General features: G+C 42.1%; 6 protein-coding genes and 3 pseudogenes across 7 annotated transcripts in view; 5 read left to right on the forward strand and 4 right to left on the reverse strand.

Annotated features, from left to right (window-relative positions):
- The window catches only part of LOC146570393 (single-strand DNA endonuclease ASTE1-like), a 4747-nt gene extending 4716 nt beyond the window's left edge, over positions 1-31 (forward strand). The window contains exon 4 of the mRNA XM_085281175.1: positions 1-31. This exon is cut by the window's left edge and continues 1033 nt beyond it. The gene's annotated coding sequence lies outside the window, so the exon portion shown is untranslated.
- Positions 32-16401: 16370 nt separating this feature from the next.
- LOC146570394 (uncharacterized) lies at positions 16402-18362 on the forward strand (annotated as a pseudogene).
- Positions 18363-29389: 11027 nt separating this feature from the next.
- On the forward strand, positions 29390-31788 carry LOC146570395 (single-strand DNA endonuclease ASTE1-like). The gene is made up of 4 exons (XM_085278825.1): positions 29390-30550; positions 30657-30855; positions 31099-31267; positions 31346-31788. The coding sequence occupies exons 1-4, from the start codon at positions 29390-29392 to the stop codon at positions 31611-31613; spliced, it is 1797 nt and encodes a 598-aa protein (XP_085134951.1). The 3' UTR covers positions 31614-31788.
- A 1213-nt stretch (positions 31789-33001) lies between these two features.
- On the reverse strand, positions 33002-36155 carry LOC146570396 (uncharacterized). Its single transcript, XM_085279425.1, has 4 exons — positions 35339-36155; positions 35091-35252; positions 34824-34984; positions 33002-34719 (listed from the first exon to the last, which is right to left on the reverse strand). Exons 1-4 carry the CDS (start codon positions 36153-36155, stop codon positions 33169-33171), a joined length of 2691 nt encoding a protein of 896 aa, XP_085135551.1. The 3' UTR covers positions 33002-33168.
- Positions 36156-38683: 2528 nt separating this feature from the next.
- On the reverse strand, positions 38684-44745 carry LOC146570397 (uncharacterized; annotated as a pseudogene). The gene is made up of 3 exons (XR_014892990.1): positions 43689-44745; positions 40752-40908; positions 38684-40676 (listed from the first exon to the last, which is right to left on the reverse strand). The product of XR_014892990.1 is annotated as an uncharacterized LOC146570397 (transcript).
- On the forward strand, positions 42802-44309 carry LOC146570398 (mitochondrial outer membrane protein SLC25A46-like). The gene is made up of 2 exons (XM_085279426.1): positions 42802-42870; positions 43713-44309. The coding sequence occupies exons 1-2, from the start codon at positions 42802-42804 to the stop codon at positions 44307-44309; spliced, it is 666 nt and encodes a 221-aa protein (XP_085135552.1).
- Positions 44746-46153: 1408 nt separating the features above from the next.
- LOC146570399 (uncharacterized) lies at positions 46154-47687 on the reverse strand. The gene is made up of 2 exons (XM_085279428.1): positions 47671-47687; positions 46154-47625 (listed from the first exon to the last, which is right to left on the reverse strand). Exons 1-2 carry the CDS (start codon positions 47685-47687, stop codon positions 47010-47012), a joined length of 633 nt encoding a protein of 210 aa, XP_085135554.1. The 3' UTR covers positions 46154-47009.
- Positions 47530-50492, reverse strand: LOC146570400 (single-strand DNA endonuclease ASTE1-like). The gene is made up of 4 exons (XM_085279429.1): positions 49308-50492; positions 48997-49201; positions 47706-47870; positions 47530-47625 (listed from the first exon to the last, which is right to left on the reverse strand). Exons 1-3 carry the CDS (start codon positions 50490-50492, stop codon positions 47767-47769), a joined length of 1494 nt encoding a protein of 497 aa, XP_085135555.1. The 3' UTR covers positions 47530-47625; positions 47706-47766.
- A 5309-nt stretch (positions 50493-55801) lies between these two features.
- Positions 55802-60490, forward strand: LOC146570401 (uncharacterized; annotated as a pseudogene).
- The last annotated feature ends 458 nt before the right edge of the window (positions 60491-60948 follow it).

A 60948-nucleotide genomic window follows, 5' to 3' on the forward strand; every position in this document is an offset into this window, starting at 1 on the left:
TCTTAGGCTATTGTGTCCAAGCAACATCAAGAATTTAAGAACCTGTGTGCAGAAACAGAGTAACGAAAAATATGTGATGTGTTAAGTGTATACAGTGGGGAAAAAAAGTATTTAGTCAGCCACCGATTGTGCAAGTTCCCCCACCTAAAATGATGACAGAGGTCAGTAATTTGCACCAGAGGTACACTTCAACTGTGAGAGACAGAATGTGAAAAAAAAATCCATGAATCCACATGGTAGGATTTGTAAAGAATTTATTCGTAAATCAGGGTGGAAAATAAGTATTTGGTCAATAACAAAAATACAACTCAATACTTTGTAACATAACCTTTGTTGGCAATAACAGAGGTCAAACGTTTACTATAGGTCTTTACCAGGTTTGCACACACAGTAGCTGGTATTTTGGCCCATTCCTCCATGCAGATCTTCTCGAGAGCAGTGATGTTTTGGGGCTGTCGCCGAGCAACATGGACTTCCAACTCCCGCCACAGATTTTCTATGGGGTTGAGGTCTGGAGACTGGCTAGGCCACTCCAGGACTTTCAAATGCTTCTTACGGAGCCACTCCTTTGTTGCCCGGGCGGTGTGTTTTGGATCATTGTCATGTTGGAAGACCCAGCCTCGTTTCATCTTCAAAGTTCACTGATGGAAGGAGGTTTTGGCTCAAAATCTCACGATACATGGCCCCATTCATTCTGTCCTTAACACGGATCAGTCGTCCTGTCCCCTTGGCAGAAAAACAGCCCCATAGCATGATGTTTCCACCCCCATGCTTCACAGTAGGTATGGTGTTCTTGGGATGCAACTCAGTATTCTTCTTCCTCCAAACACGACGAGTTGAGTTTATACCAAAACGTTCTACTTTGGTTTCATCTGACCACATGACATTCTCCCAATCCTCTGCTGTATCATCCATGTGCTCTCTGGCAAACTTCAGACGGGCCTGGACATGCACTGGCTTCAGCAGCGGAACACGTCTGGCACTGCGGGATTTGATTCCCTGCCGTTGTAGTGTGTTACTGATGGTGACCTTTGTTACTTTGGTCCCAGCTCTCTGCAGGTCATTCACCAGGTCCCCCCGTGTGGTTCTGGGATCTTTGCTCACCGTTCTCATGATCATTTTGACCCCACGGGATGAGATCTTGCGTGGAGCCCCAGATCGAGGGAGATTATCAGTGGTCTTGTATGTCTTCCATTTTCTGATGATTGCTCCCACAGTTGATTTTTTCACACCAAGCTGCTTGCCTATTGTAGATTCACTCTTCCCAGTCTGGTGCAGGTCTACAATACTTTTCCTGGTGTCCTTCGAAAGCTCTTTAGTCTTGGCTGTGGCGGAGTTTGGAGTCTGACTGTTTGAGGCTGTGGACAGGTGTCTTTTATACAGATGATGAGTTCAAACAGGTGCCATTCATACAGGTAACGAGTGGGGGACAGAAAAGCTTCTTACAGAAGACGTTACAGGTCTGTGAGAGCCAGAGATTTTCCTTGTTTGAGGTGACCAAATACTTATTTTCCACCCTGATTTACGAATAAATTCTTTACAAATCCTACCATGTGAATTCATGGATTTTTTTTTCACATTCTGTCTCTCACAGTTGAAGTGTACCTCTGGTGCAAATTACTGACCTCTGTCATCATTTTAAGTGGGGGAACTTGCACAATCGGTGGCTGACTAAATACTTTTTTGCCCCACTGTATGGTGCATATGTGTTATTTACAAAATCAGACACTGGGTATTAGTGAAATCTCGTGGACACTTAAAGACACTATACAGAATAGTTTAACAGTGTTAAACAAGTAATTATTAAAGTAATTAATGAAGCCAAATTAAAGAAAAAAATTTAAACTGTAACCAGACCTGTGAAGGCACAAGGGATGAACCATAGTTCTGTGATGCAAGTAAACATACTTGTACCGACTGACTATAATCTCTTTTTTTATTACTGATGTATTCATGCGTCCACAGCATCACTCAGCCGCAATGAAAGAAGGCTATGAGGCTGCATGTGTGTTTGCATTATGGATGAATAATTAATGTGGTTTTATTGTTTTGTATGATTATATTCAGAATAAAGAACTAACCCTTTACTTAAACATGCAAAGCAGTTTATCACTGCACACCTCATTCAGCCAGGCTCTGCTCTCTCGTCTTCAGCTTGTTCAGAATGCTGCAGCCCGACTCTTGACAGGCACACGTAAACGTGACCATAATTTCCCAGTCTTGGCTCGTTCACACTGGCTTCCAGTACGTTCTAGAACTGATTTTAAGATTTTATTGCTTGTTTTTAAGTCTCTAAATGGATTAGCTCCTCGTGCCTCTCTGATCTGTTAACTAAAAATACTCCAAACAGAACTCTTAAGTTAGCTGATCAGTTGCTTCTGATTATTTCCTAGAAGCAGACTGAAACACAGAGGAGACCGGGCCTTTGTGATTGCTGCACCTAAACTTTGGAACGGTGTGCCTCTTCGAATTAAGATCTCTCCAACACTGAACATTTTTAAATCCCGTCTGAAAACACGTCTTTACTCCCTAGCTTTTAATTGTTTTGTTTTTGTTTTTTCTGTGTTTGTTTTACTTTTTTACTTTGTACAGCACTTTGGTCAACCTGTTGCTATTAAATTCTTACAAAGAAACTGATTGGTTTATTAATCCATTCATACAGTTCTATATTTCAGAGTGTTTTGACCTAAAATTCACACACTCATCCTCCAGTAGGTGCACTGGGGGGAACTCGGGTTTCAGTATTTCACCCAAGGACACTAAAACACACAGAGTAGAGCAACCGGGGAACAAACCACGACTTCCTGTACAGCAAATGTAGATTTGCACATATGAACAGGATGTTTTTAGTCTGCAATAGCTGATTTTTCTTTCCTCAGAGAAACAGACATGAATCAGTGAGGAGGGTGGAGGATTAGGTGAGACTCTGGGTCATGTGATTTAACAGAAAATCTGAAACAGGTGCAAGCAGTTTTGTCTTTTCAGACCTGAACACTCAAAGGCTTCCACAGATCAGGGTGAACAGGTTGAAGCTGTTCTTTGGAGCACACGGTCACCTGGATACCTGACCTCACTGCTTAAACAATAGCAAAGTTGTAGGTTAATGTGTTTATGGCATCAGAGGTTTAAGTAACCTTCCTGGTTTTTCCAGGAAGGTTGTTTCAGACTCTGTTGTTAGAGAGCAGCACAACACAACAATTAATCTATTAGTTTTTGTTTGTGGACTTGAAATTCCCTCCTTATTTTCAGTATGTTTTAAACACACCTCTCACTTTTTCACATTTTGCCATGTGTTGAGCTAGAAAATGTATAAAACTCAAATACAACATATGGCTGCAAGCTTCATCCAGAAAAACTCCCTTTTAACAGGAAGAAACTTCCAGCATGAGGCAGCAAAGAGATGCTGAGGAGAGGAGAGCAGGGAGAGGATGGACAGACTGTTTTCACTTCTTGAAAGATTAGTTCCAAAATAAGAAATGTGTTTATTTGAATATATTTGTTACGTTGTTAGTAAACTCGGAAAATTCTAACAGATAGCTGATCCTTATAATACAGTTGAATAACTATTAAAAAACAGATAATGTAATATTTCTGTACAGGTTGCAGTCATTATGATGAACATGCTGTTGAAAGCTCTGCTCCTCTCGGTGATAATACACCTTCTCTTTTCTCTTTGTATAAAAAGACATTAAAAGTCAGTTTAATCTCCTAATTCACTGTTTAAAAATCCAAATCACACCAGATAATAAAGAAAAATGAATGGTCCAGTCTTGGTTCATGTACCAGTGAGACATTAAACTTCAGTAAAACTGCAGTTACGTAACTTTAATCTGAGCCAACCCGATTTGCTCAGTTGTAAATAAAACAGCGAACTAAATGTGACCCGACAGACAGAACCTGAATGAATTAAGTCCAGTGTTTAACCACTGAGAGCTAAAACTCAGGTGAGGTTTCAAAGCTGTGTGCCAGTGATTAGCTAAAAACAATAAAATGAGACAGATACGAGAGAGCAGTATACGGCGTGCCAAACACACAGGCGCAATCATGTTTAGCAAGCAAACTCTCAAGGAAATGGTTGTTAACTTCAGGAAGAGCTCAACGACTCACACCCCACTGCACATCAACGGATCTGCTGTTGAGATGGCCAACAGTGTGAAGTTCCTGGGTGTGCACATATCAGATGACCTCTCCTGGAACCTGAACACCACCACCATCATGAACAAAGCCCAACAACGTCTTCACTTTCTTAGAAAACTGAAGAAGGACAGTCTCCCTCCTGCCATCCTCATTTTACCAGGCAAGCATTGAGAGTAGAGCTGGGCGATAGAACAATAACGATATGTGTTGCGATAGAACTTTTTCTCGATAGAAAAATTAAACTATCGCGATAGACCTCGCCGCTCTTGTCCTCTTAAAAAAAAAAAAAAGGTGCGTCACGTCACGTGACTTGATACGTACAGCACAAGTGCCAAGCCGCACGTGTGTATTTGTTTGGGAAGCAGCCAGCCACCGTACCGCCCGGGTAATGGAGGAAATGAGTGTGCCGACTAGAAAAATCAACCGAGCGTGACCGAAGAGAAAACAGATGATGGTTCCAATGCCGGAGAGATTGTCGAACGGAAGAGCCATAGAAGTTCCGTAGTGTGAAGGTATTTCGGCTATTTCAAGTCTGACAAAAAACAGAGTAGCGTGCACTGTAAATTGTGCCGAAAGCAAGTCTGGACATACAATAAACTGGTGCATGCGCTACGTCCACACGTACCCGGGTATTTTTGAAAACGCAGATTTTTCTATGCGTTTGCACCTTTCGTCCACACGTAAACGGCGTTTTTGCTCACTGAAAACGAAGATTTTTAAAAACTCCGGCCAGGGTGGATATTTTCAAAAACTCAGTTTTTGCATTTATGTGTGGACTAGGAAAACTGAGAAAACGCAGCGTCAAAGGTGTGCACATTTTTTGACGTCACACTGTGCGCCACGTTATTGTTTCGGTGAAATGAATTTCTACAATACTGTTACTGTTAATTCTACTCTCTGCAGTGTTTAAATGCTTACATATACACACAGTTACTGTCCCTCCACACATACGACTCGGTTCTGCTTCTATGCCCCAGCTTTGTTTACTTTTTCCCACCGAGGCTTCTAGACTTCTGATTGGCCAACATTTCTGCACGGTTAGGAATCTAGCGCCACCTGCTGCTTTGGCATGTTCATAGCAGCGTTTTCCTTCATTTCTGCCTTTATGTGTGGACGGGATTATTTTTTAAAACGAAAACGGAAAATCTCCGTTTTCAAAAATACCCGTGTACGTGTGGACGTAGCCTCAGTCTCTGACTGGAAGCGCTAATTCGTCATTCGGCTTTTGTCAGACTAAAGTAACTGTTAAAACTGTTTGAAAAGCTCAGCTATACAACAAGGAGAGATTGAGAATTTCCTTTTAGTTCTCAGTTTATTTGATATTGACAAAAGTTAGTCAATTTTGTCTGTTCTTCTGTAAAACAAACTAAGATTTATTTTTAGAATTAATATTTTGTTTCTAAGTGGAATTGACAATTTAGTCTGTTTCGTTTGTTCTATTTTGAAACTTAAACGCTTTAGCGGCTGCCTTTTGTGTAGTTTGCAATATTTGCCTTTATTTATCTGAAAAAGTCTCATGTTCCTTAAGTACATCTACCCTGTTGAACTTATTATGGGAAACAAATATTTAAATAAAAACACGCTGCTGATTATTTCACATTTTACTTGTGAGCACATTTAAATCTTACAAATATAGTGATATCGTTATCGCCTGAAATGAAAAAAACATATCGTGATATGAAAAAATCTTATATCGCCCAGCTCTAATTGAGAGTGTCCTCTGCTGCTACATCACTATCTGGTACGGGAACTGCACCTTTGCTGAAAAGAAGTCTCTGCAGCAGATAGTGAGGACAGCAGAGAGGATCATTGGAGGCCTCTCCCACCCATCTCCCAACTCGACGACAGACACATCATCCGACGTGCGAACAGCATAGTGAAGGAAACTTTCCACCCCTCACATGAAGTGTTCTCCCTCCTTCCATCTGGCAGACAGTTTTGCAGCATCAAAAATGTAACGACTACACACTGTAAGAGCTTTTACCCTCAAGCAGTCTGAGCCCTCAACTGACTACCACCAAAGGACTGATATACACAAACACTTTTACAAACACCTTACAATACTCACCAAAAGACTCAAAAACAAGACAAACATCCACAAATCTTCTGCAAACTGGACCTGGGAACAACATGCTTATTTGCACACTCAGTCACATAGTTACTGAACACCAGTGTTGGGTAAGTTACTTTAAATTAGTAACTTAGTTACATTACTAGTTACTTCTATCAAAAGTAACTCAGTTACTTCAAGTTACTTGTTACTTTCAAAGTAACTAGTTACTAGGGAAAGTAACTTTGCTTTTACTCAGAATTCTCTTGTTAATGTGTTGCTTCCATAACTTTGCCAGTCTTCTAGCTTGCTTACTTGCCACAAGTGCACTGTGCCACCTACCAATAAAGAAAAAAAATGTGCACATTTCCACGAGAGAAATGCCACGCCTGGACCGTCATTGACGCTGCCATGATTCTAGCCTATGTCACAGCGTCACGTGCGCTTTTTACATCCAACACAAAAACTGCAGTCGTGGTGCTTTCAATTGTACTCAGAACTCGGAAATTCTGACTTCCGAATAGGAAGATGTAGGTAACACCAGACTGCAGATGAGCTGCATACAGGGCTGGACTGGGACAGAAAGTTGGCCCGGGCATTTTGACTAGAGACCGGCCCACCATTATAGGAAAAATCATAAAGCCTTTGAATGAAAATAAACACAGTGATGTACGCTGTTTTGATGGTATATATGCATCAATCTATCAATCGTTTGTTGTAAGATTCAGATAATTATTTTTTAAAAGCTAGACATTTTAAATGAGAATAAGAAAGAAAAGTATTTCTTTGTGCCCCCTCTCCCTGTTAATGCCCTACCTGGCCCCCCTGGCAACACTTTGCTAGATCCGCACCTGCACAGTTACCAGCTGTCAGCTACCTAAAAAAGGATCCTGGGGTTATTTGTCTCTCAGAAACAGTTCATAACTTCCCTTCAACTCATTCGTGTCACCTAAAAGGTAAACCTGTTTCTCCATCACCTGTTCAGCTCTGATGATCCAGTAAGGACATCTCCTGGTTTCATCTTCATGTTTCCCTCTCACCAGATAACCAAACCATATCATGACCAGCAGGTTTACAGCTGTGGCTCCAGCAAACATCAGTTGATAGTAGAAATTAATATTAAATAAATTCTAACAACAGCTGATCACGTTTAAAGGCGCTGCTGTTGTTTAACGTGACATCCGCTGGTTTCCTCTTTCTGGTGCAAAGTGGGCGATAAACAAACAAGAGAGCCGATCAGCTGATCATTGATCAGTTTCATGATTGAAGTAGAAACAGGAGAGGGAGGGGGGAGAATGAAAGAAGAAGAGGCAGCTGTGCAGCAAAGACACAGAATAACTCCAGCTTTGTGTCTTTTCCATTGTAGCTGAATTACGGGACAAACTGTTCCTTTTCACCTCAATAAGAAACGCGTAATATTTTCTCTGAATACCAGACGATTCTGTTTTTTACAGGACGGTTGGCAACTCTAATAATTAACCTCATGAACAAAATAAAGTTCAACATCATTAACTTCATAGCACCACCCAGCTGTATAGAAACTCCGTCATGCTAGCTAGCACGCAGTAGGGAAAAAGTCAGAATAACGAAAATAAACTCCACCTAAACTTGGTTCATATCTGACCCAGAGAGACTGCAGGTCATAACTTCTTACTTGAAGTTCAGTTCACACTTGGACCGGCGGCCGCCTCGGGTCTCTTTTCCTTCTGCGTCCCTTTTCCTTCATCCACCTGCTGGCCTCCACCACTTGCTAATGTTACTGAATCTGTGGAAGCTCCGCGATAGCCACCACACGAAGTAACGAGTAACGACCCTATCTAAATCCCAGTAACGACTAACGCGTTCCTGATTTTGGCATAGTAACTAGTTACTGTGCTCGTTACCACAATAATAACGTAGTTACTGTAACGCGTTACTTAATAACGTGTTAGTCCCAACACTGCTGAACACATCTTCATAATGCTATATTGCACATTTTGCATCTTGCACATGTCTTTGTCCTGTCTTGTCTACAATATCCTGACTTATTACTTGAACCTGGTATTCAATACCTACTGAACAATCCACTTCATATTGTCTCTGTCCTGTCTTTGTGTATTGTACACAGATATAGTTAGTAATAGTAACTTTTTTTTAGCTCTTAATGTTACCCAAATTTAGCGAGTTATTATTTATTTGTAATTTCTAGTTTTATATATTTTATGGCCTGGTAAATGGTAAATGGCCTGTATTTGTATAGCGCTTTTCTAGTCCCTAAGGACCCCAAAGCGCTTTACATATCCAGTCATCCACACATTCACACACTGGTGATGGCAAGCTACATTGTAGCCACAGCCGCCCTGGGGCGCACTGACAGAGGCGAGGCTGCCGGACACTGGCGCCACTGGGCCCTCTGACCACCACCAGTAGGCAACGGGTGAAGTGTCTTGTCCAAGGACACAACGACCGAGACTGTCCAAGCCGGGGCTCGAACCGGCAACCTTCCGATTACAAGGCGAACTCCCAACTCTTGAGCCACGATTGCCCCCCTTTATATTCTTATAAATGAACCATGGGGGGCTTGGGGTGAAACAGCATTTCGGTATGCTGCATACTGTGTGTATTGTTGTACTCACAATAAAGACCTTGAATCTTCAACCTCGATATGCTGTGCAGACACTGTAGACCCTCTAAACTAAGTTTGTGGGATGTGATCTTTCAATAAATGCAGACCAAACTGTTGTTGTTTGTTTACTTACACAGCATGTCTTGTAGAATTAACTGGAGTCACCAGCAACAGGATAGTGCAGTCATACCTCAAGTCTAATAACAGAAGACAGGAAAAGATCAATGAAGAAACAACTTCCCCAAACCAAAGCACAAATAAAACAAAAAGTAAAACAGGCTGAACTAAAGTATGATTAAAGTTCAGCCTGATTAATATAAATGTCACTGACAGTTGCTAATGTATTGGAAAACCAAAATCCTTACCACTCACTTGATGTCTTTCTGTCCAACAGCTCTTTTTCTAGACTTGTAAGGGTTTGATGTAATGGCAGGAGTGCTGGTCCCGAGCCTCAAAGACAGTAAGAAGCAAGCAGAGGGAGAAAAAACAGAAAATTATTTAGAAGCTGATTTGATCCTTAATGGCTGTGCAGTCATTATAACTTAAAACACAGAAGGTCAATGCAGACCTCAGGCAAACAAATTAGACTAACACATATAGTATTAAAAGCACCATCTACTACTGTGTCTGAATGAGAGGTATTGACACTGTCAGTTTAGGCTTATGTGCTTTAAAAAAGACTGACTAATTTAAATGTAATCATTACATGCTTGTTAAAGATAACTTCCAGCATATAAAGTTTCTAATAAGCACAGTGACCAGATAAAACATGTGGGAGTGTTTATATGTAAAAAAAAAAAAAAAGCAACCCAAAAATGTTTCTTATCATTCAGCTGTGGAATTTAACTTAATTCTTTAGAAGGACAAGCTACATTACTTTATTTTCCACTATGAAAATAAGTGGAAACTTATTTTAACCATTTAGACTTTAACCATTTAACAGGCCACTAATCTGGATTATAGCTTTCACAACAAAACTTGTTTTTAAACACATTTTTAACCAAATAAATACTATTGTTATTATTATTATTTCAAATGTAATAAAACAGAAAAGTCGGTTAAATATAAAAGCAGTTTGCTTATGTTGTTAAAGAAAGGCTAGATTTGACATTAATAGATGCCACACATGTTCAAAAGCTGACACAAAGCATTAAAATAAATACAGGGGTAAAGAATTTACAGTTCATATGTTATAAAGGTTTGTATGGATTGAAAACAAGGCCCCAGCCCCAACAGATACACCTTCCAAAAAAAAGCTGTGGGGTTAAATTTTAAGTAACATCCATGTGCAGAGCAGGGCGGCCATTTTGTGCGCGTAGGGGATAAGTTGTGAGATCATTTGTGTACTCCAGTTTCCAGGGAGAGCTGAGACATTGCTGTGAAATATAAGTGTTTATAAGATAATGCATGTAACATTTCAGCAGGTTTTATTTCTCTGGAGCATTTTTGTTTTTTTGTTTTTTTCTGTTAATTTGCCACATTTCATCTTTTGCTGCTAACGTCCATATTCTTGTTTTTAGACAGAAGTAAAAGGGACACTTTTGTATTTTCAGTCCTCACTCACAATAAAAGACTTCACATTAAGAACCCCAGAAATTGTGTCCTTTGAGGTGCCGCATTTCCTGGCCTACATTATCATCCCAAAATCAACTATTTAAATTCCAATAACAACTCCAGCATCTGGCATTCAATAGAAATAATAAACCAATATGTGAACTCTTAGGACTTGGCAATAGTTGTAAGAATAAATAATTCCACATCTAGGGCATTATGACTTTATATCATTTTCATGACCATGAAATTACTTCACGTACCATTTCAGTCCCCACACATACTGCACTGTGTATTGTTAATACAATGGACTCAGTTTAATCATATTTTTTTTCTCTGTTCATCTCTCCTTACAGGTCTTCACAATAAAACAAAAGAAGCATGGAGAGGAGTGTAAAGAGAATCAAAATGTAGGACAACAGTGCAACAATGTGAAGTATCTTTATTTGGCCAAAGAAAAACATTCAAAACTAAAGTACAAAAGGAAACAAAAGCTGGAGACCAGAAACACACAGAAATGCACATCAGGAGCTGAATTTCAACTGGAAAAATCTCAAGAGCAGAAAAACTGGGCAACACTACCGGGGAACTAAACAGACATAAAGACAGGAAAGTGCTGAGAGCTATAGAGCTATACAGAGGACTGATTGAAGATGAGATGGAGGTGAGAGCATTCAACAACAGATAAAAATAATTAACAGCAGAATAAAATGATGAGGCCAGGGCAGACGCTCACACAGGCTGAAGTAAAACCACACACAGAAAAAAGAAAAGCAGCTACTAACATAAACATTAAGTGAAACAAGAAGACAATAAAACATAAAAAACAAACACAGAAGAACTGCAGAGGGAAACCAAACGGTGAAACTCTGAGAAGACAAATGATAATGGCTGAAGACTGGAGCCAAAAACAGAAAATCATCACAAAAGTAAAAGTCATCATAAAAATAATAAAGTTAAACAAGAACCAAAAACTAAAAACGCTCAAAACATGACAAGTGTGTGATTAAATCTGTGAGAATTCAGCTTTCCCCACCAGCACTGATCTGCAATATTTTATATTCATGTTTGTTCATAAATAATGTTCATGAGCCTGAACTTTGCTTCACTCAGTGATCTGAGTCAGATGCAGCAGTGAGAAACAGAAATGATCTGCGATCATTCATTTTCTTAAATTTGCTCCCTGGTTAAAGGTCACCAAGCCTCAGTGTGTCACACTTCAGTTAAACTCAGTTTTATTTAAATCACACCAAATCACAACAACGGTCTCAAGGCTTTTCATATTAAAAGATGAAGACTACAGTAATACTCCAGCTGTTTGTTGTGTTGTCCTTCACTTTCTGTCTCAGTGGCAGTTGTTGTGAAATGTGCCGAAAAAAATGTGATTGGTGAATTTTCCATCTATGAAAGAACTGATTTACTGAGTATGTGAGGTGGAGTAAATGTAACTATATTCAAAGTATTTTTCAAAGCAGCATTATTTCAGATTCAGCATTGTTTGAATCTTGAGTAAAAAATGTTTGGATCAGGGTTCGCCAGTCCCATCCTGCTTCTCTACATCAGTTTCCTGCTCACTTCATGAGTGAAAGAAAAGAGCCCTTGCATACTTCTCTTCATCATGAGTTTATGACTCTTATCCCGAATCTGCCTGCTCCTGCTTCACCACTGCAGTGTCTATAGCCATCCACAAGAGGGCAAAGTACCGCTACACCTGATCTTAGGGTTTCTCCACCTACCAAATCCCACTTTAACCAATGTTCCCTCTAAGCTGCATGCGTGAGCAATTGCGCACTGCTGGCACGGTCTCTGCGCAGAAAAAATCTCCGTTGCGCACAAAAAAAAATTCTAACCTGAATTGAAATTAAAGTAAATCCGTTAACAATTCTGTTTTGCAGTGTTATTCAGTAAGTGACTGGCTGCCAGACCATGATTGTTTATATTTACTGCTGTAAATCCAAGCCCATTATGTATTCATGATTTGAATCCTGGGTTGTCCTGTTCTTTTCTCTTTTTTCTAAACTGAAGACATGATGGCTTTGAACTTTTCTTATCCATCTTCCATTGGTTTTAATTTTGCACTCCAGTATGAACACCCATCCCCCAACTCAGGGATCACCACAACATAACCTAATAAACCTACACCTTACTTAGTCCATAGATTTGCTTTGTCTAGGGTGTATTTCTGGGATTTCGCACAACCCAGGATTCAAATCATGAATACATAATGGGCTTGGATTTACAACATTATGAATGAAATGTGCTTGGAAGCAGCCGGCCCCCCTCCCCTTTCGACGCGTTGTGTGTGAGACTTTAAATCATCAAACTGTAAATTATAAATTTTAAATTGTTATTGATCCCTTTACCCCGAGTCCTAAAGTGTATATTTATTTTCTTACTCTTCTTATATTTGTTGTTTGTTTACTTGCACTGCTGTAACTGGAGCCTCGTTGTCTCGTCTCTCTATATACTGGACTGTATGTAGCAGAGATGACAATAAAGTTTACTTTGACTTCAGCAGCAAGCAGGCGCACCGAGGGCTCTCGCGCTCACTTTTCGCGTATAGAATTTTGAAAAAACATCGGTGCAAATTATAAGTCTGTATCATAATGTCTGGTGTTTTTGTGTTTGTTAGTTTGTTTTTATTTTGTTTTATTTTGGTTGGTTATTAGACGCTGCTCCAGCCAGCCAGAGAATCCCCCGCCCTCTCCTCCCTGTGCCGCAAGCAGCAGGCGCACCTTCCAAACGGAGGGCGCCCTTACTCCCAGCAAATGGGCGGCGGTAAACCGATTGGTGCCTGTGCCATTCCCAATATGCGCTGGCTGATGTCGGGGCAGCATCAGTACGAGCAATTTTTTTTTCTTTTTTTTTTGTTTTTTTTTGCCGATGCCCGTGATGCCGCTCCCCACCACAATGCCTCCCTGGGCAACCGCCCATGTCACCGTATCAAAAACCGCTACTGTGTGTAGTCAGTAGTTTTGTTGTGTGTGTCAGAACAATGAGGCGACTGCTGAATGTTACAGGAGTGATACATCTGTTGTCAGGCCTGCAGGTATCAGGTTGTTGTTCTCCTTTATGTCATAGTGGACAGAAATAATTTTTTGGAGTGGCACAAAACGCCATGGCAGCATTTTCAGGTAAACAGCTGCAAAAAACTGTTTGCAAAACTCAGTAACGTTTTTGAAGAAGTAACTATATAATTAATTGCCCAACATTGGTTGAAAATACAGTATATAATGAAAAATTGGGGTTCAAGTTATTTTTACTTCCAATAGTGTTAACATACTACACAGGTCATGAACAAGATTTTTTTTCCTTTTTCATTGTAGTTGTGGGCTAAAGCAGTTAATTAAAAGGAGTCTAACATAAATGTAAATGCTGTAATTTGATTATTGTAATAAACCATGTAACTTGGATGGATTTGATGCTGGCGTGACCACAGTGCACACGTCTGCTGATCGCTCAGGGAGTTTGTGTGTTCACTCAGACACATGAGAAATTAGAGGGAACATTGACTTTAACCCCAGCTGATAAATTATCTCAAGTTATTATGTCCATACAAAATCAAGAATTTAAGGTCCTGAGTGCAGAAACAAAGAAAAGAATAATATGATGTATATGTTTTATTTACAAAATCAGCCACTGTGTTAGTCCATTATGTTACTTGCTCACTGTGTATTAATGAAAGGTAGTGGACACTTGAAGACACTATGCAGATGTTGTAGACAAATGCAGTACAATTACAGAAACACGTGTCAAACAAGTAATTATTAAAGTAATTAATGATGCCAAATGAAAGGAAAAAAATAAGTTAACCAAACAGGAAGTGATGTGGTTGTGAAGACAGATGTTATTAGATAGAAAGAGACCAGAATGATGACTGATCTTCATCTAATGATGGATTTCATATTGAACTGCAGCAGAAACCAATAGTGTTGGTCTCCAGTTGGTATCAAATAGTCACCATTGGTGACTGGTTAGCTTTAATAGCATAAAAATAATTTGCTTTTTCTCCAGTCTGATGTTTATCAGTTTGTTTAAATACAGTACTGTACAGAATTCTTCAGTCACCCCTCATTTCTTTATATTTCACTTCAAGCAATTCAAAGGTCAAAGCTCTTCTGTGGACATCGGCTGCTTTTTCACTAATTTTCAATCCAGTCCTTTTCGCTCACCATTTTCACAGGAATGTTTGCTTGTTTCTTAAAACACTGATCTGTGAATAATTCAAGCATAAAAAAGCTCCAAACACAAGAAATGAACCAATGTTGTGTTAGGCTCCATGATTCTGTGTTAGAAGGAAAAGTGTTGTACCGACCGATAATAATCTTTTTTATTATTGATGCAGTCATGTGTCCACAGCACCGCTCAGCTAAAATGAAAGTGGGCTATGTCAGGCTGCATTTGTATTTGCATTATGGATCAATAATTGATCTGATTTTATTTTTTTGCAAGATTTTTTCAGAATGTTTGATGTTGGTTTGTTGTTTTTTCTCATCTGTCCTGACAGAAATGGTAAATTTAGTGGTGCAGTTTTTTCCTTACTTGCGCACTCAAAGAATTTTATTACTGCAAGCCTTATTCATCATCATCAGGATGTGTTCAGTCTGTTTGCTGCATTAGCTGATTTTCTCTGAGAAACATGGAAGGATTATTGAGATGGGTGGGGGAGGAGGTGAGGCTTTGTGTCATGTGATTTCACAGAACCTTTGGCACTGACCGTGAAACTGGTACAAGTAGTTTCATATTTGAATTCTCAAAGGCTTCAACAGATCAGGGTGAACAGGTTGAAGCTGGTTGATCAGGATATGTCCTTCAATGCACAAATTAAACCAATTTGCTTTCTACCATTTGTGCTCTCTAAAATTAGAAACATCCTGTCTTAGAGTGTAATAACAAACAAAAAAAGCCTTCAGTTAATCCAAAATGCTGCAGCAAGAGTCCTGACAGGGACTAGAAAGAGAGAGCAGATTTCTCCTGTTTTGGCTTCCCTTCATTGGCTTCCTGTTAAATCCAGAATTCAAAATCCTGCTCCTCACATACAAGGTCTTAAATAATCAGGCCCCATCTTATCTTAATGACCTTGTAGTGCCATATCACCCTATTATAGCACTTCGCTCTCACACTGCAGGCCTACTTGTTGTTCCTAGAGTATTTAAAAGTAGAATGGGAGGGAGCCTTCAGTTTTCAGGCCCCTCTTCTGTGGAACCAGCTTCCTGTTTGGATTCGGGAGATAGACACTATGTCTACTTTTAAGATTAGGCTAAAAACTTTCCTTTTTGCTAAAGCAAATCCCATATTTTTCTGACCATAAGGCGCACCAGATTATAAGATGCATTAAGCGAAACAAAATCAAGTCAAACTTTACTCAACTCATTCTTCTTGATTCCTCCACTTCTCTACCATCGATTCATTAATGTTAAATTCTCTCACAGCTGCTCTATTCCCATGTTGTTGTAGTAGATTAATGACTAACCTCATATTGTGGATGGATTATCTCAGTTGTTCTCCTGACTGAAGTTTGGTCCGTTTACAGCATCCTGCCAGGCGATTGCATTTGTCCCCAACCATCGGGAACCCTAACATTAACTTTTGTCCAGTGGAAAAAAGTTAGCCTTCATCCTCCAGCTTCACTGTGTTTATGTTATGCTAACATAGCTGTGTCATGTAGCACATCATTATATACCAGCTAGTCCAACTTCAGTAACCCTACAGAGGTCATTGCTGTTTAGTTTTATGTCTTCATTTATGTTGGAAGTGATAGCAGAGTTGTACATTTTCATTTTTTCAGAAATATCTGAGTCAGAACATGCTGTATCATGTTTAGGTGGAAACTAGCAAGCTAATTTCCTGCTAACTTCTAACTCTGTTAAATTTCTGTTTTCATGGATGCCTGGATGTTAAACCTAATTGTTACACCTGGTAAAGAAGCAACGCTGATCATTTTATTAAAGATGAAAGAATTTAGACAGTTTTTAACTTTCAGTGATTCATACATAAGGCGCACTGTCGATTTTTGAGAAAATTAAAGGATTTAAGTACACCTTATAGCCTGAAAAATATGTTAGGCTGGATCAGGTAAACCTGAATCATCTCTTAGTTATGCTGCAATACGGTCTTTAAGTGATGACGTATGACCCCTGCTCCCAGGCCCAAACTCTCCTGTGTTCAATATGGCGCAATCTGTGATCCTTGTTGTTTTAACCAATCTGGTTCAAAACAACACTCTAATCTGTCATTTTACCGGTTTCCTTGTGAAAAGAAAGAGAAGAGGAAGTGGGTGCAGTTGATAAGGTACCTTACAATGAATAAATGAATGAATAAACTTGTAAGATAAGAGCAAGTGGGTTCTTACTTTAGTTAGCTAATATAGCTAGCGCTGAACAACTAAAACTCGCTAGTAAAAGACACACCGGCTTTTACAAGTAATTTTACTTATATAGACTATGGATTTTATTGTATTTTCGCACTGAAAGACATCACCGCATGTTTGATGTCATTTTTATTTCTCCAAGCAAAGTTTGAAAGCTGAGGGTCACTTTGCTATATATTAACCTTAGCTAGCTTTCAACACTCAGAGGAATCAAAATTACATCCAAAAAGCGTTGTCTATGTATGAAAATACATTAAAATCCATAGCTTATGTGTGAGTTAATGACCAAAACAGAGATCTAACCAACAAATAGCTTGCAAAATTTGACAGCACTTAACCTTTCTGCTAAGTTTAAAAACCAAATAGTACAACAATATGTAAGATTTTAATAATTAGGGTCACTGTCTGTGAAGGCTCTCAGTCATCCAGGTCATTGTAATCTAAGGAGCATGGAAAGAAAAGCGTCTGGACTTCTTTAAGTTTCTTGAAGACATTTCACCTCTCATCCGGATGAGAGAAGCTTCAAGAAACTTTAAGAAGTCAAGACGCTTTTCTTTTCAAGCTCCTTAAATTACTGTCACATAACTAATGGAGGGCTACTGTAGGATCACAAATTTCTCTCTCCCTTTTTAAACACGTCCACAGATGTGAAAACTTCACCCCAAACTGCAACTCAAGAGTCTGCAGTTGGCACTTCCCTCAAGGAAACATTTGCATGGAACGACGGTAAGTCTTTCCAGTTCCCAGATGACCACAAACCTGTTAGAAAAAATAAGAAAAAAAAGAGGTCCCAGCTAGTGAAAATCAGAGTGAAAGCTACATCATTCCAGCAATGCAGATACACAGATAGCTAGTGCAAGTTACTCAAAGTTTTTCCAACAGTCTTCTGGTGCTAGAGATTCTGAATGACATACTAAGACAAGAGAATGAAAAACTAAAAAAAAAAACAATTAGAGAATCAGAATCAGACTTTCTCATTCAGTCAAATATCTGACAACCCTGAAAGGGTCCAGTACTATACTGGATTGCCTGATGCTGCTACTGTCCTGTTTTTAGAAACCCTTCTTTACAGATTTGAGCTCAAATATCATTCTGATTGGACTGTCCAAATGATGCCCCTGGTTGACCAGTTATTTCTAACCCTGATGAAGCTCAATTGTGGTTTAATTGTGGCCATGTAGACCTGGCTACAAGGTTTAACTGCAGCACAGCCACAGCAACTAATATTTTTACAACAATATGAAACTGTATGACATTTTGTATGTTGGCATGCTGGAAAACAACATCCCTTGAGAGCCAAAAACTGGACATCGCTACCAGATTGCTTCCAGCCATTTTCTAACCGCAGGATTGTACCTGACTGCACGGAGGTTTCTGTGTCTAACACAGAGAAGCTTGACATACAAAGTTATTTGAACAGCCAGTACAAAGGACGGACCACACTAAAGACTCTAATTGGTGTGGCTCCTAATGGTGTAATAACCTTTGTAAGCAACTTGTATGGTGGAAGTGCCTCAGATAAGGCCATAACAGCTGACTGTGGAGCACTGCAACATCTACAACCAGGTGACATGAAAATGATGTCCCGGGAGTCCGCTGTTCTCGCCGGCTCTAATAATCCTCAACCTCGCTGTCTGCTATGGAGCTAGCGGGTCACAGACGCACGTTTGGAAATATATGATATCTTGATAAATCGAGCAGATATTTGAAGTTTACACAGCTACATTCTCGCTTGAAAAGAACTTAAAAGTTTATTTTGTGACCAAGAAAGAGTAATATTTAAAAGTTTTTAGCCCCACTCATCCGCCATTGCCACGTTTGAGTTTTGGACGAAATGCATTCTGGGATATTTAGCTGTACCAAGTCCACACAAGTCACCACCAATGCATGCTCGATAAAACGGGCAGAGCGAGAACACATCCAGGATTTTTTCGCATTCTCGGCTTGATGCGTACTTCGAATTGGAACAATACTTGGTCTCTGACTGATGACGTATCACGAGTACACGAGAACGCAAGTACACACAAGTACGCATATTGAGAAAGGCCCCCCGGCTAACGAGACAGGGGGGGAAGCGAAGCTGGACGCACTGACATAAGACACAATCTTTCAAAATAAAACAGGAAACAATACAGACAAAGACGCAGACTAAGAAACAGAGACTTTACACGGGCAGAACTATTCCTAAACCAGAATGAGCTGGAACATACTAAATAATACTAATAATAATAATCATCATCATCATACAATAGATCAAGAAAATAACCAAAAATACAAAATACAACCAGAACTTTAATCATAATACAGAAATATACCAGAATAACTGAAACATAGATTTATTATAATAATCAACAAAGCACCAGTGAAACAGAAAACAATCAATCATTCAAAAATAAACCAAAACATAAGAAATTCAAAATGCTGGGTCAAAATGACCCAGAACCGTGACATATTCTCCGTGAAATTGAATGAATTATACCAGTGAGATGGTGTCATTAACAGCCCAAGATTGTTCTCTATTGACAGGCAAGATTACAAAGTCACATGGAGTCCAAATAATAAAGTGAGAGCTTTTTGCCCCCATGAGATATAGGTTGCCCTGGATCTGATGACAGTAGTTGTGATTCTTTTTTAATACCAGGGAACCACTTGTCTTGTCCAGCTGAAAGAAAAAATCCTTACTTTCTGCTGCCTGCAAAACAGTTCTGGTTCTGGCTGACTATGGTGCATTTCACCTCAATGATGCAGTCATTAGAAACTGTTCCATCTGGAGAACCACCAAGCAGGCCACTGTTGGATAAATACAGTCCCCTCTCCTTGATAGCTGCACCAGTACAGTCAGTGTACAGCTGCTTGTCCTTGGCTCATGAAGGATCCCCCAATCACATGCCTTTGGGGATGAAAATACCACTTAGTCATAAATGAATTCTTAGAAGCACAGACCCTTTCCACTAACAAATTACTTTAGATCCTTCTGTCAAGTTGTACTGGCCAAGCAGAGTCTTAAATAAGGAAGGAGGGTATGAGCGCCGCTGGACTGCACCCAGGACCAAACCAAAGTTGCTGGCTGTAATTCTCTTCTTGCGATATGCTGACCTTTTTAGAAATAAATACAAATTAAGAGGCAAAGCAAGGCGAGTTTATTTATATAGCACAATTCAACAACAAGGTGATTCAAAGTGCTTTACAGAGACATTAAAAACAAATAAAAAGCACGATTTAAAATTGATTAAAAAAACAGTAGATAAAATCAGAACAGTAGATAAAATCAGAACAGTAGATAAAATCAGTAGTTAAAATTTTAAGTTTTGAAATTTAAGCTTAAAAGTGTGGATTTGGTGTTTTATTCAAATGCAGCTGAGAACAGGTGAGTCTTCAACCTGGATTTAAATAAACTGAGTGTTTCAGCTGATCTGAGGCTTTCTGGGAGTTTGTTCCAGATATAAGGAGCATAAAAGCTGAATGCAGCTTCTCCGTGTCTGGTTCTGACTCTGGGAACTGATAAAAGACCGGATCCAGATGACCTGAGGGATCTGGAAGGTTCATACTGGGTCAGGAGGTCACTGATGTATTTTGATCCTAAACCATTCAGAGCTTCATAGACCAGCATCAGAACTTTAAAGTCTATCCTCTGACGGACAGGCAGCCAGTGTAAAGACCTCAGAGCTGGACTGATGTGGTCCACTTTTTTGGTCTTAGTGAGGACTCGAGCAGCAGAGTTCTGAATGAGCTGTAGTTGTCTGACTGATTTTTTAGGTAGACCTGTAAAGATGCTGTTACAGTAATCAAGCCTGCTAAAGATGAATGCATGGACTAGTTTTTCCAGGTCCTGTTGAGACATCAGATCTTTTATCCTTGAAATATTCTTGAGGTGATAGTAAGCTGACTTTGTTATTGTCTTAATGTGTTTTTCTAAGTTTAGGTCTGCATCCATCACTACACCCAAATTTCTCACCTGGTTTGTGGTTTTTAGATGTATAGATTGAAGTTCTCTGGTGACCTGTAATCGTTTTTCTTTGGCGCCAAAGACTATTACCTCAGTTTTGTTTTTGTTTAGCTGGAGAAAATTGTGGCACAACCAGTCATTAATTTCCTCAATGCATTCACACAGTTCACTAAAATTTCTTGCTTAACACCTAACACCATAGATTTAATTTCAAATCTCAATTTCTTACCACAATGCATTCTTTATTTGCCCAACTGCTCCTTCCTTGATCTGTTTCTTCTCTTCCTCAGACACAGCCAGTGATGCCAGTAGATAACTAACCTTGTCTTCTGCTTGGGCATAACCCAGGTTCTTCAGCACTCCATTAAATGTCTTGGATGGTAGAGTCTAGATTTAAAGCAAAAGGATTTTAAAGGTTTTCCTGGGACCAAGCAATTTTGACCACAGAGTAGACAAAGTCATAAAATTAAAGTTGGGACAGTGGAGGCAAACAATCTGATGTCTCTAGTTTACATGTATAATTTATACCACGTGTTAAAGTAAAATTACCTGAGGGCATTCTGGACTCCAAATCCACCCCATCCCAGTAAAATCCTGAAATTTCAATAGAGATGCCAGTACCCATTCTTTGTCCTCCTGGGTGACAGGTCTTTTGACTCCAGCTGCAAAATAAAAAAATGAAAATAAAACAAAACATACTTTTAGTGCTCTAAATAAATAATCATTTTAAGCTCAGATACCATCAAGCATTTTATATAGGACTATTCACTTAAAGCACATTGAAAAATTTTTGATGTATGCTACGTGTGTGTCTCACTATAAAACACAATGCTTTTTAAAAAGTTAAGAGAATAATTAATACAAAGAGCAAATTTTAAATTAATAACTGACCTTGTGTTGTTGATGGTGTCATCTCAGACACTCTCTTGGCAGCAATTTCTTCTGTTTTGGATGATTTCACCCTCTTCCACACACATTCCACGTCAGTGCGAGACACATTCTTCTCCACCAAAATCAACAATGCAGCCATATGATGGCACTTATCTTTGCCAATCGGGCACTAACAGGGGCTGAACCTCACTGACTGTTCCTCAACATGCACCTACATTGAAAGAAAGTTAATGCTTACCCCAAACACTTGCAGTGCTTTTTGTGTGTACTGGTACCAATATAGCTAGCCACCCAGCAGGTAAATAATCTCAACTAGGCTAACATAACTAACTCTCCAAAACATCCCTGTTATGTAGATTTAGACCTTCATTTACTTCCACTGTTATAGCAGTGCTGTACATGTGCTTTTCTTTGCTTTCTGCCAGTACAGAATACCTCATGTTTAATCATCAGCCAGCTAGATTACTCCTAACTCAACTCAACCTTGTATCTTCTTTTTTATGGATGCCTGGACACTACCCTTTATAATGCCACCTGGGAGAACGGTTACACTGACCACTTTACTAGAGTTGAAGGAATTAAGACCCTTTTTAACCCTAATTGGTACTTCGCTGAAGAAGGAGGTAATCGTGAACAAAGTCTGACTTAAAGACCGGATAGGTGTAGGCTGCTTTAGGATTCCCATGATGCATTGAATATTTCTTCTTTTCTCACCTCTCTGCATTTAATTAGTAGTTATTATTAATCTCTGGCTCTCTTCCACAGCATGTCTTCCCGAGATGGTCCCCAACTGGCCAACTGTTGTTGTGATTTGGTGCTATATGAATTGTATGTAACATAATTGAATTGAACTGATAAAATAGGATAACACACACCAGTGCACAATGGTTGAGAACAACCTGTTGGTTCTTTAACCTGTCCCCTTTTACTTCACTACTGTCACCATTTAATCTAAGTGTTGGATAACATATCTCTGTGGATAGATTTTCTGTGTTTGGATGTTAACAGAGCTGTGGGGGAAATGAAACACATTTGGTTTTGCTCTACAGTATGTGTAAAGATTACCATAGAGATGTAAAGATGGCAGACACAGCGATGCAAAATATGGCAACAATGAAGCAGGAATTTTAGTAATCATGATAATCTGTAGAGATAAAAAAAAACCAATATAGTTTCACCTGTATAGATCACCTGCTGTCCTTGTTGTTCTGGAGCCAAAACAACACCTGTCCCTGCTGGTTGGGGCTGAAACACTCTCTGCCTTGACTGTTCTAATACTATCATATGTCGCTGTGATGAAGGTGGTAAAGATGGCAACTATAAAGAAGTACAATGATTTGATTGTTTTGGGTTTTGTTTTGTTGTTGTTGCTTTTTATAATTTTCCTTTTTGTTACGTCCCCACGAAGAAGGTCTAGGGGTGTGTGGGGGGACTGGTAACAAATGGGTCCAGAACAGAATGAAAGGAGAACAGACAGGTGTTTAGTAACCCTGGATTAACGGAGATGTTCGCGCGGCACTGGCAGCACGGAGCACCGCCTTTGCCTCCGCGAACACATCGGACTACAAACACGCACATTACCAACTCCGGAAGACGATCAAAGCAGCCAAACGTGAGTACAGGGACAGGGTGGAGCAACAGTTTGACAACCCTCGGAGTATGTGGCAGGGACTAAACACGATCGCAGACTTTAGAGGGAAAACCAGCACACCGCAGACCACAGCCTCTCTGTGTGAGGATCTAAACGTATTCTACGTTAGATTCGACACAGCGAACACCATGAGACCGGACAGTGTGCGCACCGCGGATGACGTCAGTGCGCACACTGTGTCTGAGGAGGATGTGCGGAAGTGCTTCAGGAAGGTGAACGCACGCAAAGCTACTGGTCCGGACGGGATTCCCGGCCGCGTCCTCAAGTCATGCGCGGCTCAGCTGGCTGGAGTGTTCATGCACATCTTCAACCTTTCCCTCTCTCTGTCTGTAATCCCAGCCTGCTTCAAAATGGCCACCGTCGTCCCTGTACCCAAATCCTCCACCATCTCCTCATTGAATGACTGGCGACCTGTAGCCCTGACCCCCATCGTAAGCAAATGCTTCGAGAAGCTGGTCAGGGACTTCATCTGCTCTGCACTACCCGACTCACTGGACCCTCTACAGTTTGCATACCGCCACAACAGGTCCACTGATGATGCCATAGCCCTGACACTACACACTGCCCTGTCACACCTGGAGAAGAGAGACACGTATGTGAGAATGCTGTTTGTAGATTACAGCTCAGCATTCAATACCATCGTTCCCTCGAAGCTGGACAGGAAATTGCAGGATCTAGGACTGAGCAGCTCCCTCTGCAGCTGGATCCTTAGCTTCCTGTCTGACAGACGCCAAGTGGTCAGACTGGGCAGCATCACCTCATCCCCCATCACACTGAACACTGGTGCTCCACAGGGGTGTGTACTGAGCCCTCTCCTGTACTCACTCTACACCTACGACTGCACAGCCACTAACAACTCCAACATCATTGTGAAGTTTGCGGACGACACTACAGTGGTGGGTCTTATCACCAATGGTGATGAGACGGCTTACAGGGAGGAGGTCAGCGCCCTGACCCACTGGTGTCAAGACAACCATCTCACCCTCAACGTCGCAAAGACAAAGGAGTTGATAGTGGACTTCCGGAGGTGCAGAGAAGTACACACCCCCATCACCATCAGCGGCGCTGCTGTGGAGAGAGTGAGCAGCTTCCGGTTCCTTGGTGTACATCTGGCTGAGGATCTTACGTGGTCAGTACACACAAACAAAACAGTGAAGAAGGCACAGCAGCGCCTCTTCTTTCTCAGGAGACTGAAAAGATTCGGCATGAGCCCCCGCATCCTCAGGACCTTCTATCACTGTGCCATTGAGAGCATCCTCACTGGATGCATCACCACCTGGTATGGCAACAGCACCGCCTACAACTGCAAAGCTCTCCAGCGAGTAGTGCGGTGCTCTGTACGGATAATTGGAGGTGAGCTTCCCTCCCTCCAAGACATCTACAGGAAGCGGTGCCTGAGGAAAGCGGGGAGGATCATCAAGGACTCCAGTCACCCCAGCCATAAACTGTTCAGACTGCTTCCATCAGGAAGGAGGTTCTGCAGCATCCGGTCCCGAACCAGCAGACTGAGAGACAGCTTTTTCCATCAGGCCATCAGACTGCTGAACACGTCATAGACACCTCACCTTCACTACTGGAACTTTAACATTATGCACTCCATACTGTACAGTAATGCCACTGTTTTGCACATGTCTCAACTCTGTATATTCTTATATATTTTATTTATTGTTTACTCTATTTAATTTGTAAAATATGTGTATACACACACACACACACACACACACGTAGAAAAACATTTAGTATACACATCCAGAAATGCATATACTATTATATATTGTACATATATTTATTAGTTTCAGATTTAGCCATTCTTGTATTTTGCTTGTTTACATTATTGTATTTTGCACAACTCTGTTGCTTGTGAAGCTCGCACACAAGAATTTCACTCACATGTAATGTTGAGGTATGGACAGCTACACACTGAGCCTCAGTCCTGCCTGTTCACATTTTATTCTGTAAAAACTAAATTTTCACTGCTTTTACGACCTTTTTAGTGGGGAGAACATAGCTGGGATTTAATGATTTAACAAATCTTTTAAATCCTTTGTCCCCCACAATGCTAAATTGCTGGGAGTCCTCAATCACCATGATGACCAGGTCTTCATCTATTTGAGATTGTTCTCCTGAGGAAAGACAATAAAGACAAAGCCCAAATATAAATATCACACACGTAACTTATTACAGCTGTATAATATTGTTATATCATTTAGTAACATTACTGCATGCTATATTATCATGGCATTTGATGGCTCACCTGGTCTTGCTCCACAATCGGTGTTCCCCTTATTCTCATGCAAAGCTCTGTAGTGCCTAAGCATGGATGAGGTGTTGTTGTTATATCCCAGCTCCCTGGCACATAGCAAACACTTCACCTTGTACAAAAGTAAAGCCGCTTAACATAAATTGCATTGCACCATCAGTATTATGAAAATACATCTTCTGTAGAAATTTGCATACCTTGTTGGGAGGAATAAGATCAAAATGTTCCCACACAGGCAGAGGTGGGTCGAGTATCCAAAAATTGTACTCAAGTAAGAGTAGCATTACTTTAAAATATTATTACTCAAGTAAAAGTGAAAAGTAGTCGTCAAAAAAGTTACTCAAGTAAGAGTAAAAAATTACTTGGAGAAAAGACTACTCAAGTAGCGAGTAACTGTTTGAAATGTCCGATTTATTTTATAAATAAATGTTATCAGACAACCAAAAATTAACAAATATACAAATTTTAGTATTTTCAAAAGGAATATATGTAAAAACATCAACAAAATAAGGCACAACAATTCTAATTTCCAGATTTCAGTTTTTCACAACATAAAGCTTTTTTCAACAATACCTACAGTAAATAATATAAATATATAAACAGTGCAAACAATTTCCAGTGACAAATGCTGTAAACTTTATATTCATTTTTGCTCCAAATGGCACAGCAGCCTCAGAGAAAACAGAACGAGGCATCTTCAACATATGTACATACAAGGGAGCTCAGTTTACCATAAGTTGTATGGGTGTGCATCTATTTCTGCATATTTAGCAAAAATGTGCCATTTCTTCACTCAGTGAAGTGATGGTTAAGCTTCAGCAGCAGTTTGCTCTCAAGGTTCTTTCTGTGAAGCTGTAACTGTTCAGCAGTGAACAGGAGTCCTGCATGACTGAGAAGTCCTTCACAAGCTCCAGATGCAGGAAGAGCTGTATTGATTTTGATCGAAAGCTTCTTGTTGTGAGGAAAGCCATGCAATAGATCCGCACCTCCAGTGAATGGACATGAAAGGTACCTCTCTAGCTCCCCTGCTTCTGGGTTTCCTGACCCCATGGATCAATCATCTTCGTCGGTTAGGCTGCTGTCTGTGCTGGCCTCATCCAGCTCTGTGTCTAGGTGATGTCTGATGCTGCTGTTTCACATAATAAACCCTGTCACCCGCAGGTATTGCCTTCTGTTTTAACAGTTAAAGCAGTAGAGACAAGCTGTTTGCATGTGCGTTGAACTCTAGCATCATTAACCAGGCTAGCTGTTAGCTTATAGCTCACGCTAGCTAACCAGCGAGCAGTTAAAAGGACAGCCGAAGCTGCACAAAACACCCACAAACTTATCTCACTACAACGTAGCGCCGAAAATGACTCACAGCTCGAGCTCGACACAGCTGCTGTAACATAAGACTGACATCCAGCTAACCACAGCTAAAAAGATATTTAGAGAAAACTTACCGTTTCCTCAGGTTACATGAGTTGAGTTGTTTCACGCTGAAAAGTTGGTTTGTTTTGGCTCTCACTGAAGACATAGCTGTTCTTTTGTACTGTTTTTAAGTGAAACATTCTTTGTATGTGAGGTCAACCAAGGGTGTTCATCCTCTTCAGCTCTAGCGTAGACGACTGGCTCTGCCATGTTTTCATGTGTTTCTTCTTTTCGTGCTTCCGCTGCTACTTTGAAATGCTTGGGCCGCTCTGCCCGCCACAGTTTCAAACTGGTCATGTGACTGCATGGCCACATCTGATTGGTAAAAAAGTTACCGGAAACTCCACTGGTGGCATGTTATCTAATGTGTTAAACTAATAATTTTTTTTAAAAGTAACGAGTTGAATTTTGCAAATGTAGCGGAGTAAAAGTACCGTTTCTTCTTCACAAATGTACTCAAGTAAAAGTAAAAAGTTTTGTGCAAAAAAGGTACTTTAAAAGTACATTTTTTTTCAAAAACTTACTTAAGTAAATGTAACGGAGTAAATGTAACTCGTTACTACCCACCTCTGCACACAGGGAAGGACATCCTCCTCTTCTTAGCTGACTCCATTCTCTCCTGACTTTCTCTCGTCACTCTCCTAAACCTCCAAACTCTCACTAACCGTAACTCTCCCTCAAACACCTACATTTTGAATGAGGTCTGAGGGGTTTATATCGCTGTCATAGCTCGCGGCAAAGCTCGAACCACTTCCTGAACCAGTCACATGGTACAGCCGGGCAGCGAGGCTTAGGACGTCATCATTTTCAGCTCCTCCCATAAATGAAGCAAGCCTCGTTACGCACATCACGGAAACGCCCCCTCCATTACCCGACACAAGCTTTGAAGCCTCGATACAGAACGTCACATCACTACCGATAAGTAAATGATTCTCAAATGTTGCCAGAGTTTCGGAATCATGAATCATCCTGTTCTTAATGAAATGTTTTATTTTTGTTCATCAGACAGAGAAACATCTTACATTAGACAAATACCACTTCTCTCACTCCAACCGGTCACAGCAGATGGCCGCCCCTCCCTGAGCCTGGTTCTGCCAGAGGTTTCTTCCTGTTAAAAGGGAGTTTTTCCTTTCCACTGTTGCCAAAGTGCTTGCTCATAGGAGGTCATATGATTTTTGGGTTCTTTCCCTTGTATTATTTTAGGGTCTACCTTGCAATATAAAGCGCCTTGAGGCGACTGTTTTAGGATTTGGTGCTATACGAATAAAATTGAATTGAATTTAACTGTGTGAGGAAGCATGTGTAACTGAACAAGACAGTGTCACAAATGAACTGATTGTGCAGGTTTGTGCTGTTGAAATAGTTTTGTTTTCATTTCTATCAGAGATGTGCTGTAAAAGAACCAAGAAGAAAAACAGAGCAATAGACACACAGGACAACAATACTACTTTTTGTTAGAAAATATTATTGGAAGAAAATACCATTTTCATTTTTAAATATAAGCTGGCAAAGGACATATTTAGTTGGGTGAGAGTCATTGGGTGAGAGGTGGGGGTTAGGACAGGTCACCAGTCTGTCACTGATTAAAATACATTTTTTTAGTCTTCACAGTTATCACTGGAGCTGTGAAAGCAAGAGATTAAAACAAAAGATGTTTAGCGCAGTGACAGGTAATTGACAAATTGACGCTTCCATATCAGAGAGCATTACTTCTTTTACAGAATATTCTTTGTCATTTATTGCTTTTACTTTGTTTGTAAAATCTGAATTTAAAATGTTTCAAACACTTACAGCAAAAATTTAATCAGAAAATTCGAAATCTTCTGCAAAAGTTAAAAATTTAGGAAAGCAAGTGGATTTATATCAGGTTGTATGGTTATTTGCATTATGTGTTGGTAATTAATGAGATTTTTTTTTTGGTTTAATTGTTTCTTTGTTTGTTCTTTGTGCTGCTTTGACCACTCCAAAAATAGTTTCGTGTGTGTGTTTTGTCCTATTTAAACAGTCAGTTATATCATCTGCTCAAACTTAAACTTTTCTCCAAAACACATTTCGCTCATTCATGTGAGCAGCTGCAAATTTCAGTCGAGCTTCATGATGTCGATTATGGAGCTGTTGCTTCTTTCTTAGTCAGCACGCTCTCAGTCCATGGTTATATAACACTGTCTTCACTGTGGACGGTGACACTGGTGTTGCAGCAGTTTCCAGTTCATAGCAGGGTTGAGCCTTTGTGATGGACACTAAGTACCTTTGCTTTTTTAACAGAGCTGGAAAGTTAATGAAACACATTTGATTTTGCTCCACAGAGTGAAATGAAACAGAAAATCAAAACATGAAGATGAAAGAAATGAAACCAAAAGAGTAACATAGGTATGTTAGATTAGTCAGAAAAGGTGTGACTGGTTCTGTCAGTGTGGGCGTGTACCTGTATGATGTTCTAGCAGGTGTATAAATATCTGCAGACACAGAGGCATTAGCACAATAATCACTGCTCACCTTCACAACACTTTAATAAATCATGGAGGTTTCAAAGTTAAAGAAAATGATAGATGATTTGTGTCTCTATGAAGAGGTTAACATAGAAAAAACAGGTCTCATCATTGATGGTGCAGCTCTGTACTATTCTTTGTATTATACGTCTGATCCAAAGCTGGACCAGCGCTGTGGAGGAGATTATCCTGGATTCAAAGATGAGGTCTGTAACTTCTTTAAGACTCTGCAGGTCTGTGAAGTCACTCCGTACATCTTCCTGGATGGAGGCTCAGATCCTGACAAGCACAAAACACTTGTGTATCGTCGAAAAGACACAGAGGAAAAAGCAAAGACAATAGCGACGACAAAGCCTGAGGATGTTGTACCAAAAGGATGTAATGTCTTACCACCTCTGGTAAAAGATGTCTTCATAGAAATCTTGAAGGAGAAAGGCATAGAGTTTAAACAGTGTTTAGGAGAGGCAGACCCTGAAGTTGTTTCTGCTGCAAATCAGAAACAATGTGCTGTGCTGTCCATTGATAAGGATTTTTACATCTATGATGTGAACAAAGGTTTCCTTCATCTTGACAACTTTGAGTGGAAAAGCAAAAAGGATGAAAAAATTCCTGCTAAGCTCTACACACGTTCAAAGTTTTGTGAGCATTTTAAATTGGACCCTGCTCTCATGCCAGTCTTTGCTTCAATAGCAGGAAATGATTATTCAAGATTAGAAGATAGAGGTAGGTTTGCAAGACAATCATCTTCATCTGGTGAGTACAGCATTAAAAGACTGGATGGTATGCTCAGATTTTTAACTAAAGCGAATCTGGATGGTTTGAACGACTCACAGAAGAGAGAACGTGCTCTGAGTCAAGCTTTAAATCATGTTGGTAAAAAAGAGAACCAAACTTTCAAACTCTCCATTCAAAAATATGTTCAACCAGAAAAACCAAGTTCTAAGTTGCCATCATGGGTGCGTAAAAAAGTTGAGATTGGAAAACTTACCACTTCCGTCATAAGTGTCGTGGATCAGAAGTCAATGCTGCTGCCTGTTCTTGTGGAGGATTTTTCACAGCGCAGTAGTTACACCGCTGCTTACCCCATCAGACAGTACTTCTACAAACTGTTAACTAAAGATGTACAAGCTCTCCTGCCAGATTTGAGCAGTGATGAACAGAAGAATCTGCAACTAGAGCGTCTGCATAAGGTACTGATGTTATTCATGAAATATGTGTTTAATTACTCTGACAGGTCATAGATGTGTTTCTGTGGTACATGTGAGCATCTTGTCTGTGTGGTACCTCTCTGTGCAGGCTCCTGAGGGTTTGCGTCGCAGAGTGTTTGAAGAAGCTCTGCAGGTTCAGACTTCAGCCTTAGAAAACATCCCCGACCAGCTGAAGCTGCCAGTCTGTGTGACTGTTTTCTGGTTTAACAACTTAAAGCTTGGCCAAAAAGCTGAAACTGTCCTCCACGCCCTCCTGCTGGGGTTTGTGTGTGACCCCAATAGCCCAGGTTGGTCTCAACTTCTACAGTTTCAGCTCCATAAATCTGATTATTCTGTTTATTATTCACAGTCACCTTTCAGCAGGTTAGTCTCTCTGAAAGCAGTCAGCAGATGGACTGTAGAGTTTGTGTGACGTTTGTGTGATGTGGAAGCATCAGTGCTGATGCTTTCACATCAGCCTGAACAAGAAGACAAACTGCTGCTGGTCTCTGGTTCTGTGTCACTGAAACTTTGTCTTATCTTGTCTGTAGAGGACGAGTTTGAGAGGAAGATGAAAACTTTAAAGGATGAAGGTGTGAATAACTGGCAGCCCCAGCCCCATGTTGCTAAAGCTTTCATCCAATGGCAGTGTTGCATGAGGCAGAGCCTCCACCTGAACCAGCTGCTGTGTTCCCCTCTACCAGAACCTCAGTGTGCCCGGTAAACACCAGACCAATGATGCGCTCCACAGACGTTTAACACACTTCATCAACTTTAACTGAGATTTTGCTTTATCAGGCTTTACTGTGGACCTCTCCTTCATCGGCTGGCAGATGAAGACAAGATTGAAGAAGTACAGAAAACACTGAGAGGAGAAAAGAAGGAATTGTATGAGAACCTAAAGACTGTTTGTAATCCATATTCTGGAGAGGGATCCTCTCAGTCCTCTAGGGTTGAGGTTTCCTCTACTGACATGGAGTCCTCTAATGGGGAGTGGGAGACAAAAAAGAGGAAAAAAAAGAGGGGGGGAAGAAGAACAAATTGCAGAAAAAGAAGTGATTATTGAAATTGAATGATGTTGCTACTCCTGGCAGGAACAAAAGAGCTGCTGGTCAAAGGAGGACTATTACACAGTTCTTATTATTCACTTTGTCTTTATGATTAAACTCAATTTTTCAGGTAGAGGGTTGGTCAAATGTGATGCATTCTTCATGTAGGTAAAAATCTTTAGCAGTATGGGCTAAATATGTTTGATCCAGTTCAATAAACACAGAAATGATTTATAATTTTTTTGTTTGGGACTTCAGTAACCTGATTATCATTGTGTTGTTCACCGTTTGTAACAAGTAGTCATAAGTGGCAAAAGTACAGAAATTCTTTACATAAGTAGAAGTACAGATACCTGTATATAAACAAAATATATACAGGTAAAAGTTTAATTGCTGAAGCAACTTCTTTATTCAAGCAAAAGTGAAAAAGTAGCACTGCAATATACTCAGAGTATACTCAGATGGTATACTCAGAGTAATGAAGTAAAAAGTAGCCTGTTGAAGGACATTCTACTAGGATTTTTGTACAAAGGTAATTAAAGCTTGTATTATATTAATAGAATAATAAAAATATTATTACATGACAATAAATTGCTGTTCCAGTCTAAATCTGAATTCTAATGAATGTACTCTTTATTCTGTTATGTAGGACACAAGCATTGCTATAGAATTTAAATAAATAACACCTACCTGTTGGTGAGGTGTTGTTTGGGAGAGGATGACTTTGCCTCCAAACCTACACACTAAAATGAGAACAGTCAAGGGTTACAGTTGGATTCGGCAGCTGGGGGAACACAAATATCTGTGTAGTGGCTCAGCAATGGGAAAAAAAATACAATTCACAATATTTTTTCCCACACAAGCACAAGTGAGCTTCAGTAGATTTTCTTTGTGTGTATGATGTGATCAGCTGACCTGCTCCTCTTTGTGGATTTATACAACTGAATTCAACAAGATGTACACAGCCTGAAACTATCATGTCTGATGTCCCCTACACTGACAGTATACTGTTTATACTGTCTTTGTATTAGACGGTATAAAGTTGGAATTCAGTGAATGAATCTAAACATCAGCTTAAATGCAAATTCATCTCTCTTACACTCAGAAAAATAAAGGTGCCAACTGGAACCAAAACTGCCATAGAAGAACCTTTTAGTGTCACAAAGAACCTTAAAAACGGTTAGTTATGTCTATAACTTCTGTTCCCTGAAGGAGAGGAACGAGGTACAACACATAAGTATGGGATATCACGCCCTCGCGTGTCCTGGCTGAAGAAACCTTTATTCACGCCTTTACGGCAGATGACGTGTGATGACACGCGCAAGGCCCCGCCCGCACATATAGCCGCTGCCATCACCGTCATCCCTCAGTTCGATAGCCGCTCTTCACCGAGCCAACTGCTCAGTGGGGCCACCCTGTGTTGTACCTCGTTCCTCTCCTTCAGGGAACAGAAGTTATAGACATAACTAACCGTTCCCTTTCAGTCGATTCACTCGGTACAACACATAAGTATGGGACCTATATACACGCCCCGCAGAGCAGCCACCGAACCGGAACGGGACCACCACATCCTTAGTGAGTGGTAGACCCAGCAGAAAGGACAGCATGAGCCACCGAAGGGGCTGTAACGTCCAACCGATAAAACCGCACAAAAGTGTGCGGCGACGCCCAATTAGCCGCTGCACAAATATCAGCCACAGGCACCCCTCTAAAAAGAGCCCACGAGGTCGCCATCCCCCTGGTGGAATGAGCTCCTACCCCGTGGGGCAACGCAAAACCTCCGGTGCTGTATGCCAGCGAGATAGCTTCTACAATCCAGTGGGACAGCCTCTGTCTGGACAGAGCTCTACCTCTATTCGGATTAGCGAAGCAGACAAACAACTGGTCACACAAACGCACATCCCGAGTGCGCTCAATGTAGGTGCGTAGCGCACGCACCGGACAAAGAGAATGCACCCTCCTCTGCTCCTCAGATTCAAAAGGAGGGGAGCAAAAGCTCAGCAACTCAAACTCCATTGAACTATAAGATGCAGGCATGACCTTGGGAAGATAGGCGGCATTCGGACGCAATACGACCTTGCGGCCATCAGGAGAAAACTGTGTGCAGGCAGGATGCAGAGACAGCGCATGAAGGTCCCCCACTCGCTTCGCCGAGGCCAAAGCGAGAAGTAATGCGGTCTTATACGAAAGAAGTTTCATATCTACCGACTCAACGGGTTCAAACGGAGGGCCACAAAGGGCCTCCAGCACCAAAGACAAGTCCCAAGCCGGGACACTGGACTTAAGCACGGGCCTCAGCCGGCGAACCCCTTTCAGAAAACGCACGGCGAGGGGATGCGCACCTGGTGTCACCCCGTCAAAACCGATATGACAAGCAGATATAGCCGCTAAATAAACCTTGATCGTCGAAAACGAAAGGCCTTTATCTAACAGCTCCTGCAGGAATGTCAAAACATCCACAATAGAGCACTGAAATGGGAGAGTGTGGCGGTCCTGGCACCATCGCTCGAAGGCTCGCCATTTGTAAGCGTACAAGCCTCTAGTAGACGAGGCCCTGGCGCTCTGAATCGTCGCTACCACACTAGGTGGCAGACCCTTAGCAACCAAGTTTAACCTCTCAGCAGGTAAGCATGAAGGTGCCACAGATCCGGGCGCGGATGAAACACTTCCCCCCCCGCCTGAGAGAGGAGATCCCTGCGGAGAGGAAGCTGCCAAGGACTTGCTGCAAGCAGGCTGATTATTTCTGCATACCACGACTTCGCGGGCCACCAAGGGGCCACCAGGATCAGAGAGAGGGAATGCCGACGCACCCTCTCCAGAATTGGAGATATCATTTCCACTGGGGGAAATGCATACAGGAGCACGTCTGGCCATTGGTGCGCTAGCGCGTCCAAGCCCAAGGGTGCATCGTGGTCGATTATGGAGAAGTACAGGGGGCAGTGAGCATTCACCCTGGAAGCAAAAAGATCTATTTGCGCCTCGCCAAATAGATCCCAAATCTGAGCCACTATTGAAGGGTGTAACCTCCATTCTCTCACCAGAGGACCCCCCCTGGAGAGAAGGTCCGGCCCCAGGTTCAGGTGGCCCGGGACATGGGTGGCTCTTAGAGTCAGAAAATGAACACTGCACCATAACAGCAGAGAGCGAGACAGCTGCAACAGGGGAAGAGAGCGTGTTCCTCCCTGCCTGTTTATATAAGACACCACTGTTGAATTGTCCGTCCTGACTAAGACATGCTGGCCCTGCAGGACTGGACGGAAACGCTTTAGAGCTAAGAACACTGCTAACAGCTCTAAGTGGTTGATGTGCAGCTGGCGCTGAGCCGCGGACCAGATCCCTCTCACTGACGCACCCTCGCACAGCGCTCCCCACCCACTTAGGGAAGCATCTGTGGACACCACCTTGCGAAACAACACCCTCCCAATCCGAGAGCCCTGGTGCAGTAGCCCGGGCTCCCTCCAAGGACGGAGAGCTAGCATGCAAGACGCAGTTACCGGCAGCCTCCTCCGGAGGTGACGCGAAGCACACAAACGGTGAGAGAGAGTCCAGCGTTGAAACGCTCTCATTTTCAACAGCCCAAGCGGCACTACGGCAATCATAGATGCCATCATGCCCAACAAGCGCAATATCGTCTGGAAACGCAGTCTGCGTCCCAGCTGAAATTGAGCGAGGCAGCGATGAAACGCGGCCACTCTGTGCTCTGACAACCGTGCGCGGCTGGAAAGAGAGCATATTTCCAGACCGAGAAAAGCGATCTGTTGACCTGGGATTAGCGAGCTCTTCTGAAAGTTCACAGAGAACCCCAGTGTCTGAATGTGTGACAGAACCCGCGACAGCTGCGTCTCCGCCTGTTCTCTGGAGCAAGCCACGAGAGCCCAGTCGTCCAGGTAGGCCAAGATGCGGATGCCCCTCTTCCTGAGGGGCGCTAGCGCTGCCTCGGCACATTTCGTAAAGGTGCGGGGAGCGAGCGACAGCCCGAACGGCAGCACTAGGTATTCGTAGGCTACGCCCTCGAATGCAAACCTCAGAAACTGCCTGTGTTTCGGGTGTATAGCGACATGAAAATAAGCATCTGTTAGATCGATTGTCGCAAACCAATCTCCCGGGCCGACTGCACTCAGGAGCTGTCTGAGTGTTAGCATCTTGAACCTGTACGTTCGCAGGTACGTGTTCAAGACTCGCAGGTCGAGGATGGGACGAAGCCCTCCCCCTTTCTTCGGAATGACAAAATAACGGCTGTACCAACCTTTGTCCGTCTCCGAAGCGGGGACCACCCGTATTGCTCTCTTCTGTAATAGCGCCTGTATTTCCTCTCTGAGTACCAAGGCTGCCTCGGGGTTGACAATCGTGTTCACGACTCTTTGGAAACGAGGCGGCTTGACCCGGAACTGCAACCGGTAACCCATGGCAACGGTTTGCAGCACCCACGGAGAGGGGGCGCAAGCGCGCCACTGAGGGAAGTGAGCAGCCAGCCGGCTGGCCTGCAGCACTGACGGCGGGGCGCCGTCGCCCCCCAGTGTGTCTGCAGGGGACTGCATCCCCTGCCTGACCTGGCTCATTTCGCCTGCAGGTTGAGCATTTGAGATTGTTTGAGAGTAAACAACACTCTTTATTGATTGCAACATGGGAACATGTACATTTATACATTTTGTTGGGTGCACCTTTTCCGGGGCATAACAATGAAAAACAGCGGGAACACTCGATGTGGTCGCTTGAACATTCAACACATCTGAACCGTGTGCAGGGGTTATGTGCTTGGGAGACCGCGATAGGGAAGTGCAGCGCCTTCTGGGGCTGACAACCTGAACAGAACTTAAGCGGCACCTCTTGTGCGGCAACAGAGGGGTAAGAGCAGCGTCTCCCTGCTGCCGGATCCCTTCCCCACTCGCAATCACAGCTAGGAGGGCTGAGGCTTCTTCCTCCTGGGCGTCGGGTCCCGTCGGGGGCCCGGGGGAGGGCCTTTGCCCCAGGCCGACTGGCGTGGAGCTCGGGCCGGAGTACGTGCTCTCGCCGGCGGCCCTCCCACTCCAGCAGTGGGCGCCGGTCTCTTGCCAGCTGTCAGAGGAGCGGCGGGCCTGTGAGAGCTAGCAGTGGGCTTGGGCTGGGGCTGGCGTCTGGGGATGATGTCGCGCAGAGCTTCCGTCTGCTTCTTCCTCAGATCGAATCTAGCCTGAATGGCTTCAAGTGAATGTCCGAATAACCCAGCCGCAGACACTGGTGCGTCCAGATACACAGCTCTGTCTCTATCAGGGACGTCGGAGAGGGTCAGCCACAGGTGCCTCTGCGCCACCACTGTCGAAGCCATCCCTCTGCCCAGGGAGAGCGCTGCACAGCGAGACGCACGGAGGATGTAATCCGTGGTGACTCTAACCTCGTTAAGAAGAGGTGACAGCGGGCTGTCCTCCGGAACCAGCGATCCAAGCTCCGCCAGGCACATTGCTTGGTACGTCTGGAGCATGGTGACGGAGCTCATGGCTCGAGCGGTGCCGGCCTGAGCCCGATAAATCTTCTCCAGCTGCGAGGCCGAGAATCTGCAGTGCTTGGACGGCAGAGTTGCGGGGCCACCGACACCATGGTTATGGGACGGGGCCAGATAAGCAGCCAGAGACGGCTCCATAGGGGGTGGGTTAGCTAAACCAGCTCCCTCGGCGCCGTCCAATTCCATGTACTGTCCATAGCCGGGCACAGTGACGCGGGTAGACAGAGGTTTGTCCCATGACGCTGTTAGCTCGCAGAGAAAGTCTGGGAACATGGGGAGGCAGTTTTTGGCCGTTGCGGGCTCCGGTGGAAGGAAAAAACCCGCAAACCGCGACGGCTTCCGAGCTGGTGGAGGAGAGGGCCAGTCCACCTGCAGCTTCTCAGCGGCACGGCGAAACAGGGAGAAAAGAGAGGTGTCATCGTGGCCGACCGGCGCAGCAGCGGCGGCATATTGGGTCGACAATGAGCTCTCCTGCTCATCCTCCGACAAACCATGGATGTCCAGGCCGATGTCCAGCACGTCATCGTCTTCCTGGGGAGCGCTGGCAGGCTTCAACCCAGGCTGAAGCCCGTCAGCGCTCCTGCATGGTTCCGGTCCGTCATCGGCTAACCCGTCAACGTATTCCATGTGGTCAGCCCAGCTAATCGCGGGGACATCGACCTGAAAATTTTCGTCTTCGGACTCGGACGAAGCCGGGGCTCCAGACTCGGAAAGAAGAGGGTCATGCCGTGCGACAGCCGAGCGTCCCAGCACTCTTTCCACAAACGTCACCCGTCTTTCCAGGGTCGAGCGTCGGAGCTGGCGACAAAACGCACAAGCTTCGGGCTCCGTCAACGCTCTCCTAGCGTGGACGATCCCCAGGCAGACAGGGCAGGCATCGTGCTGGTCGCTGTCGTGCAAAGAGAAACCACATCCCTGGGGACAGGGGCGAACAGAAGATTTCTGCTTTGCTCGCTTCGGTTTGGAGTCCATTCCCAAAACGCAAAGCGAAACGCTGCACAAGAAAAACTTGAAAATAGCGCTCCGCGGGCAGCCTACGCACCAGCTGGGCGGTGGAGGCTAACACCAACAGGGGCAGTTAAGCTAGGTTCAAGTTGGCAGACAACGGAGCTAACTAGCAGTAGCTAGCTAGCCCAACTCAGCAGAGGTGTTCTCAGCGAGGTGAAGAGCGTAAGAACTGAGGGATGACGGTGATGGCAGCGGCTATATGTGCGGGCGGGGCCTTGCGCGTGTCATCACACGTCATCTGCCGTAAAGGCGTGAATAAAGGTTTCTTCAGCCAGGACACGCGAGGGCGTGATATCCCATACTTATGTGTTGTACCGAGTGAATCGACTGAAAGGGAACAATGGTTCTTTGAAGAACTATTTCTTTCAGTGGTTCATTAAAGGACCTTTAAGAAATGGTTCTTTGGGGCACCTTAAATGGTTTTTCAAAGAACCTCTTTTTTTTTACAATGGTTATTTGAAGAACCATTGTTAAAAAGGTATTTAAAGAACCATTTTAAAGAACCTATTTTGAGTGGTTCTTTAAAGAACCACTATAAATCTTTCAAAATAAAATGTATCATAAATTTAATTTGAGTAGGGTAAAATAAATACAGGCACATAGACATATATTAATGGTTTATTGCCATTTTGTCGTATACCAAAAAAAGGGCATTTTAATCCTCAGCACAACATCACTACTAATACATGTCACACATTAGTCATTTAAACAGTAATAATTAAATATTTACACTATAAATAAATACATATTAATGAGATGAGATAGCCTTTATTTGTCAGTTGCAGGTCTTTTGCCCACAACCAAGATGACAGACCTTGCCGACCGTACATAAAATACTCAAACATCACATTGGGGAGACAGGTCAGCCCGGGTAGCGAGGAAAAAAAACATTGAAATGTGTAACACAAAAGGATAATACAGGAATGCACAGATATCAACACACCATAGCACAATAAACACAGACAGCAACATGGGAAAGAGTTCCAGTGTGTACATCTGATCTGGGACCGCTACAATCTTCGACTGCGCCTCCAGCTGACCCGATGTCCACATCAGAGGGGAGGTAAGCATTGGAGGTGGCGTGGGATCTGGGGTAGGGAGGGTGATGCGTCAGTGAGTGCTTATCAGTATCAGTATATGTATGTGTGTGCGTGTCCATAGTTCAGCTGAGACAGTGTCCTTCGCCCTGCCAGGCTAAGTCTTCCAGCCAACCCAGGTGGCCTTGCATGGAATGGGAAGGAACAGACTAAACACAGTCGTTATCAGGGAGTTTTTGTTCAGCTCCAGCCTTGAGCCCACAGCTGGCGCTGAAGGGGTAGCCGGATTATGATGGTAATTTGTCTTTTGCAACAACTCATGAAAATTTCAAAGCTGTTCTTTAACACTCCGACACTGGTCTCTCAAACTCCCGTTGAAGAACCGCGAGCTTGCCCATGATGGTATCAAACTTGCTGGTGTTGTCATTCTTTTGCTCAGAGAGCTGATTCTGAGAACTCACGACTGCAGTCAGCTGTTCCACAATGTAATCCAACTTTTGCTCAAAGGTGTTATTCTGAGCAGGCCTCTCCTTGATGTAACCCAATATACGCTAGAGGTATTATTCTGAGTATTCACGGCAGCTGTAAGCATCTCCAAGGTCTTAACCATGCTGCTCTCAATGAGCCCATTCTGAGAAGTCGCACCTCGTCCCATCATTTCAATCCCAGCGGGCAGCCTTGGGGGGGTTTGAACAGCCGGTTCCGCTTTATTAATTCTCCGATAAGCCAGGGCGAAGCCAGCTCCAATCAGCAAGAACCCTGTTATCATGGTTCCGAATAGATAGATATCTTCAGCGTCCTCGATTGACAGTCCCGCCAGGCACACGACCCTCCATTCCTGCCACCCGTCCATCGTGTATCTGGCAGGGAAAGTCCCTCCAGGGCACTCGGGCTCTCCCGAGCCCAGACTTCTCGTTGAGAAAAGGGTGTCAATAGCATTCAGAGACCAGTTGATCAAATCCATAATTCTCTTTAGGTTTTAGAAACAGGCTGTGAGAGACTGTTCTAGGGAAAGTAATACAAAAAAACACGAGACTAGACAAGGACATAAGAACTAAGCAGGGAAGATAAGGGAGAGGAGAGGAGAAAAAGTGCGTCCGCCTCCTCCGAGAGCCAAAAGGAAAACTACACTAGAATAACACAACAATCAATACATGTATTGTTTAATTAATAAAACATCAGAAAGTGATAAAACACATTAGAAATAGCAATAGCTTCATAACAGACCAATAAATCAACACATTTTCATCAGCAGATGTTTGCATGTTCAGCAAAAATATTTCAACAACTATTTTTTGAAAATTATCAACAAACGTCAGCCTTACGTTATTTACGGTAAGTTTCATGTTGGACTCATGGTCCTTTGTTAGTCCAGTTTAGGACAATGTCTCTGACATATGTGTCATATCAAAACAACCCAAACCTGCAGTTGTTTCAGTTTTTCACAGGTGTTTTGTGTCAGCTGGTCAGCCTCACTCAAGCGGACATCCATATCAGCCAACTAATGACAAGCTCCTCCCATGTGCTTCAAACACCTCCCACTCTGACACAAGGAGCTGAGAGAGAGAAAAGAGTCAATTAAGAAGAAGAGAGAAAAGTGAAACCCTCCTCAGAAGGTCTGACTGGCATACCTGCAGTCGACCTGTGATGGACTCCAGTTTGGCGTTCATCTCATCCCAGCGGCATCTGCACTCCCTCCCTGCCATCAGCCGAGCATGCAGGGTGCCCTAATGTCCCGGTCAGGCTGTACTGCTGGATGAGCCAAGGTCCCGCCTCTCGCCACAGCCTCTGAACACACAAACACAAATTGCAGATTTGTGCAGGAAGTGCAGAATTTGTTTTGCTATTCTTTTCTAAATCCAGGCTTGATCACGTGGAGGTATTTGGAAAAGTTTTTTGGCCACCTACCTGCAATTGTTGTCTTCCAGAAAGAAGGACTGGAACCCAAGTCAAATGTATGCGATATACATTCAATTCACAAGAACACATTATAAAACAAAGTCCCGTTCTTGCCTGATTTGAAATGAATTCTGCATCAAAACAGGGTGACAGAATTACAACGAGAGTTTGCAGCAAATGTGAGTACAATCCTCACTTCTTACAAGCCTGCTATTAAAGTTCTCCTGTATGCAGACGACTTTCCTGTTTTCAGGGCACAACTTGGATCAATGGCTGACCTGGGTTTTATCACAAGGGTGATAAATATATAACATAAGGTCTTAAGACTAAAACTATAATACAGATCTTAGTCAGTCTTAGAGATTTGATCCAGATGCACTATACGTGCCTGCTCTGTGGTTTTCGCCTCTGTCAGTGCGCCCCAGGGCAGTTGTAGCTACACTGTAGCTTACCATCACCAGTGTGTGAATGTGTGTGTGAATGGGTGGATGACTGAATGTAGTGTAAAGTAGGGCTGGGTATCGTCACTGATTTCTAGAATCGATTCAATTCCGATTCACAAGGTCCCAAATCGATTCGATCCACGATTCGATTTAATTCGATTCGATTCGATTTACATCTGGGAAATTTTGACAGTCAGAAGTATAATTCAGATCAGTACATTTACATATTTTTGTATCTATAAAAAGGAAGCTGACACTCGCAAGACTTTATCCAAGGTGTGAGCATCACAGCAGATGCCTTTGTGTCAAAGTAGCTGAGGATAAAACACAGAAAAACATGAAGGTTTTCCTGGCCTGGGATTTTATAAAAATATTCTGCAGTACATCAAAAACGAAAGAAAACCATTAATCAACTTATGAACATTACTTCTGACGTTACAGCGGTTTTATTAGACACACGGCTAAGCATTTTGCATTTTGAATAATATTAAAAAGTTTAAATTTGTTCAGTATTGAACAGCAGAAATGAGGTTTTCTTTTCGGAAGAATGTAAAAGGGAAAAAAACAGCGGCCGACAGCGCTGTAAACAACAGTAGACTTGTGCGTAACAAGCAAGCGAATAATGAAGAAAGTGAAACTGTTCGAGAGAGGGGGGGGGGGGGGAGAGGGGGAGGGAGAGGGAGAGAGGGAGAGAGAGAGAGCTGCGCATCGCAATGGAAGCAAAACAGTAAAAGAGTGAATTCATGACGATGTTTATGTGAAGCGTTTGGATCTTCTTTTGCTGCTGATTCGGTCAATATTGTTTGGAGAGAGATAAAACTAACAGCTTTAGAATCAGCGCATAAAGGGCGTGAACACAAAGCGCGGACCCGGATCAGCGAGCTGTCGGCTTTCAGCCCCGACTGTGAGAAAGGCGACATCTAACTGATTCTGATCCGCGGGTCGCGCTGTGTGTTTAAGTCTATGTGCAGAATCCCTGTACCTGCTCTCATTTACTGTTTGGTGGTTCTTGAAATTTTGTGAGATGTCACCAGAGATTCTGGCATTTCGGACAAAATAAATTTATATTAAAAAATCGATTCAGGATTTTAATGAATCGATTTTACGTTATCCAAGCCAGAATCGATTTTAATCGATGAATCGATTATAAAAACCCACCCCTAGTGTAAAGTGCTTTGGGGTCCTTAGGGACTAAGTAAAGCACTATACAAATGCAGGCCATTTACCATTTTTCCACATCACTATTTAATACAGGAAGTAGGTGAACTAGGTCATCTTTTTTGTGAGAGGACCATATTAATGAAAGAAAACCTCAATGACATCATAGAGATCCCTAAAAATGCTCCGGCTGCTTCTCTTCCTCCTCATCCTAAGCTTCCTTCCCTTTGTCCTCGACTTCCATCCAATTGTAATTCAATCTAATTGTGTTTATCCCCATTTTGTTGGAGCTGTGAACAGAATTAGTGTGAACCTGAATTAATTTGTGCAAAAAAGAAAAATCGACAGCTTTTCAGCCAGAGGTAATCTTGTGATTTAAGCCGGCAGCACAAATAGATTTATGTGTTGATGCTACCTGCTTCAGCTCTACGACTCTTCTTAGTTTAATGTAAGATGGTGGATAAAGGAAATGTGCAAAGAAAATTTTACTATATTACAAAAGGACATCTATCTTGGTAACTTCAAATGACCAGAGCATAATTTGTCAACTAGTCTGAAAATAAGTTATACAGTAACAGTCAAAGACACACCTTCTCACGTGTCACATTTTTAACAATATTATAAATTTTAATATATTCGTTTATGTACTCAGCGTACGCAGCGGTCCCCAACCTTTTTTGCGCCATGGACCGGTTTATGCCCGACAATATTTTCACGGACCGGCCTTTAAGGTAGATAAATACAATAAAATAAAACTAGTACCGGTACCGAAAAAAAGAAGATTTATTCATAACACACGTGAAAAGACCCAGGAAAACGAGTTAACGATAAAAACGATAACAAAATAACGCTGAAAACCGATAAAAACCCTTAAAACTATACATTTCACACCTGAGCCTCAACTCTTGTGGCCCGGCACCAAACGACTCACTCACGGTCCGAGGCCCGGGGGTTGGGAACCGCTAATTTAGAGCAATGATTAGCTGGATGTGTGTGTGTGTGTGTGTGTGTGTGTGTGTTTTTTTTGTTGTTGTTGTTGTTTTTTTTTAATTGATCATTTGATCGGACCTGTGTTCCTCTCTCCATCTTCAGAGCGAGATTGTGCGGGATGAGTCGTCCTCTGGCCTGCTGGACTGCGTCCGTGAGGGTGTTGCTCGACTGCTGGGTGTCGGCGCACCTCACAGTCGTCGCCTGCTTCCTCTCAGATGCCTGCTGCTTCCCGCTGCGCTGCATGCCATTCTGCGCTATGCCGTGGCTACCTCCATCCAGCGGGTGGTGCTGTGGCTGCACCAGCGTAGCAAGAAGCAGCGGGCAGAACCATCCAATCCACTGGATGCCTACTTCCCCGAGCTGGCGGCATCTTGGGCGGGTTCTCTGGTGGCTGACGTGGTGTTGTTTCCTCTTGAGACGGTGCTACATCGCCTGGCTCTGCAGGGTACGCGCACCATCATTGATGCCACCGATGGAGTGGTCGCGGTGGGAAATGGCGGGAGCCCGCTGGTAGTGCCCGTAAACACGCAGTATGATGGCTTCTCTGACTGCCTGCACGCCATCAGCCGCAAGGAAGGCGGGGCTGGCTTCTACCGAGGTTTTGGCGTGCTGGTAGCCCAGTATGCTTTGCACGGAGCGCTGCTGGCCGCCGCCAGGACGCTGATGAGGGTGCTGCTGCTGGATGCCAAGGCCAGCTAGGTTGTTACTACAGAGACTGTTGTCATGACAACAGGACATTTCTCATCTTGTAAATGAGACGAAAAAGACCTGCTCGTGTGACGACATCAGCACTTGAGTCCTGTTACCTAGCAACCACTAAGAATCACCAGATTGTGTCACCTCCTCCCCAATGATGTCACTTCCTGCTTATGTTTGGACAAACAGTGGTGGCAGTTGTTTTCCTTCACGTAAACTGAGCATCACTTCCTGTGTTTTTGTTCAGCTCTGACAGCTGATTGGTCACCCACTACTGATATACAAACAAACATGTAAACAGATGTTTTTGTATAAAGTTGTAAAAAAAAAAATTAAAAAAGTTCAGTGTAGATTTAGACTAAATTATTTCTGATCGATTGGTCTCTAAAGCGATACTTGGATGAGATGAGCCTGGCTTTTCAAAATAAGTGTCTGTTTAAGCTGGTGTAAGGTGTAATGGTGTCTGTAAATGTTTAAATGTGAAATAAATCAATGTTAATTTGACATTTTTCTTCTTTTTGAAACATTTTTAAATGGATTAATTTGGATTATTTTGAAATTCAGCTTTTTAAGTTTCATAGAAGAAATTTCAAACTTTTCTGACTTATTTTGAAAGTTTTAAAAATGTGACTGCATCTGTGTCACAGCACTGTGAAGGTAAAAACTCCTGCAGCCTCTTCTCTCCTTATGTCAGGAGCAGAGATCTCCCTCAGCATGATAAGGGTTTCTTGCTCAGAGGTGGAGGACAGACATTTGAGACGTGAGAAAAACCATCACAGAGGATCCTGTACGTGTCACAGGTAGCAGGGGTACTTTCTAAAGTCTGCTTCAATGTTTTCAGCTGCAGATAATAACCTGACCGGTGGAGACTGCAGCGTTACTGGTTGTAATAACTGTGTTCTTCCACAAGGTGAAGCTGTTTACAGTAAGGTAAAGCATTTCCCTGTAGAGCCCTTAGTTCAGTTCGATTATATTTATATAAGTTTCCTAAAAGCGCTTTATATTAAAGTGTAACACACTGTTTGCTACTACAGCTACACATGTTTCTTTTCCAACTATTTATTTATGAGTGACTTATGTATGTATATATATGTATATATTATACTATTCTTAGTTAGTGTATTGTCTGTCTTGTCTTAATATTGGTTTAAAATGGAGCACTGTAACAAAAAATAATTTCCCCCAGGGATCAATAAAGTATTCTGATTCTGATTCTAAAGACTTTACAGTAATACAGAGAAAACATGTGGATTGACTTTTAATACAGATACTTTAACTGGGGTGAAAATAAGCATCTGTCTGAGATTCTCTTTATTTCCAAACAGGACTAAGGAGATGAGAGGAAAACATCACCAATGCTTTATTCTTAACCTCCAGCTTTATCTGGATAGTTCACATGGAACAGGAACAAACTCGTTATTGATCTGTGTAACTTTATTCAAAAGTAATTTGCAGAGTGCTGCGACATACAAGCAAAAGCCTGACAATAAATTCAGAAACTGACGGAAAAGTCTCTGAGAAACAGTTTCCGTTTATTCACAAATGAAATACGAATTTCAAGATCATAACGTATAAGGTAGTTATTTGTAGAGTTATTTGGTTGTAATAGTTATTTGGCCCAAAACTTGAGATAATATACAGAAAAATACATCTACATTTTTAAATATGTAAACTATAACACCAAGCTAAATCACTAAATGATCCAGAAAAACACAATAATGATAAAAATTCAGTATATATAATCCAGTATATGTAGACAGAAATAATAGTACTCTATCACAAGAAAAATTCTTTCAAAATCAGACATATTTTACAGTATTCATAATTTGCATTATATAATAAAATATACAATTATATTTAAAAGATTTTGTTGCAACTGTTGTGTTGCATTTGAAGAGAAAGATGTTAATGTTTTTGAAGTGATTTGAAAATTATTCCAGATTTGTGGACCACTGCATGGTCACACTGCAGGCACAAATGATAATTAAGCTGTTATAACAAACACATTAAATATCTTCATCCTTTCATGAACATTAAAGCATTTTCTTTATCTTAAAATAAGCTCCTTGAGCCGACTGTTGTGATTTGGGGCTATATAAATAAAACTGCAGTGAATTAACTTCCTGTGCTAATCATGTGTTGTTAGACAATACCTGCTAAATATGTCCACCTCGGTCTCTTGTTACAGCAAAGAACAAATAACAGACAGACTCTGATAAAACATTGATGTGTTCCTCCGCTTCCTCTCTCAGCTGCTGCTTGTTAGACACATCGTCCTGCTTTCTTCAGCTTCCGGCTGCTCAAAGACTCCTCTTCGTCAGCCCACTTTCATTCAGTTCAGTTATAAAACAAACCAAACCGATAGCCTGCTTCTATATTTCACTGGTTTACTTTTTCTTTTCTACTTAATGTATTTAATTTAGAGGTAGGGTCAAGTTTTATTCATGCATTACTTTCAGTTTTTAAAATGTCATCATGTTTATCCAAAAGACAAAAGCAGGGAGGAGGTGAGGAAGCCGTCGCTCCCAAACCTGCATCACTGCATTTCTCTGTGTTCTTAACTTTCATTGTCAAAGAGCATTTGTGTTGAATAGAAAACATCTGCTGTTTCTTTAAAATGTGCATTAGACTGAGAACGTCACCAGGTGAGTCAGACTATCTAATATAATAATGTAACACTGAAAACACCTCAGCTTTCTGTTTTTAACTCAGAATAAACTTGGCCAGTTTTCTAGAAATGAGATCTGCACCCTCGCGAGTTGGATAGATGTGGTTGCTCTCAATGAGACCAGGTTTTAACCCAAACATTTTCCAGTTATTTATGAAGCCTACATTGTTTTCTGGACACCAGTTAGACAGCCAGCAGTTAAACGATGACAGGCTTCTAATGATGTGAGCATTGGTTCGACTGGGGAGGGGACCAGAGAAACCTACAGAATCCGACATCGTTTTTGCAAAGTTACACACCGACTCAATTTTAGGTTTTATGACCTCCAGTTGATGATTCTGGATGTCGTTATTGCTGACATGAATTACAATTTTATCAAATCTATGTTCATCCTGAGCCAGGAGTTTCAGTTTAGCCTCAATGTCGCCTGCTGTGGCCCCTGATCTGTATGTGAGTGTAGTTGCTGGAATCTCTGGGTCCACATCTTTAAGAACAGAGTCGCCGATAACCAGAGTTTTTTTCCGTGCGAGTAGATGAAAAATGGTCTTTAAATCCTGATATAATTTCTTCTTTTTTCCTCTCAGTGTTTTCAGTAGTTTTTCAAACGTCTCTTCATCTGCCAGCCGATGAAGGAGAGGTCCACAGTAAAGCCTGACAAAGCAGAAAATCTCAGTTAAAGTTGATGAAGTGTGTTACACATCTGTGGAGCGCATCATTGGTCTGGTGTTTACCGGGCACACTGAGGTTCTGGTAGAGGGGAACACAGCAGCTGGTTCAGGTGGAGGCTCTGCCTCATGCAGCACAGCCATTGGCTGAAAGCATGAGCCACCCGATCTGCCATTTCCTCCTGATAGCTGCATCCTTTAAAGTTTTCATCTTCCTCTCAAACTCGTCCTCTACAGACAAAATAAGACAAAGTTTCAGTGACACAGAACCAGAGACCAGCAGCAGTTTGTGTGGAAGCATCAGGAACTCTGACTACAGTCCATCTGCTGACTGCTTTCAAAGAGACTATAACCTGCTGTAACATGCAGGGAAATATCCTCTGTATAAATAGTCTATGTGGACCCACTTCCTTAACCATAAAGAATGTAATTATGTAGATAACTGTAAAATTTAAATGTTCAGACTTAACTGTCTTTGTGAAACTGTAACAAAATGCCAATTTATAAGAAATACAGCTAATAAACTATGTTTCACAGAGTTACAGCAGAATAATGAACACTGATTTCCTTTTTTTCCCTTTCAATCAGCAGTGGGACATATTGGCTTGAAAACAGTGTGATGCTTGCAGACCTGTGACTTTCATTCAGCTGTCTCTAAAACCATCTCTCCAGTCTGAGAGACAAACTAAGCCTAATCTAACTCTGCTCAGGTTATGATGTCATGTAGATGTCTACTTTATTAGCAAAATCTATGAAATATAATGTATAAATATAATGTATAAATATAATGTATTTTCCTCCTCATTCAATGATATTATTACTTACATAGTAATAGTAGTGGTAGAATAGTTACTTGCATATTTCCACAACCCTCCATCCATAATCACATACTGTGTATGCAACCATTGCATATAGTGTATTATCTTACTTATTTTGTATTTGTTTATATTTTATTTGTATTTTTTTCAATTTTTCTTCTGCTATCCGTACCTGAGCTGAGGTAATGCACAAATTTCCCCACCACGGGATCAATAAAGTCTTATCTCTCTTATATCATCGAGGTCATATTGGGACCACTTAAACTGAAACATGCATCTCACCTTATTTCACACTTTTATATTATTTTTGATGCTTTTTGGGCTGAATCACATTTAGATGTTCCTAATAATTAGTCCACTTCAATGACAGACACAAAGAGAACAAAATAAACAACAACACTAAATAGGAGTGAAAACAATAGCAGGCGTATCACAAGTGTTACTAATAAAGTAATGAGTGAAAATACTGATTTACACATATTTCCATGTATTTGCTAGTAAAATATCAGTCATGTTGCTCAGTGAGCTCAGAGACTTACCTGGACCATCACGATCACACACAAACCCCAGCAGGAGGGCGTGGAGGCAGTGGACAGTTTCAGCTTTTTGGCCAAGCTTTAAGTTGTTAAACCAGAAAACAGTCACACAGACTGGCAGCTTCAGCTGGTCGGGGATGTTTCCTAAGGCTGAAGTCTGAACCTGCAGAGCTTCTTCAAACACTCTGCGACGCAAACCCTCAGGAGCCTGCACAGAAAGGTACCACACAGACAAGATGCTCACATGTACCACAGAAACACATCTATGACCTGTCAGAGTAATTAAACACATATTTATTGATTAACCTCAGTACCTTATGCAGATGCTCTAGTTGCAGTTGTTTCCCTATGGATGGGACACGTTTGTCTTTGATCTCTTCTCTATCCCTGTCATATTCAGTGCACATCTGACCTCCAATTAACAGTCCATAGAAGTACTGTCTGATACGGTAAGCAGCTGTGTAACTACTGTGCTGTGAAAAGTCCTCCACAAGAGCAGGCAGCATCATTGTCTTCTGATCCACAACACTTATGACGAAAGTGGTGATTTCTCCACGCTCAACTTTTTTACTCACCCATGATGGCAACTTAGAACTTGTTTTTTCTGGTTGAACATACTTTTGAATGGAGAGTTTGAAAGTTTGGTTTTCTTCTTTACCAACATGACTTAAAGCTTGACTCAGAGCACGTTCTCTCTTCTGTGAGTCGTTCAAACCATGCAGATTCACTTTACTTAAAAACCTGAGCATACCATCCAGTCTTTTAATCCTGTACTCACCAGATGAAGATGATTCATTTGCAAAGGTACCATTGTCTTTTAATATTGAATAATCATTTCCTGCTATTGAAGCAAAGACTGGCATGAGAGCAGGGTCCAATTTAAAATGCTCACAAAACTTTGAACGTGTGTAGAGCTTAGCAGGAATCTTGCCATCCTTCTTTCTTTTCCACTCAAAGTTGTCAAGATGAAGGAAACCTTTGTTTACATCATAGATGCAGAAATCTGCGTCATGGGACAGCACAGCACATTGGTTCTGATTTGCAGCAGAAACAACTTCAGGGTCTGCCTCTCCTAAACACTGTTCAAACATGATGTCTTTCTCCTTCAAGATTTCTATGAAGACATCTTTGACCAGAGGTGGTAAGACGTTACATCCTTTTGGCACAGCGTCAGGCTCACTCTCTGCTATTGTCTTTGCATTTTCTAGTCTATGCTTTAGACGCGAATGAAGAGTTTTCTGCTTCTCTGATCCTGCAGCTCCATCCAAGAAGATGTATGGAGTGACTTCGCAGTCCTTCAAAGCCTCAAAGAACTTACAGACATCGTCTTTAAATCCAGGATAATCTCCTCCACAGCGCTGGTCCAGCTTTGGATCAGAATTATAATACAAACAATAATAAAGAGCTGCACCATCAATAATGAGACTTGTTTTTTCTACTTTAACCTCTTCACAGAAACACAAATCATCTATCATTCTCTGTAACTTTGAAATCCCCATGATTCCTTGAAGAGTATGAAGGCGAGCCGTAGTTATTGTGGTTTTGCCTCTGTGTCTGTAGATTTTTATGTACCTATGGAAACAACATATAGGTACACACCCACACAGAAACTGTCACACCCAGTTGAACCACATATTTTAGAAGCTTAAGGTTCAAATTAGTTGGGAGCACCTTCACTTAATTATAACAGTGGTTTTGTTAGGAAAACAGTTCTGTATACCAGATACTAAATTGCGTTAACGTCAGCAGCTAACATACCTAGCATAGCTAACCATTATTGTTAGCGCAACATTAAAGCTACAATGACAAGTAGCAAAAACAAAACCGTAAAAATGTTGTAATGAAAATGTTTTACCTTTTCCAACAGTCCCAGAATCCAGAGCTTTGCTGTCACCATCCATGAGAAAGAGTTTTTTCCCCTTAGAAAGTTCAAGGCCCACAGCTGGCGCGTTCTAACGTCACTCCCTCTCTCTCCTTGTCATTTGGCTCGAAAGACATATTAATAAATTGCTCAGTGACGAACAAGTATTCAGATCATTTACCTAAGCAGTGTGCTTTGCCAAAACTAAACATTCTACATACAAAATGTTACATTATTATAAGTATTGAATGAACATATGCATAAGTGTGTTCATTACATTGACATTTTGAAATTGTTATTTACTTATTTTATTTTATAATTTGACTTTACATACTGCTGGGTGGTTTGTAAAGTTCACAATAACTAGTATTATCATTATGCTACATTTTCTAATATATGTATATAATATTTTCAAAAGTAATGTCTTGAAGCAGAAAATAGTAATTCTTAACTAAAATTGAAAACTTTGAATGTGTCTAATTTCCCCTGAATGGATTGTTAATTTAAAATGGCCTGTATTTGTATAGCACTTTTGTCACAGTCCGGGGTCGTATGACCTTTTGTTTTCTTGTATTTTGATATTCATTGTTTATAGTTAGTCCTTTTGGCATTAGGTCCTGGGTTCCTTAGTTGTAGTTATTATTAATTGTTTATTAGGTCTCCTTTGGGTCGTCTTCCCATGTCTTAAAGTTCCCATTGTTGTTTATTGTGTCTTATGTGTCATGTTTCTGGTCTGCCTGGTTAATGCTGTCATGCCTGTCTTGTCAAGTCCAGTTTTCATGTCGTTGTGTTTTAGTTTACATTTCCTGTGCATCATTATGTTCATCCTAGTCAGCTGTTTCCTCATGTGTCTCCACTTCCCCTCATCACCTCATGTGTGTATGACATCATTGTCAGGACGTCTGCCAATTTTCCTCATTCCATCTAGTCACAGTCATAGTTTCACATAGTTATGCTTGGTGTTTCATATTTTCAGTCGAAATAAAGGCTCGCCTCCAGTGTCTGCTTTTGGGTCTGCTCTAACAAACACACCGGCACCATGACAACTTTACTTAGTGCCTATGGACCCCAAAGCGCTTTACACTACATTCAGTCATCCACCCATTCACACAATGGTGATGGCAAGCTACATTGTAGCCACAGCCGCCATTGGGCGCACTGACAGAGGCGAGGCTGCCGGACATTGGCACCACCACCAGTAGGCAACGGGTGAAGTGTCTTGCCCAAGAACACAACGACCGAGACTGTCGGAGCCGGGGTTGGACCGGCAACCTTCCGATTACAAGACGAACTGCCAACTCTTGAGCCACGAAGTTATTCACTCTCCATATTCATAAATGTCTTAGTAATAAATTCCATATTCTATTACCATATCATTTGTGATCAGTGGGTTTGCAGGGTTGGGGTTTGTGTGTGTGTGGTGGTGGGGGGGGGATCTTTAGAACCTAGATAGCTAAGGATAAGGAACCTTTTATTCTTTAAAGAACCATTTGTAATAGCTGAAGAACCATTCACAAAATAAAAAGGTTCTTTGACATATGATGGTTGTTTTTTTTTTTTGTTGTTTTTTTTTCTCCCCTGTCCCATTTGGTTCTTTAGCCATCAGAATTGTTGTCTGAAGACCAACAAGGATACCCAATGGATTTACTTTGCCAAATGGATCATCGTGGCATTGCCGTATTGGTCCATTTGGTCGATCTTTGTTTTTATTATTTATTATGTTTTATTTTCAGATGTTACAGACGGGACAGACATGAGTGAGGGATAGGAAAGGGAGAAAGAAAGAGGAAAGAAAGGAAAAACAGAAGGGGAGAGGGACAGTGAGAAAGGGGGGGAGAAAAAAAATAAAAATCTCCTGGATCACCTGTTGAGAGAAGAATAGAAAACAAGCAAAAAAAAGACAAAAAAAAAACAAAGCAACATACTAAACACAACACCATCGCATTAATCTAGCTAAGTGTAAACAGCAGTAAATACTAAATATTCAATGTTGTTGTGCAGCACGCAGGACAGATGTGCTTCGAAGTAGCAGCCAAGAAAGGTGTAATTTGGGTCTACGAGCAGTGAACACCCGTGTGCATACCTGTGTGGATCAGCGCGCTTGTATTCCAAAGGTTTCTCCATGTAACGATCTGCTAGGGAGTGTGGGGGGGCCACAGCCCCGTCCTCCAGGGTGTGAAGCAGGTATGGAGGAGATCAAAACTCCAGACATCCGGAGGTCCCCAGAACACAAGAGACCAAGGAAGACCAACAGAGGGGCAGCCGCGCCACTGTCCCAGTAAGAGCTGAGGAGAGTCCCAGATGAGGGTTCACTCAGCAGCCGCGGAGCAGAAGCCAGGGGGAGTTGCAGTGACGCGCCCGTGAGCTCCGCCGGCCGCCAGCTGTGCCTGAGTGACCGAGCCCCAGGCCGAGAGGCCGGGGGCACCCCACCCCCGAAGGGGCCCGAGCGAGCCCCAGGCTCCAGGCCCCGATAAGCGGCCGCCAAGGAGTGAGCCGGTGTGTACCTGGACGCCCATCCCCAGATACAAAGAACCACCAACGCACCGACACCTGAGGGAGTCCGCCACCGGCAGGGGAAGAGGTGGTAGGTGGAGATAGGCCTCCAAACCTTGGAGGGCCTGAGGTGTCCCCAGAGAGGTGGCGTCTGATACCCAACCTGACATATAGACACAGACATACAGGCACACACAGACACAAACATCCATTCCCCCCCTCATGCTCTCATATGCACTCACTCCACACTCAACCAACGTGGAGACAAACATAAAGAGACGCTGTACACACAATCACACTCCCCAAGCGTACTCTACGAACCGGGTCTAGGTACCCTTGCCCCTGGAGGGGGGAACCGCACCCAGACCCAGGTGGTGTTACCCTTTTCCCTGCGGTGGGGAGAGGCAGACCACTCCGACTCCGTAGCAGCAGGGAGGCCCCACACTCCAGACCGCAGTCGGACGGCCAACTCCACCTAGCCCTCCCGCTCCAGCAGGCCGCAGAGAATGGGGGTGGGAGAAGACTCCAAACCTCCCTCCACCCGCTCATTGTAGTGTTGATGCATGTGTGTTCTAAGGTGCAATTAAAACCCAGGAGGGCATGGAGCTACCTGCCAAGGAGCAGCAGGTAAGCACATAGTTGCAGGGTTGGGGTTTGTGTGTGTGTGGTGGTGGGGGGGGGGGGATCTTTAGAACCTAGATAGCTAAGGATAAGGAACCTTTTATTCTTTAAAGAACCATTTGTAATAGCTGAAGAACCATTCACAAAATAAAAAGGTTCTTTGACATATGATGGTTGTTTTAAGAATGATAAAGACATCTGAAGAACCATTTAAGAACCATGATTTTTCTGAGAGTACACTTGATGAATAATTGCAAGGTTGGTGGTTCGATCCCCCATCTGCCCAGATCTGCATGCCAGATATCCTTGGGTAAAATATTAACCCCATATTCCTCGTTAATGCATCCATCAGAGTATTAATGTTTGTCAGTTAGAGTCACCGTTAGGGAGAGGACTCAGATAGCCATGGAGTAATCATCTGAGCAATTAGAGCCTGGTGCGTGTGCCAAAGCTCGCAGTAAGCTCCACCCAGGCAGAGTGACAAGGGGGAGAGTAAACAACCATAACAAATATAGCCTCGCTGAGCCGGCCGGGCAGACACAGGGATCATGACAGTTAGAAAGCACTTACATAGGATGAAAAAGTGCTTGTATGAATGAATCCATTTACTATGTAACCTAAATCTGACCACGAGTACAGCAGCTGGACCTTTATCTAGTAGCACACTGTGCGACAAACTGCACACAAACAGTTTGTGTGTTTGCCTGCACTATTTCAGATAACTGGAAATTCTACTTAACTGCAGTAACAAAGTATTTGTTTCTTCCTACCACTTTAAATAGTTTCGGGTTCCTAGAACCTAAATGATTTGTATCTGTGAGGTTTCACCTGAGATTCTGGCATTTTGGACAAAATAAATTTATTTTAAAAAATCGATTTAGGATTTTAATGAATCGATATCACGTTATCCAAGCCAGAATCGATTTTAATCAATAAATCGATTATCAAAACCCACCCCTATCAGTAACTGATGAGTAGTCAGTAACTACAAATCGAATTGAATCAAATCGTGGATCGAATCGTTTTGGGACCTTGTGAATCGGAATCGAATCGATTCTAGAAATCAGTGACGATACCCAGCCCTGGTTACTGAGGCCAGTCACCCTGCAAGGACACAACTTTCCTCACAAGCACTGATTTACGATGTTTAATATTCTTTTTTTTTTTTTATAAAAATTGTTAAAATGAGCTTAAGCTTTATTAACCCTTTAAGACCTACCATAGAACCAAGTCCACCAGAGCTTATATTATAGTTTTACATGTTGTAGTGCCATTTTTGGGAGCATTTCAAGTTGCTGTACACCAATACAACCATTATAGCCCAAATTTTAATAATATGTATGCATTAAGTGCATAGTAATTACATAAATTGCAAAAAAGTGCAAAAAAACTACAAAAAAAATTGAAAATCATTTTGCTTTTTTTAACATATATTTCTAGTTAGAGAAATTTAAGAGGCTTATCCTTCAAAACTGTAAATACAAAAAAGTTGCACAAAATAGTTTCCCACAACAGGAAATTTATTTTGAGTGTCTTCATAGTTTTATTTTTGAAATACACCAATTTTTATATACTACAGGAAAAACTCAAATAAGTATTATAATGCAAATTTGCAAATAAATTGCATATGCATCAAAATTAACTATTTCCAGCAGTGCAATTTGACTTCTAAGCATCCCAGAAATGACACAGAAAGTCATAAAGTCAAACATAACTTTTAAAAACACCAGTATAGCCTTTCAAGGCCCTGATTGTAAAAAACTACATTTCTGCAAAAATGACATCACTTCCGGTTTCGGGCAGGTCATGGGGGGATATGCATAGTTCGCGCTGATGGACGTAGGAAGTGTTATGAACAGCTGATCGGATCGGCAAAGCCTGTTTCTGGAATATTGTTTTTGTTGCTGCAAGCGCTTTTTATGCAATTTTTGAAAAGCTATATGTGGAAGGAAACCGTGTCCTAGGACAAGCTGATGGCATAAGATGTAAGTACAAATCCTCCGGTTTCATATGCAAAAAAAATTATTGCACTAGCTTACATGGTTGCAGTGCTACCAGGATTTAAAAATAGTTACGCAAAACGGAGCGTGCCTGCTCTGACCGGCTTTAAAGGGTTAACTGACTGATGGTGCTCTTAGTCAGATACAGCAGTAAGAAACAGAACAGGGAAAGTCAAATAGACTTTGTTCATATTCATGAATTTGACCATGTAGGCATCAGCATATTTTCACAAAGGGTCTTCTTATGGCCTCTGACAGCAGAGTTATCTCTGTGTTTGTGAGGTCCTGCTGGACCCTAATACAGCCCTTGATACTGTTAGGGGTGACTGTAGCTGAGGAGGTAGAATAGGTCATCAAAAGGTTGGTGGTTGCTCGGGTCTGCATGCCAAATATCCTTGGGCAAGATACTAAACCCAAGTTGCTTGTCGATGCATCAATCAGAATAAGAATCTGTGTGAATGTCTGTGAAGGTTCTGAGCCTTCCAGGTCATGGTAGTCTAAAGAGCTTTGAAAGAAAAAGCATCTGGACTTCTTTACGATTCTTGAAGACATTTTACCTCTCATCCGAGAAGCTTCTTCAATGCTTCGGGACTGTTCTTCATGGTGGAGAGTCCCACATTTTTAAGTCTGGGACCAGTTTTTAAAACTCCCAAACACAAACTAAACAACAGTGTATGCTGTGCAGTGCAGCAAGGAATCCTCAGACCTCTAGATTAGAGAGACCAAAGATACCATACCAACATAGAAGAGCCACCTCGACACGACAAGACTAAGCTGTGCATCTACATCTAAAGGACACTCATTAGATGTAGATTGAGGACCAAAGCGATGAAGCTTGCACCTTTATTTTTAGAAAGTCAGATATAATTTTATTGTCAGTAATTGATCTTTTTATTATGTTCTCTGTCACACAATAGACACAGGAATTGATATGTTGTACAACAGCCAGTTAGACTCCAGAATTCAGTATGTCTGCATGCCCACAGAACTGGTCTCACTATTGTCAAGTGTCCTCTGACTGTGAGGTGTCCACACTTGAAAAAGACCAGACTTTGAATTTCACTCAACTTTATTTAGACCAGCTAGTTTGATAGCTGGTAGGTAGATAGGTAGCAGCAGGTGAAAAACCTTTCAACACAAAAATAAAGAACATTTTATTACCCAGTAACCATTCAGATAAATTACATGCATTACACAGAAGACAGATGAAATAACAAAATACACTTCAGTAAAGCCATTTACCATGTGGTTAACTGTGTTAATTTAACTGTGGTTCTTAAATATACAAAATGTCTCTTCTTTCCATTTAACACTTTTTTATAAACAATTGTATTTTAAAGTTCAAACATTTTAATAGAGACTTTAAGGATTTTCTTTACAAATAATTATTTTCTTTAAATCAAAACCAAACATTTATTCACTAGTTTTACGATCCACCCAAGGATTTGGGGGTAACTATTTTTAATATTAAGTAACATAAATATGTGGGAACACTAACTGCACAAACAATTTATTCAAACTTAAACATTCTGTTTTGTCAATATAATTTTTTTAAACTTAAATGCAGCAACTATTTCCCTAAGCGTAAAACATTTGCACAACTGAGCTTCCATAGTTCCAAATATATGTGCAGCAAATGTGAGCTCAAGAGCTTACCCATAGCCCATCTTGTTCAAAGTCTTCCTCACAGTGGAAAAGTGGATCGTACTTTGTTTGCTGTCCTCTCAGTATGTCGCGCACGGGTTGAATGACTGCTGCATGCATTTTAAGGTCTACTAGGCACGCCCACCCTTGATTGCTCTAATGTGGGTCACTTAGCAGGGCGGCGCACACCAGGCCGCGCTTAGTTGTTGATTGCACCCCAGGGCTAATCAGCGGCCATGCGCAAGCAGCAGCACTGAACAGGTAGAGGGCAGGAGGAGGAAGAGAGGAATAACAGCCACACCTACTAGGTCAGCGCGACAACTATAAAGTTCAGGATGAGGCTGATCATCACTTCATTAGTGTGGATGAGGATTAAGCATCCACACTAATAAAGTGTTGCAACTTTTCATCTTCCGTACATTTTTTGCCGTCTATCTCCTCCAACACCGATCAAAAACCATTCAACCACAATAACCCACATAGCTAGGAGGTCTGCTGTCGGCAGTCAAGTCGGCACTGCTGGCTGACTTCTGACATGATAAGACGTATGTCATCCAGATAGGTGCCAGGCCTAGCATAGATGGCACTGTCTATGTGATGGCATGCCACATCTGGCAAACCAGATCTGGGCCACCAAAGGGCCATGATTCTTTGTGGTTTGTGGGCCATGTGTAAGCACATTGTGTGGGCCAGATCCGGGCCATACCAATTTTGCTCTGTGGGAAGATTCCTCTTCTTTTGGAGATGACTGCTGTATTTTTCTAATTTTTTACTTTTATATTTTTTAAATTCTCATTCAACTTATTCCTCTTTCAACTCTAACTACTTCCACATACATTGACATACAGCCAGCATTCAAACTTTAAAATGAAGCCAAGACATTGAACTATTCAGCTCATATTTATCTTGTCAATATCTTTTATACTTTTTCTTCATTTCCTGTTAAAGTTTCATGCTTTTTAACATTTGTTTCAGAGTTATGGCACGGAATGTTGACAGTTAGAGTGAGAAAAGTCAACTGCTAGAGTGGGAGCAAGCAAAATATTCATCTTAAAATCTTTTCTTTCAACTGCTACTGTGTCCACAGCATTTGGTCTACAGCCATCATTTCACCCTCAAAATGTAGCCGTCAATGCCCTCTTTAATTGATTGGATTTATATAGCGCTTTTTCAAGGCACCCAAAGCGCTTTACAATGCCACTATTCATTCACTCTCACATTCACACACTGGTGGAGGCAGCTACAGATGTAGCCACAGCTGCCCTGGGACAGATTCATCTAATGCTAGCAGTATTGTAATATATAGCTGTGTCCCAAAACGTCGGCTGTATCCTTCGGAGGACCCGCCCTTCATGGTCTACGTGGGCCGGGTCCTTCAAAGACTGAGAAGGCCGGAAGTGCGAGGCTTGTGAAATGGGACGGTCTAGCCTTCACATTTGCGTCACCAACTGTTCCCACCCTTACCACTTCTCCCCACCCTTAGCGCTTTCTCCCCCTCGGTGAAACGATGGGTGCTGTTGAAATTCTTGCTATTTTTATCTGCTTTTTGTTAATTGAAGAGTTACAACAAATCAGTCGTCGCAGACATGTCTTCAGTTTTTTCCCCCATCGTTGATGTCTGTTTTTGAAATCTGTTTACCAGTGTGAACCAGTGCATTTTACTTAAGTATAATAATCAAAATAATGTTTTGACACATAAAACATTTTTTAAAGAGGAAAAACAGCAATTAATTCATAATAACGACAAGAATAAAACAACAGAAACAATTTCTGTTGTTTTCCATATTTTTCTTCACCAGACGAGGCCACAGTACTGCAGGATTAACCTGAGTGTCCCAGTCCTGGACAGGTTTTTTAATAATGAGGACACTAGGCCTGATTTCCGTCTGAGCAGGGAGTTTCTGAAAGTGCTATTGAATCTCCTTAAGCAGGATCGAACACATGGTTGGGGTGCCTCAATTGAGGTCCTTGTGTTTCTTTTCTGGCTGGCAAGTGGAGCATCCTACAGAGTCATTTCCAGGGTGTTTGCAATATCTCGTTCCACTGTTCACTGCATCGTCCACAGGGTCACAGAGGAGGTGGTGGCTATTCACCATCAGGTCATCCACCTCCCTCGGACTCCTGAAGACCTAGATGTCATGTCTCGTTTGCAGGGCTGGCAAGACACAAAGCCTTTTTAAAGGCTGCTGGTGAAATTGATGGCTGCCATGTCCGCATCAATCCTCCCAGCAGCCCTGAGGGGCCGTTTCATCGACACATATGTGGGCTGGCCTGGGTCAGTGCATCACTCCTGGGTGCTGCGCAACACCCCACTCTACCGACAGGCCATTTACCCTCCTCCAGGGCATTTCATCCTTGCAGATGGAAAGTATCCATGTCTCTTGTCCCTGACTATTAAATTAGTCGTCAACGATTTTAATAGTCGAAGTAATCGTAACTAGTCGACTAATCGTGGCAACCCTATTCCAGGGCATGCTCTATTATAGAGCATGCTTTTGGATTGATGAAGATGAGGTTCTGGGCCATCTTCCTTCAAGCACTGAAGGTGCACCACACCACATGTAAGTCAATACAATATAGTGCCGTTGTTTTTTGAACAATTATAATGACATAATGGGAACTTTAGTGTATGTGCATGTATAAACACACAATTTAAAAAACAAAACATCTGTTTCAGGTCATAACAAAATGTGCCGTTCCGCACAACATCTGCCTCGGCGCTGGTGACGTTATGGACCCGGACGATGCGCCCGAGGATGATTTGGAAGATGAGGGGGAGGCTGGTTTGGAGGCAGTCAGTGGTGCTCTCTGGCGGGACCAGCTATCTGCTGAAGTGTCTGCCCTGGAGGAGCTACACCAGGACCATGATTATTTTTAACAGGCAAGTATTCTGTTAGTAGTGCATTTTTAAATATTACTTTTTATATCTTTATTAACAGGATTGTTTGCAACACTTTGTTTTGCATCTTTCTGAATACATCTTAGTGACATGGCAGCCGTCAGTTACATCAGCCGTGCAAACCCAAGTGACAGATGATGCGGTGGACAGTGGAAGCGAGCATCCCTATAGACCTTCTGAAGATCACCCTGTATGATGCTCCACTTACTAGCTGAAAATACAAATCAAGGTCTCACTTGTGGCACCTCCTTCGTCTCTCTGGTCCTGGTCCAGCACATTCAGCAGCACTTCCCGAGACTTCCTGCTCAGCCAAAGATCAGGCCTGGTTAAAAGTACCTGTGCTGTAATAATAATTCTTAAGAATTCCATTTTCTGTTGTTTTTTCTATTGCTACTCTTTTCAGACATAAATTTTCTTAACACAATTAATTAATGTTG

This window comes from Mchenga conophoros, linkage group LG7 (genome assembly GCF_057382185.1).
Source record: "Mchenga conophoros isolate Kocher_MC1m ecotype Shallow Benthic linkage group LG7, M_conophoros_male_GT1.1, whole genome shotgun sequence".
Classification (NCBI taxonomy): domain Eukaryota; kingdom Metazoa; phylum Chordata; class Actinopteri; order Cichliformes; family Cichlidae; genus Mchenga; species Mchenga conophoros.

What these genes read in the sequence shown, in the direction of transcription:
- LOC146570398 (XM_085279426.1), top strand. Translation starts at nt 42,802, where the DNA reads ATGCTCCGGCTGCTTCTCTTCCTCCTCATCCTAAGCTTCCTTCCCTTT. An exon ending in TCCTCGACTTCCATCCAATT is followed by an intron (nt 42,871 to 43,712) that starts GTAATTCAATCT and finishes CTCCATCTTCAG; the next exon opens with AGCGAGATTGTGCGGGATGA.
- LOC146570400 (XM_085279429.1), bottom strand. Translation starts at nt 50,492, where the DNA reads ATGGGGATTTCAAAGTTACAGAGAATGATAGATGATTTGTGTTTCTGT. An exon ending in AACTAGAGCATCTGCATAAG is followed by an intron (nt 49,202 to 49,307) that starts GTACTGAGGTTA and finishes CTTTCTGTGCAG; the next exon opens with GCTCCTGAGGGTTTGCGTCG. An exon ending in GTGTGATCGTGATGGTCCAG is followed by an intron (nt 47,871 to 48,996) that starts GTAAGTCTCTGA and finishes TTTTGTCTGTAG; the next exon opens with AGGACGAGTTTGAGAGGAAG.
- LOC146570396 (XM_085279425.1), bottom strand. Translation starts at nt 36,155, where the DNA reads ATGAGCCAGGTCAGGCAGGGGATGCAGTCCCCTGCAGACACACTGGGG. An exon ending in TCAACAGATCGCTTTTCTCG is followed by an intron (nt 35,253 to 35,338) that starts GTCTGGAAATAT and finishes GCTCAATTTCAG; the next exon opens with CTGGGACGCAGACTGCGTTT. An exon ending in TGCAGGGCCAGCATGTCTTA is followed by an intron (nt 34,720 to 34,823) that starts GTCAGGACGGAC and finishes GTTATGGTGCAG; the next exon opens with TGTTCATTTTCTGACTCTAA.
- LOC146570395 (XM_085278825.1), top strand. Translation starts at nt 29,390, where the DNA reads ATGGAGGTTTCAAAGTTAAAGAAAATGATAGATGATTTGTGTCTCTAT. An exon ending in AACTAGAGCGTCTGCATAAG is followed by an intron (nt 30,551 to 30,656) that starts GTACTGATGTTA and finishes CTCTCTGTGCAG; the next exon opens with GCTCCTGAGGGTTTGCGTCG. An exon ending in GTGTGACCCCAATAGCCCAG is followed by an intron (nt 30,856 to 31,098) that starts GTTGGTCTCAAC and finishes TCTTGTCTGTAG; the next exon opens with AGGACGAGTTTGAGAGGAAG.